The 72,089-nt window shown below is 39.7% G+C and overlaps 1 protein-coding gene and 1 long non-coding RNA gene across 2 annotated transcripts; both read left to right on the top strand.

Annotated features, from left to right (window-relative positions):
* Window positions 1-2,906: 2,906 nt before the first annotated feature.
* Window positions 2,907-3,468, top strand: LOC133633558 (uncharacterized). Its single transcript, XR_009821783.1, has 3 exons — window positions 2,907-3,021; window positions 3,135-3,205; window positions 3,293-3,468. It is a non-coding gene; the product is annotated as an uncharacterized LOC133633558 (long non-coding RNA).
* Window positions 3,469-44,027: 40,559 nt separating this feature from the next.
* On the top strand, window positions 44,028-71,539 carry LOC133633557 (SUN domain-containing protein 1-like). The gene is made up of 17 exons (XM_062026115.1): window positions 44,028-44,113; window positions 54,402-54,510; window positions 54,593-54,696; window positions 57,978-58,058; window positions 59,505-59,900; window positions 59,972-60,019; window positions 64,268-64,342; window positions 64,466-64,617; window positions 65,604-65,660; window positions 65,846-65,881; window positions 65,959-66,153; window positions 66,240-66,377; window positions 67,358-67,451; window positions 67,517-67,632; window positions 67,706-67,879; window positions 70,612-70,701; window positions 70,778-71,539. Exons 2-17 carry the CDS (start codon window positions 54,404-54,406, stop codon window positions 70,895-70,897), a joined length of 1,983 nt encoding a protein of 660 aa, XP_061882099.1. The 5' UTR covers window positions 44,028-44,113; window positions 54,402-54,403; the 3' UTR covers window positions 70,898-71,539.
* The last annotated feature ends 550 nt before the right edge of the window (window positions 71,540-72,089 follow it).

The raw sequence follows: 72,089 nt of genomic DNA, 5'->3' as shown, positions 1-72,089 counted from the left end.
GCCCAAGTCCGTCCAGACATCCAATTGTGAAGTCAGACAGTCCTATTTACTTTACAGAGGCTCATATTAGGTTTGCTTATCTGTCTTCCAACCTTTGAAGGCCAAGTCAGGGTTGCCAGTCACTTTCTGATTTGATTTACAGTCCTCACCTGTGTTCTACCCCCCACCGCACCACCCCACCCACCCCCATGTCTTTCCCAACCATCCCTATCTCCTTTTGTGCTCCGATATCATCTTCTTTCAACAGCACTGTGCCCTGAGAGAGTGTTAATGAACTTCCTGTCCGATATGCTGATCTAATTAGCAATTAGAGTAAATGTCATCCCTCCTCCTCCTCCAGCTCGTCTTCTTGTCTACGAGGTCTCGTTGCAAACAACCGCTTCAGTCCCAGCAGGGTTCAAACTCGGGTCACAGACTTGACACACCGCTGCAGCTATTTTGGTACTAAATATATACATCAGGAGGCTTTCAAGCTGGGAAACAGTTTGTAAATGTAAGTCCTACTACACCCCTACAGGGAACTGAACACTGATTTACCACCAAGACGAGCAAAGGTTAAAAACATAAATAAAAGAAAGGATTTAAATTTAAAAAGTACGAGAAAATGAAAAACCTCAATGGCAGGGGTGTCAAACTCGTTTTCTTTGAGGGCCACAACGCAGTTACGGCTGCTCCCTGAGGGTCGCTTTTTACGGTGAATATATATTAATTTTATTGTATAATCTCCTCATGACATTTTTACACAATTCCCTATATGCATTTTATTTATTTATTTTTATGTACAAATTAATAGATAACTTACTTGATTTTGAAATCGTAAGTCGGACGAACAATTGTGTGTTAATGCAAGGTTGTCCAATTATTATTTTTTTACCAAAGGCCGCAAACTAAAAAGTCAAAGTATGCAAGGCTATTTGGATATTTTTATCAAATTAAAATAAATGCTAAAAACAGAAATTACATATATTTAAAGACAAAACTAAGTGTTATAGGTGACAAAGTGTACTATTATTAATTATTATAGGGGTTAAAAAAATCAACAGTAAAAATGTAAAAAAAAAAAAAGACAAAAAGCTGAAATCGTGTCACTACTAAATATTAATAATACTCTGTCACTTATTAGACAAACCTATATATAGCATTATATATCTTTATTTTTTTGTCTTACACAATACAACTATTTTAAAATGACCCCCACATACTTTGACTTTTAAGTTTGCAACCCTTGGTCGAAAAACATTTGACACCCCTGAGTTATTACTATCAAATGTTCAGCTTTTTTGTCATTACATTTTAAATGTTTTACTTCTTTTTTTAAAACTTTCTTACTGTTGGTTTTTATCCAACAATGTACTTGGACATCCCTATTTTAATATAATGTTTTTGGCATGGTCAGCTAATTCTCAAGTTTAAATGACATAACATTGGATTCAAATTTTCTTTCAAAATTTATAGGACAAAATGTTTAGTAAGAAAGATGAAGTGCTTTATTAACTCACACTAACCACATTATCATTTTTACGCTACTTTGTATTGGAAATGTCCACAGCAGAGGATGAATGTCCCATAACAAGAAGATAGAGAAAAAGAAGAAACTTATCGACCATGGCATGGCCACGGACTACAATGGCGGACGCGCGCAAATTTTCAGGACTTATGCAGATCCCAAATACATATCAGCAGGTACCAGAAGGTAAAAAAAGGTGGTTTTGCAGAATATTGCGAAACAAAACGCCAAATAATATGTCTGCTGATAGGTGCCAATTTCCGGTCCTTAAACACACAAAATAATGATACCCGTATGTCCACAGTACGTCTGTCTGCGGTCGCGGTAATGCTCTGACAATCCATCAAGCGGTGCTGCGTCATAGCTTACCAAAGTCGTACTAAAACATTTTGACACATTTTTGAGCACCATGTGTAATGCTCTATATTCTCAATGGAACATTTAAAGTTTTAGTGTTGTTTACTGGCGTCAGCTTGCAGTCTACACATATGGCTTCCCTCACTCCTCTTTCGTACCATCAGTCCTCCCTGTCCAGAATCTATACATTTTTGTTCTTAAAGGAGTGCTGTTTCTCCCTGACAGCCTGGAGAGTTTGCTCGTCTATGCTGTGCAATGTGCGGGCTTAGTGGTTGTTTTGTTTCCCCAATATATGAATCAGTCAGTGGAGGCTCCTCCATAGAGGTGGAGGAGGCCTGGCCTCCCCAATAATTTGAGAGAAGAGAGAGATTTAAAAAAAACAATAAATATATTTATTTTATTTATTTATTTTAACAAAAAACATATTTTTTATTTTTTATATTCATATTATTTTAGTTTTGTTCATAAATCTAAATGTTCCCATGGCTAAAACCCAATATTGCAATTGTAAAGCAACAGGCCAGATTTCCCTATCAGTTTGTATTAAGGGAGGCCAGGCCTCCCCTAGGAAATTAGCTTCTCATAGAAGTCAATGTAATGCATGCTTTTTCATGCCAATATGTGATTGGCCAGATCACTGAAAATGGGTGGGCAACGGAGGCCTGGCCTCACCATGCATTGTGTCCAGGGCTGAAAGATTGACATTTTGTTCGTCCAATCACATGCTACTGGTTCATTTGGAATGCAAGAACAGGCTTTTAGAGGGCATGACGAGACTGAGCAGTCTGCTAATAAGGGAAACTACAAGGAGTTAGTGGCCCTGATAGCGCGCTATGATGCCTTATTAGCGGAGCATATTGCAAAAGCTACTGTGTTCTCTGGCCTATCTAAAACCATCCAGAATGATTTGATTGCAGCTATTGCAGCGACAATTAAAGATGAGGTGAAGAAAGAGATGGATGCAGCTCCCTTTTACGGATGGCAAGTTGATGAAACGACAGATGTGAGTTGAACTAATTAGATGTCTCTACCAGTGTTACACCACTAGTTCTCAGTAGTAATAACACTCCATTTCATGTCTCTCAGTAGATGAAGCCAGCTGCAACCCGTAGAGTGGAGTTGTGGAGAGAGCCCCTCGCCCCTCAGCTAAACCAGAGGTGGGTTGAAATCTCTACCAGTGTTATACCACTAGTTCTCAGTAGTAATAGCAGTGTTACACCACTAGTTCTCAGTAGTAATAACACAAAATTTCATGTCCTGTATTTCTCAGTAAATGAAGCCAGCACCAACCTGTGGAGTGGAGTCCAGGAGAGAGCATGCCGCCCCTCAGCTAAACCAGATGTGAGTTGAACTAATTAGATGTCTCTACCAGTGTTACACCACTAGTTCTCAGTAGTAATAACACTCCATTTTGTCTGTGTTTCTCAGCAGATAAAGCCAACTGGAACCATATTTTTACATATTTTATATTAAATATATTGAATAAAACTACATATGATAAAGAAAGTGTTATCTTATCTTTTTTATATGCTAAACTTGATTAAATTGGTGATTACATGTTGAAGCTGTAGAAGAATGAAAAATGTAAGCTAAACAAAATTGTTTTTAACTACATAATTAAAATTCCTGCCTTTTACACATGTTCACTTGGCGTTTATATAACATCCAAATGTCATTTCTCAGCTTAATTATCAGGCAGGCTCATAGACTTACAGCAATGTAATTTCTTCAGGAAGGCACAAGGCTAAGCTCTGCACAATGAATTGCATCAGCAAGAACTTTCTGACTGTAGCTTACACTCCAAATAGTATGCCTTTGGCCAGCACAAAGACAGATAAGAGAACAGGGAACATTCCATCGCGAGTGAAGTGAGCAAGCGGAAAAAAATGGCCTCCTCAATTCTGGAAGTCACCAGCCTCCACTGGAATCAGTGCATTCATCATTACACTGGATAGCATACACTAAGATTGTTTGCGTGTGTGGGGTGTCTGGTCTTTAGGATGCACTAGTCTCTGTCTCGGGGTGTTGCCTCAGTTTGAAGTGTACTGGGATGTTGTGTTGGTTAAAATTTCTTCTGAGTTTCTCAGACAGACCTGATACATTTGGAATGACAATATTTTTGCGTCTGTCAGCTTTTTCCTCCTCATCCACTATTTTCTTGTTATTTCTGGAACTGGATGCACTTTTCAGAAATGACCAGCTGGGGTACCCACATGTTTTGAGGGCTTCCCTCAAATGCCTAAACTCTTTCTCTTTGGCCTGTGGGCTGGTAGAAACATTATCAGCTCTGTGTTGTAGGGCTCTGATAACGGCCAGTTTGTGTTCCAGTGGGTGGTGTGAGTCACAAAGTAGGTATTGATCGGTATGTGTGGGTTTTCGGTAAACCCCGACGGCCCCAGTTTTCTCCAATGTGGGACGTCACAGTCCAAGAAAGGCAACTTACTGTTTTTGACCTCCTCACGCGTGCACTTGATGTTTTTGTCCACTGAGTTAATGTGTTTGTTGAAGGATTGCACTTCTTGGTTTCTGATTTTCACCCATGTGTCATGCATATATCTGTACCAATGAATTGGTGCTGTTCCCTTAAAAGAACTCAGAGCTTTCTTTTCCATGACGTCCATGTTAGGGTTTGCTACTATAGGGGGATACAGGTGATCCAATGGCACAACCATGTTTCCATGAATTGAAAGTATGTAGTGTTAAGGCAAAGTTCCGACAAAAGACAAATCTGTTCTGGGTTTAGTGTGGATTTACCTTGTAAGGTGTGATCACCTAGTAGAGCTTGCCTCACTGTCTCTACTGCATCCTGGGTTAGAGTACAGGTGAACAGAGAGGTGACGTCGAATGAAAGAATAGTTTAATTTTTGTCCAGTTTTAGATCTCTGATCATCGCTACAAAGTCAATTAAGTTTTGGACATGATGTTGAGTTTTGCCAACCGAAAGTGCTAAGTTGTTGCCCACATACTTAGCAATATTGTATGTCACAGAGGTAATGCTCCTTACAACGGGTCTGAGGGGAGCCCTATCTTTGTGTATTTTTGGAAGGTCATAAATACCAGGGATGGTGTTTTGTGGGTATAATCGGTAATACAATGCCCGGTTGATGGCTTCTGGCTTTTGTAGAGTTTGTAAGTACTCAATGATTCTCCTCTTGTACCAACTTGTTGGGTCCCTTTTGAGTATTTCATATGTGTTGGGGTCTTTGAGGAGTGTAAGCAACTGGTTTTGGGAGTCAGTTGTGTTGAGAATTACTGTGCTTCTCCCCTTATCAGCTGACCTCCCTGTTCATCTGTATTCCAACCAAGGATGCAGTAGAAACATATTTTTTAACCAACACATCCCAGTACACTTCAAACCAGGCAACACCCTGAGACAGAAACTAGTGCATCCTAAAGACCGGACACCCCACACCAACACAACTATCTGGTGTATGCTATCCGGTGTAATGATGAATGCGCTGATTCATATGTTGAGAAAATATAACAACCACTAAGCCGACAAATGGCACAACATAGATGGGCAAACTCTTCAGGCCAAGACTCAGCTGTCTTACCTGCACCTCAGGGAGAAACAGCACTCCTTTGAGAACAAAAATTTACAGATTCTGGACAGGGAGGACTGATGGTCCGAAAGAGGAGTTAGGGAAGCCATCTATGTCAAGGTTGAAAAATCATCCCTGAACATAGGAGGTGGTCTGCGACACCACCTGTCTCCCACATACAACACTGTCCTTTCAACTATTCCTAAAAGACTATGCAATTTAGCCTCTAACAAATAACAGGAGTTAGAAACATTCTGGTAACAGGAGGTGACAAGAATTGCATTTGTGCCATTTGTCTACAAATAAATGGAATGCTAACGTGGGTGATTCCGACTATTTTGGACTGGTAGTAGTCATTCCACAGCGATCTTTCTGCCACACAATACCTCAATGCTAACGAGGGGAAATTACACTTCAACTTCAACGACTGTCGTTGGCTTTGACAGTAGGATTACTTGTCAAAACAGTTGTTTTTCTCACTACGATAGGGAAAAACCATCTTTGCTCAGGCATAACCTCCTGGTTTTGGAGTATATATATTTGGGGTTGTGGCACCAGCCGCTCGACTAGATCTGACCAGTCTAAGTCTATGAGCAGGAACTGATGAAGCCTACTTGGATGTGAGGCGAAATGTCTTCTAAGACAAAACAAACAGACCACTTGCGATCGATTGAATGCCCTGGGATAACGATGACCTGGATGAATGAAAACATTCATAGGCACGTCTGCTTCACGCTTGATCATGTTTTTGATGGTTTATTTTTTTAATTTAATGAATATTATCCACTTTTTATTTTCAGCACTATCCTTCAAAATCACTTACTTACTTCTCATGGTTGGAAATCAAAGTTATGTCAATGACTAACTATAAGCTAATGTTGGCCACTGTGACATTTGCTACACCAGCTAATAGCCTGGATGCAGTGGCGTGCAGTCACTAGAGGCAGGGGAGGCACGGCCTCACCTGCCATCATGGAAAGAAAGAAAAAAGTAAAAAGAAAAAAAATTAATTAAATTGTTATATGTATGCAGTGATTATACTAAAGTTATTTTCCATTTAACTTCTCCAGTTTTAGATTATTTTTATTTTTATTTTCACATTTGCCGTTCAAATACTGAGAAGAGACAGTTGAGGCACGTCACTGATTTGTGCCTCAACATGGATTGTGCACAATGACTGGGCTAACTGCTGGCCTGCTGTGCAGTGAGACCGTATTGCTATATGAATTTCCATAGTTTAGTTAGCTGAGGTATATAATGTACAGTGTATTTTGTCAATAACTATATGTGTGTAACGTATTTCTTGTGCTGAGCGATCATAAAACTGGAGGCTCGTCTCATAACCCCGCCTCCTGGTGCCAAGCAACTCCGCCGCAGAATGCACCGCCCGACGGGAGCGCCACACCAACCAAAGCCCACACCCAAACCCTCCACGTGCAAGACCGAATCCACCCAAAAAAAGTCACTTAACAAGAAGCCAAAAAGTGCAAAAACAACAATGCTCGCGCGGCGCGCCGGAGGAGCCGTGAACAGGGACACAACATTAGGTACACCTGCAGACTGCAGCGCGGATTTTAATATTTCATTCATTCACAACTCTTCCAACACGAACACCACTGCTCCCGCACTTATAAGTAAAGGTAAGACCATAATAACGTTTTTTTTTATTAAATGTGCTTTTTTGTGTGCTACAGTTTGTAAGTGTAAAGTTAAAGTTAAGTATACCAATGATTGTCACACACACACTAGGTGTGGTGAAATTTGTCCTCTGCATTTGACCCATCCCCTTGTTCACCCCCTGGGAGGTGAGGGGAGCAGTGGGCAGCAGCGGCGCCATGCCTGGGAATAATTTTTGGTGATTTAACCCCCAATTCCAACCCTTGATGCTGAGTGCCAAGCAGGGAAGAATGCTGGTATGAGCTTTTAAACATAACCCGTTAACTGCTGCCAATCAAATGGTGAATAAGATACTCTTTAGGGTTCATATGTTTGTAAATCTGACTGTGATGAAGTCAGTGCCTCACCTGACATTAACCTCACCGCACGCCACTGCCTGGAGGCTTATAACTCAAAATGTTTAAGAGACAGCTCTTATCTCAAAACACTCTTAAGTTTTGGTACCACTGTATAAAAACTGGGAAATCAAGTGCCATTGATAAGCTTATGTAATAATGATTATCCTTTTCATTTGTTGTTTCAAATACTTTTATCTATTTAAATATTTGCTCCAACCGCTGATTTTGACCTTCGTTAATTTGAAGAGAAACAATGTCTGGTGTTCACACGGTACCTTTGATTTTGGCAATAGGTCAAACTGAGGCGTATGGGAAGAAAAAGAGAAGTAGGAAGACGATGCTGAATGTGGAGGGAAAAAGAGGAAGGTCTGAATCATGATGGTATTGTTTTGGGCTTTTCCCAGCGTCAACAGTCAAGGAAGTGGAACGTTGTAGCTAAATATACAAAGGGCACAATGAGGTAGCAAGCATGGAGCAGATGTGGAACACGGCTGTCACCACAAGTGTGACCTGCTCAAAGATGGCTAGATTGATATGGAGTTGCTCAGAATTTTACCTTTTTAGACTTCATAAAAGACAACAAAAGAGACGCATACAGATTTGATTCCTCCCCAAAACATTAATTTGAGCGGGAATATCCTTCAAAACAACTACAGTCAGGCGTACCCAGAGCTGAACTGGGGACCTCTTAAACTGAAGACACATTTTCTACCACTGGCTTGTTTTTGTTGCAGTTTTAAGAGATACCCTTGTTTGAATTGGACTATCCCTCAAAAGAACTAGAGCTAACTAGCAACGAGGTAGAGAGTACTTATAGGTGACTTGGTGATCTCTTGTGCTTCAGTCGAATGCTTTACCACTGAGCTATACACCTAAACCCCAACAGAGGATTTATTGTACAAGGCGTGGAAGAGGACCATAAAAATATAGTATGGTGGAAGTTTCTTGTCTTTCAAAAAGAGCTCGATACGACCAAAGTAGGGTGGACTTAGTGGGTTTGTTTTAAAACACTTATTTCAATATTTAAACTGTCCTACATGAAGCTTTGAATTTAGGCATTCCCTTGTCATTCTTTAAATGACACAAGAGAGACCAAGAAAGAGGGCACCCAGAGTTGAACCGGTGAAATTTTGAGCTGCTATCAAATGCGCTGCCACTGAGCTACACCCTTGCAACAGTCAAGTATTTGTGGAACCATTCTTGTGGTGCAAACTTCAGAATATAATTGGGAGGTACTCTCAGGTCCTTTAACAGAAGCTACAGACAACTCTGATGGGGCACCAGTAATTTAACTGGGAAACTTGATGTGCAGTTCAAGGTTCTAGCCATGAGCTATACACACCTACCTAAGAGAGCAAGATTTGATGTACACCAACTTGTGGGTGGATTCTAGAAGTCCCCCATAATGCTTTAAAATACAGCCTCTACAACTAGGAAGAACTAAAAAAAAGGGCACTCAGAGTTGAACTAAGGACTTCCTGCTCTATAGTCAAATGCTCTACCTTTGAGTTATGCCCCCGCAACACGCTTGTGTGTTTGTTGTAGGGAACGTGTTTGGGTTTCAAACTTTATTTCGCCATGCTGTAAAATAGTAGCTACTCTTGTTCAATGATGGGCAAGCTACTTGGAAAATGTAGTAAGCTAAGCTACAAGTTAATCTCAATTAAATGTAGCTAAAATACATGGGAAGATATCCCCGAAATGTAACAAGCTACATGGCAAAAGTAGCTTGCTACATCAAAGCTACATTTAACAGCATTTATATCTATGAGCCTACATGTACGATATCAATGTTAATGTAACTGAGTGTACACATGGAACCAATAAGGGTCCAATACTATTAACTATCTGTCATTTAGCTGGGGACAACCTCTATTTGTCAGCAGTCAAATGCTCTACCACTAAGTTTTACCACTATAGTTTTTGCAGAGATTTGTTGGGGGAAAAAACGAGTTGTAAAATAGTCCCTCACAATGCTTTAAAATAAAAGTTACCTTTTCTTGATCTACAGTAAAATGCTCTACTACTGAGCTATACCCCCACAACACTGCAGTTAATTTTTCAAAGAGAGCTTGTTGGGAATTCAAACAGTATCTCATAATGCTTTATAATAGGGAATTTAGGTGTTTATGATGAACTCTTGATCGGCAGTCAAATGCTCTACCACTGAGCTATACCCCCCTAGAGTATGTCAAACTAACTTTGCTGTGCAATTTTAAGAATACGATTTAGTAATATTCTCCAGTCCTTTAAAAGGAGAATCAGACAACTGAATTGGTAAACTGGAGACTTCTTCATTTGCAGCCAATGCTCTATGGCTGAGCTACACCCCTCATCCAGGGATTTAAACAGACCTCCATAAAGGTTTGAAATAGTATCTGCTCTTGTTTAACATGGACTATCGTTTAAAGGAACTAGCGACAACTAAGGAGGGGGAACCCACAGTTGAACTGGAGACATTTTGCTCGGCAGTCAAATGCTCTACCCCAAAGAAATCTCAGAGATTTGTTGGAGAAAACTAGTTGGGGGATTCAGACAGTCCCTCACAATGCTTTAGGCTACCCTTGCTTAAGGTTAAGGTTAACAATGACTATGCCGCAAAAGAACAACAGCCAACTAAGCATAGGATCCCAGAGTTGAACTTCCTGAGCTGAAGTTAAATACCCTAACACCAAGCTACAGCCTCACACCATACCCATGGATTTGTTCTATGAAACTTGTTGGGGGATTCAATCCCTCATAGTGCTTTAAAATAAGGGTGACCCTTGTTTGAGCAGGATTATTCCACATAAGAAAGTATAGCGAACTGTGATACGAGCACCAGGGGTTGCCTCTTGATCTGCAGTCAAATGTGCTACCACTGAGCTATACCCCATCCTTATAAGGAAGTTATTGTACAAACCTTTTTTGGGTACTCGGATACTCCCCCATAAGACTTTACAGTAAGATTGGGGCACCCCGTTTGAGTTGGACTATCCCTCAAAAGAACGTACTAATACCTAGTCCTAGACCTTGATCAGTAGTAAAATGCTGCACCCCCACATCATATACTAAGATTAATTGTAAATAACTTGTTGATAAAAAATGTTGACCTCAAGAAGTTAAATTGGGGTTCAATCAATCAATCAATCAATGTTTATTTATATAGTCCTAAATCACAAGTGTCTCAAAGGGCTGCACAAGCCACAACGACATCCTCGGTAGAGAGCCCACATAAGGGCAAGGAAAAACTCACCCCAGTGGGACATCGATGTGAATGACTATGAGAAACCTTGGAGAGGACCGCATATGTGTGTACACCCCCCCCCCCCCCACCCCCACCCCACCCTCCCTAGGGGAGACCGAAAGCAATGGATGTCGAGTGGGTCTGACATAATATTGTGAAAGTCCAGTCCATAGTGGATCCAACATATCAGCGAAAGTCCAGTCCATAGTGGATCCAACATAATAGTGAGAGTCCAGTCCATAGTGGGGCCAGCAGGAAACCATCCCGAGTGGAGACGGGTCAGCAGCGCAGAGATGTCCCCAACCGATGCATAGGCGAGTGGTCCACCCCGGGTCCCGACTCTGGACAGCCAGCGCTTCGTCCTTGGCCACCAGACCTGTGTAACTCCCCCTCCACAACGGAGAGGGGGGCAGAGGAGAGAGAAAAGAAAATGGCAGATCAAGTGGTCTAAAAAGGGAGTGTATTTAAAGGCTAGAGTATACAAATGAGTTTTAAGATGGGACTTAAATGCTTCTACTGAGGTAGCATTTCTAACTTTTACCGGGAGGGCATTCCATAGTACTGGAGCCCGAATGGAAAACGCTCTATAGCCCGCAGACTTTTTTGGGGCTCTGGGAATCACTAATAAGCCGGAGTTCTTTGAACGCAGATTTCTTACCGGGACATATGGTACAATACAATCGGCAAGATAGGCTGGAGCTAGACCGTGTAGTATTTTATACGTAAGTAGTAAAACCTTAAAGTCACATCCTAAGTGCACAGGAAGCCAGTGCAGGTGAGCCAGTATAGGCGTAATATGATCAAACTTTCTTGTTTTTGTCAAAAGTCTAGCAGCCGCATTTTGTACCAACTGTAATCTTTTAATGCTAGACATAGGGAGACCCAAAAATAATACGTTGCAGTAATCGAGACGAGACGTAATGAACGTCTCAGCGTCGCTAGTGGACAAAATGGAACGGATTTTAGCGATATTGTGGAGATGAAAGAAGGCCGTTTTAGTACCACTTTTAATGTGTGACTCAAACGAGAGAGTTGGGTCGAAGATAATACCCAGATTCTTTACCGAGTCGCTTTGTGTATTTGTTTGGTTGTCAAATGTTAAGGTGGTATTATTAAAAAGATGTCGGTGTCTCGCAGGACCGATAATCAGCATTTCCGTTTTCTTGGCGTTGAGTTGCAAAAAATTAGCAGACATCCATTGTTTAATTTCATTAAGACACGCCTCCAGCTGACTACAATCCGGGGTGTTGGTCAGCTTTAGGGGCATGTAGAGTTGGGTGTCATCAGCATAACAGTGAAAGCTAACACCGTACTTGCGTATGATGTCACCCAGCGGCAGCATGTAAATACTAAAGAGTGCAGAGCCAAGAACCAAACCCTGGGGAACTCCGCACGTTACCTTAACATAGTCCGATGTCACATTGTTATGGGACACGCACTGCATCCTGTCAGTAAGATAAGAGTTAAACCAAGACAAGACTAAGTCTGACATACCAACACGTGTTTTGATACGCTCTAATAAAATATTATGATCGACGGTATCGAAAGCAGCGCTAAGATCAAGAAGCAGCAACATAGATGAAGCATCAGAATCCATCGTTAGCAATAGATCATTAGTCATTTTTGCAAGGGCTGTCTCCGTAGAGTGATTTGCCCTGAAACCGGATTGAAAAGGTTCACAGAGACTGTTAGACACTAAGTGTTCATTTAGCTGCTGTGCAACAATTTTTTCGAGGATTTTCTAAATAAACAGAAGGTGGGACACCGGTCGGTAGTTTACCATGAGGTCAGGATCGAGGTTAGGTCTTTTGAGCAGAGGATAAATAACCACTTTTTTGAATGCTAGGGGAACAGTGCCGGAGGAAAGTGATAAGTTTATAATATTTAGCACTGATGGACCTAATAATACAAAAAACTCCTTGATAAGTTTCCCAGGAAGTGGGTCAAGTAAACATGTTGTTTGTTTTATCCCATTTACACGCCGTAATAATTCCTCTAATGTTATTTCATCAAAAAGAGAGAGACTATTTTGGAGGGCGGTATCCGTCGTATATACAGTCGTATCTGGTTCGAAGTGGCTGGGGAGAGGAAAGTCTGGGCTTCCCTGCTTAGGCTGCTGCCCCCGCGACCCGACCTCGGATAAGCGGAAGAAGATGGATGGATGGATGGATGGATGGATGGATGGATGGATGGATGGATGGATGGATAGATAAACTAGAACTGTGAACTGAGAGAACTGTGGGGTGAAAAAATTGCTAAAATTCAAGTTGGTTTTAGTGATGAAAACACACATACACGGTGTATACACACAAATGTAAAACCAGTGCAAATAGGCTTCACACTCGTGCTGAGAGGAAATACACTTTCCCGAAATAGCCATCTGGGGAAGTTTAGGCTGTTTTTGTGTAAATATGCTCAGTTGTGGTTTAGGAAAAGTCTACACGGAGATGTGGAAGTACGTCACAGTGGCGAATAGAAAAAAAACGACACCCATGACAGACCTAAAAAATAAACCTTCATCTTAACCTTTGATTTGGACAAAGCAATAAGGCGGTGTTGGCTTTCCACGCGCACTTCCTTTGTTGGGCCTTCTTTACCTTTCCTCTTCTTTCTTTCTTTCTTTCTTTTATTTATGGTGTACTTTATGGGGATGGAATACAGTATTTGTTGTTTTAATGTCCAATGTATCTCTATCACTCCTGCTGTGACGACCACTGTTCATCACTTCTTTCTGTTTACACGAGGCCTCTTCCTCTCACGGCGTTAACGACTCTTCGGGCCTTCTGAAGTCGCGGATCAAATGGCGAAGGAAGCTGGAAGTTAGGTGGCCACCTTTTCTTTCATCCCTCATCGAGTCTCTTTCAAGTACGTGAAACACATAAAACACACATCTAACAGCTCTTTAATATCCCACCAGGCAGGTGTGTGTTAATCTTCTTAATCCCATAATAACGGCAATCCTGATCTTCCTATGGGTGGATCAACAGAGCAGCTGTACATACAGCATACAGTATGTGTGTGCCGCCCTTCATTATCTTTGGTGTCATTTTTTGTCAACTGTAGTCCCCACAAAATCAAGCAATTTGGTGTCCAATCAACACCTTTGACAAGCCACTGTATTTAGGGATTCATCATTGTAGCTTGCGTAAAATCGAGTGTGTATCTACACGTCTGATGTGACGTGTCAGCACTCGGCCTAAAGACATCAGAGTGAGTGACTAATTGTACCGTCTGTTCACCATATAACACACTCACTCACATTACGCAATCACTATCAGGATTATCTACTTGCCTTTCTATTTTTTTCTTTTTTTTCATTTTACCCCTGTAGAGGCTGAATATTGACACGTCTAGATTACTCTCCCGTCTGGAAAATCCTTCATTTACCTAATCCTTGATCTCTACTTACATACTTCACCCATGCATCTATCATTGCTCACTCAGCGCGGTATTAAAAACCATAATCCGACACTTCTTGGAAAACTCCCACTCAGCATTGAGCTGTTTTCATTCAAATGACATACAAAAAAATGGTTGCAAAGCAACTGACGTGACCTGAACCAGAAATAGTACTTATTGAGACTTAGGAGGGTAGTGTGTGCGTCTTGGTCCAAGCTGCTCAATTTAACAAAGCAACATTAAGTTTCAGCTCAGTGAGCATTTTAAGGATTAACTCTACAAGTGAGTGTTTTTTTGCTTTTTTGTATGCCAGCTCAAATAGGACACCTATGACCGCAAGGAGTGAAAGTGTGGTAATGACCATTGAGCAGGGATATCCAAACTACGGCTCGCTTGCCATGTGCGCCCCACCGGCGTCTTCAACTTGGCCCTCGAGACGTCCATCCATCCATTTTCTACCGCTTGTCCCTTTTGGGGTCGCAGGGGGTGGGGGTTCTGGAGCCTATCTCAGCTACATTCGGGCGGAAGGCGGGGTACACCCTGGACAAGTCGCCACTTCATTGAGACGTCATGAATTTAATGAGGAATCTGGCCACAGGGAGATTTCAATTCATTTGAAAGTTGATTATTACACTGCTGCATTGTCGCCATCTTGAGGACAGCATGAGTAATGCATGCTATACCAAGTGCAGTATTTAATTATATGCAAACAACTTTCCCTAGTCATGGTGCAAAAAAAAACAAATCGAACTAACAGAAAATGCCAACAGACATGATCACATATAACGCAATATAACACAGTTTGTAGGTGTTATAAAAACATGTCCATGCACCTTAAAAAAATTCTGAATTACACCCATTTAAATCCATTACAAAGCATGGTGGGAAAAACACTACCTCCACACTTATCCATGTTTAGTGCATTTTAGCTGCTTGATATTTCTGATTGATTACAAAACTTTAAGAAGGTTGTCACGGACGTAAACAAAGAAGGAGTCCAACTTTCACATACTTTTAATATCTAATTCAATTAATTATTTATTTTATATCAATCATATTACATTGTATTAATATAATATGTACACACACACACACACACACACACACACATACATACATATATATATATATATATATATATATATATATATATATATATATATATATATATATATATATATATATATATATATATATATATATATATATATATATATATATATATATATATATATATATATATATATATGTGTGTGTGTGTGTTTATATAAGGTCCCAACCCCATTGATAAAGCAAGATATTCCACTAATCAATCCTGACAAGGCACACCTTTTGAAGTGAAAAACATTTCAGGTGACTACCTGTTGAAGATCATCGAGAGAATGCCAAGAGTGTGCAAAGCAGTAATCAGAGCAAAGGGTGGCTATTATGAAGAAACTAGAATATAAAACATGTTTTCAGTTATTTAACCTTTTTCTTGTTAAGTACATCACTGCACATGTGTTCATTCATAGTTTTGATGCCTTCGGTTACAATCTACAATGTAAATAGTCATGAAAATAAAGAAAATGCATTGAATGAGAAGGTATGTCCAAACTTTTGGCCTGTACTGTATATATATATATATACATACATACATATACTTTTGTATAGAAAACAGCTCAGTTAGGATCTAAAACAATGTGATTTACTTTTTCTTTGGCTTTTTTGGGTGGAGTGTTTTGTGTTGTGATGTCGCCACAGAAAGGGTAACAGACTGTAACCATGGACCAAAGAACTGTAAGTGGGAATTAGTGGTACACTGTCCTGGCTGCTCTGTAAAATACGGCTGAAAAGAAGCAATCAGATCAATTAATATTAAAAGTTATTCAAGTTTAGGTTGAGAACACTACAGTCTACGAGGCTCCAGCTCAGTGGTAGAGCATTTGACTGTAGACCATTTGTACAAGTGTGTTTTTGTGTTTTTTAAAGAGTACCTATGATGACAAAAAGGAAAAGAGCCTGATGGTGACTATACAAATGTAATTTAGACTGTAAAAGAAGATCATAGATGCTACAAGGGGTAAAAAACTGGCAGCTTAGACACCAGAATGTTATCGTAAAAATAATAAGTTTTTCCATACACAGTACACTGTAAATATTGTGTAAAAAAAAACACCAATAATTTTCCGGTAAAATTCTGGCAACTGAGCCGCCAGGTTTTTTTTAACTGTAATATAAAACATTTTTTAGATAGTCTCCAGCATCCCCCGCGACCCCGAAAGGGACAAGCAGTAGAAAATGGATGTATGGATGGATGTTTACAGTATAGTAGGGTGTAGTGATATATGTCCAAGCTGCTCAGTACAATATGGCTAAAGTCAACATCAGAAATTAAAGAAGAAGGGAATGCTGACCACAACGACAGCTCTGTTCGGTTTTAATGTGATGAGATATGCCTCCCCGGCACACCAAGTTGCCTCTAAACATCCCTTCCTGATATGCTTCCATAACATAGCCTCAACGCCATCTCACGTCATCAAAGGGTGAGTAGTTTCAGTTTTTTTTACTCGTATTGTACAGCATCCATACATCCGTCCATCCATTTTCTACCGCTTGTCCCTCTCAGGGTCGCGGGGGCGTGCTGGAGCCTATCCCAGCTTCACTCGGTCGGAAGGCGGGGTACGCCACGGACAAGTCACCACCTCATCGCAGGGCCAACACAGATAGCAGTTAACTTCTTTACACACTTAAACAGGGATCCTGGAACAGACTACAGTGGTACCTCAACTTATGCGTGCCCCAACTTGTATTTTGAGACACCAGCTGTTACGTACGGCGGGGGAAGGAGAAAAACACCAAAGCAAGAATCAGTTCAATGGGTTTATTAAACCTTTTGATGAGTGTGTGGGATGTGTATGCTACTCTAAGTGTTTGGTGCAAAAACGATGTGTAGAGTTAACAATGTAATTATTACCAGTTTGTTGTATGTGCATGTTGGATGAATCTTTCGCCAGACCAAAGGGGGCAAGGCAAGAAGGCAGTCTGTGGGCAAGCAAGCGGTCGGGGCCTGGAGAGAAGCAACGAGGTCCGTGTCCAAGCAGGGGGTCAAGGATCGAGGAAGGCAGTCCAAAGTCCAAAGGGGTGTCGAGGCACACAGCTCGATCACGGAAGACGTGGTAAGCACTGCGGAAAGACACAAGGGACATAAGACACGGGAACTGGGAAGACACAGAGAGAGATCAAGTACACAGGAGGCAAAGGATCTTCGGGTCCGCTGGTCTTTATGCTGCTTTCCCTCATTAGTCCCAGGTGCGCTGATTCGTGATAGCCTGCAGCTTTGCCGGCGCGTGGCCGTGATGCGGCCAGAGCGAGCAGGGGCGTGTCCTGGCAGCGGAGGTGCCGGCAGAGCTTTTTTTTTTTTTTTTTTTTTGTGCCGGCAGAGCTTGCCGCAGATGACATACGGGATTGTGCCCGCGCCGTGACACCAGTGGTCTCTCTGCTTTTTGTTGTGCTTTATGTTGCAAACATAAATTAGATTTACAAGCAGATGGCATAGCAAACGACATAGAGCCGCCCAAACACATCTTACTCATTAGCAGTAGCTTATAGCTAGAGATCGGAATAACTTTGTTTTCCAACAATGGGCAGTCGTTAGCTGCGGTCCAGCTTCGGCTGCCTTCACGCCAAAGTCGCCGATGTCCTCGGTTGGCGACGTCCTCTGTTGGTGCCTCTGAGGCTTGCATCTGCATCTACAGCTCGGTTTCCTGTACATGCTCCAATCAGAACATGCTTGTAAACTAATTTTCAAGTCAAGGAAGTACCGTATTTTTCGGAGTATAAGTTGCTCCGGAGTATAAGTCGCACCGGCCGAAAATGCATAATAAAGATGGAAAAAAACATATATAAGTCGCACTGGAGTATAAGTCGCATTTTTGGGGGAAATTTATTTGATAAAACCCAACACCAAGAATAGACATTTGATAGGCAATTTAAAATAAATAAAGAATAGTGAACAACAGGCTGAATAAGTGTACATTATATGAGGCATAAATAACCAACTGAGAACGTGCCTGGTATGTTAACGTAACATATTATGGTAAGAGTCATTCAAAAAACTATAACATATAGAACATGCTATACGTTTACCAAACAATCTGTCACTTCTAATCGCTAAATCCCATGAAATCTTATACGTCTAGTCTCTTACGTGAATGAGCTAAATAATATTATTTGATATTCTACGGTAATGTGTTAATAATTTCACACATAAGTCGCTCCTGAGTATAAGTCGCACCCCCGGCCAAACTATGAAAAAAACTGCGACTTATAGTCCAAAAAATACGGTAAATGCTTTACATTTTTATAGCATTATTTCATAACGCTAGATTAGTTGTTTGTAGTAACATTCTATTCCATTGGTTTTTCAAACAATATTTATTTTCTAAAAGTTAATTGTTTTTGCGTTTTTTTTTTTTGGTCGTCAAACCAGTTGAGCTCGCAAATTGAGGCACTACTGTATTTCTATTTTAGACTTAGAGAGACTTAGACTTAGACTTCCTTTTATTGTCATTCAACTTTGAACTTTACAGTACAGATAAGAACAACATTTCGTTGCATTAGCTCGTTGTAGTGCAGGATAAAAGAGCAATAAAAGATATAAAATAACATTTTCACCACATGTCATTCAATGCTCTAATTGTGATTGCCTTACGTCACTATTTTGTGCGTCATTGAGTGTAGTGGTGAGGGGTGTGTGGTAGCCTCGGTTCAGGTAGCAGCCAAGCATGGCATAACAAGTGAAAATCAAAACACAGACAGCTGGTGGTGTGCGCACACACACAGACACACACATTGGCTTTATGATAAAAGACTTGGCACAGACAAACAGGAAGTGAAAGACATCACAGATGATACACATTGATGACAGACCCCTCTTCCCGAAGCTCTGATATTGCAACTATAAGGTCTAAGAAGCAAATAAACCCACTTTTCACCGTTGAGTCATACAAAACTGCATTCTACCAACCCTTTTTCTAACAAATATACCTCAGAAGTCACTTATTATGTCGGAGTTGGAATTCTCTGCATTAGTGTTGTCCCGATACCAATATTTTGGTACCGGTACCGGTACCAAAATGTATTTCGATATTTTTCGGTACTTTTCCGTACTTTTCTAAATAAAGGGGACCACAAAAAATTGGCTTTATTTTAACAAAAAATCTTAGGGTACATTAATCATATGTTTCATATTGAAAGTTTGTCCTTAAATAAAATAAAAACAACTTGTCTTTAATTGGTAAGTAGCAAACAAAGGCTCCTAATTTAGTCTGTTGACATATGCAGTAACATATTGTGTCATTTATCATTCTATTATTTTGTCAACATTATTAAGGACAAGCGATAGAAAATGAATTATTAATCTACTTGTTCATTTACTGTTAATATCTGCTTACTTTCTCTTTTAACATGTTCTATCTACACTTCTGTTAAAATATAATAATAATCTATTCTTCTGTTGTTTGATACTTTACATTAGTTTTGGGTGATACCACAAATTTGGGTATCAATGCGATACCAAGTAGTTACAGGATCATACATTGGTCATATTCAGAGCCTGAGTTTATAAACATAATATACATTTTTTTAAACAAAAGAAGGTTTTGTGATGCTAAAAAATATTGATGTAATCATAGTACTATCGACTAGATATGCTATTGTACTTGGTATCATTACAGTGGATGTCAGGTGTAGATCCACCCATGGCATTTGTTTACATTCATGAACGGCGTCATTAGCGGTGACGCCGGTGAGCTTCGGTGTGTAGTGAAACAGGTTTAGCTATTCCTCGTCCTGCAGGGATGATACTTGGGGGCAGGGTGCGGGACCGGTACTTTTCAGAGGCGGTATCGTACCGAATATGATTCATTAGTATCGCGGTACTTTACTAATACCGGTACACCGTACAACCCTACTCCGCATGCATGCCGTCAAACAAGACGTCGCAAGACCTCAGTTTAGTGACTAACTGGCTTTTTCTTCACCTTGCTGTGGCATTTTGATGACACCTATTCCAAAGAAAGAAAGAAAAAACATGTGAAGTTATGTGAATTACCGCTCCCACATTCAAAGCACAAACTTTTTTGGTTGATTTATTTTTACACTTGGAAAGATACAAATATCAAAGCCTAATACAAATCCCCTATTTCCATGTCGTACCAGTATCAGTGCTTAGCTTTTTGTTTGTATTAAATCGCTTTTTATTTGTCTTTTTTGTGACAAATCAGTAGCAATACAAGAATGTACGTGAAGTAAAAGTGCTCCTGTTGGAAGCAGTAAGACTCCACAGTCAACATACAAGTTGGTATTAAAAACCATTAACTCCTTTTTAGACTTGAATGACAAATATGAATGTCAAAAATGAAGGGATAATGCAAATCACTATATTTTGAATTAGGACGTTTCATTGTCTCCACGGTTTGTGCCGGCTGTACACACTAAAAAAATGCTGGGTTAATTTGATAACCCAATTTATGAGTTGCAAGTGTTGGGTTACATTTTTGAGTTATTTTTATGAAGAGCAATACATTTTTGGGGTTGTAAGGGTATTATTTTAATTCCATTTCTGGGTTTTCAATGAGTAACGCATTTTTGGGTAGAATACTTTTTTTAATTAAAAAAGTACTTTTTTCTAAGGGAATTTATTAAGGATTAATCTAATTAACTCATTATGTACATGAAAATATTTGCACATGCTGTATAGAAGTACTATGACCATACACGGCAATTCTTGCAAAAACAATTTCACTCAGATCTTGCTTTTGAGTATATTTTAATGGATTAAAATATTTTTGATCAGTAGTTGGGAAGTAGTAGGACAAACCAGCAGTAAAATGTATAATTGTTAACGAACTATTGGGTCAAAGAGCGCTAAATCGCGCAACCCAATAGTTGGGTTTGGAATAACCCAACATTGTAGTGAGCATAACTCAGCTTTTGTGTGAAATAAATTCAACCCAATAGTTGGGTTATGAATCAACCAACATTGAGTTAGCATAACTCAACTTTTGGGTTAAACAATTCAACCCAATAGTTCGGTTGGGAACAACCCAACATTAAGTTATCATAACTCAACTTTTTGGTTAAATAATTCAACACAAAAGTTGGGTTGAAAAAATTAACCCAAAATGTTGAGTCAAAATAACTTAAATCTGAACCAGCAGTTGAGTTAAAATTGGGTTATTTTTAAACCCAGCATTTTTTTGTGTGTAGTGTCTAGCTTCTTTTTACACTTGCATTACCGTTCAGTCTGCTAGTAAAACATGACCACAGGCAAAAGTGTTATAAAATATCAACACAGTGGAAGCAGTTTCTGTTTGAACTTGGAGTGTCCACTGTAAATCTCTCGCAGGGGGCCATCGATCCATTTTAAAGGATCGAAAAAAACAGTACAAATGGGCATTGTACTTGTTTTTAAATATTTTTTTTACTGAAACATTTAAAAAAATGTTAACCTATTGCGTGTTTTTATGCTAATGTAAGTAATTTGTATGTTTAAAGGCCTACTGAAATGACATTTTTTTATTTAAACGGGGATAGCAGATCCATTCTATGTGTCGTACTTGATCATTTCGCGATATTGCCATATTTTTGCTGAAAGGATTTAGTATAGAACAACGACGATAAAGTTCGCAACTTTTGGTCGCTGATAAAAAAAAGCCTTGCCTATACCGGAAGTAGCGTGACGTCACAGGAGGAAGGATTCCTCACAATTCCCCGTTGTTTACAATGGAGCGAGAGAGATTCGGACCGAGAAAGCGACGATTACCCCATTAATTTAAGCGAGGATGAAAGATTTGTGGATGAGGAACATTGGAGTGAAGGACTAGAGAGGCAGTGCAGGGTGTATTTTTTTTCGCTCTGACCGTAACTTAGGTACAAGGTCTCATTGGATTACACACACTCTCCTTTTTCTATTGTGGATCACGGATTTGTATTTTAAGCCACCTCGGATACTATATCCTCTTGAAAATGAGAGTCGAGAACGCGAAAAAGACATTCACAGTGACTTTTATCTCCACGACAATACATCGGCGAAGCTCTTTAGCTACTGAGCTAACGTGATAGCATCGGGCTCAAATGCAGATAGAAACAAAATTTTAAAAAACCCTGACTGGAAGGATAGACAGAAGATCAACAATACTATTAAACCATGAACATGTAAATACATGGTTAATAATTTCCAGCTTGGAGAAGCTTAACAATTGAAGCTAACTACGGAGCGGCGGCGGGCGTTGTACGCTTTTGACGACACCCCGGCCGCCATCAGAGTCGGCAAGAAACATATATTTCCCCAAAGTTACGTACGTGACATGCACATAGCGACACGCACGTACAGGCAAGCGATCAAATGTTTGGAAGCCAAAGCTGTACTCACGGTAGTGCGTCTTGCATCCAGCTCAAACACAACACAACCTCCTGATTGTGTTGCTGTAGTCCGCTGCTAATACACCGATCGCACCTACAACTTTCTTATTTGCAGTCTCCATTGTCCATTAAACAAATTGCAAAAGATTCACCAACACAGATGTCCAGAATACTGTGGAATTGTTTGATGAAAACAGAGCAGTTTGTATGGTGACACATTGGGTACGAATACTTCCGTTGCCGTCATGACGTCACGCGCATACGTCATCATACGTAGACGTTTCCAACCGGAAGTTTAGCGGGAAATTTAAAATTGCACTTTATAAGTTAACCCGGCCGTATTGGCATGTGTTGCAATGTTAAGATTTCATCATTGATATATAAACTATCAGACTGCGTGGTCGGTAGTAGTGGGTTTCAGTAGGCCTTTAACTCTAGTGTGTGACTGCCACTGTTTTTGTTGTTATATGTATTCTCAGAACTTAGTTTTGCTGCCCTCCTAGGCAGGTTACTCTTGTAAAAGAGACTTACCTAGTTAAATAAAGTATATTGATTGATATTGATTGACCCAAAGAAACCTGAATGCTTCACACTCGTCATCTAGGAGACTTTTTTCTGGTAACCCTCTCACACACACGCACACACTCTCTTCAGTCACCGGGGTGTGTGTTCAATGACTCCATTCATGGTGTCTGTGGGGGGATCCTAGTGTACACACATAAATAATACAAAAACCTGGTAATATGAAGTTTTGGAGACTTAACAATAGTCCTTCTGTATTGCCATAATGATTTTTTTTTTATTGATGCTTTATCTCGTTCCAGACAGGATTGAGGGAGGGTGGGGTTCCAGACATGAGCTCATGGGTAGACTACAGTGCGTTTGGGCTGAAAATCTGTAGTGTCAGCCAATCTCAGGTGAGGATGCAAAAACATGCATAGGGCTTGGTAACCGTGCGTGCAAACACAACACACCCACACATGCGCACAACACAACACGCCCACACGTTCACACAGCACACCACAGCATCATCAGTAGGTCACTTCATATTGTCTGACCTACAGTCCGCATTTTTCCTCCATTAGAACACCTCATTGTGTTTACACGACTGTGGAAGTGGGCGTGTCCATCGCTACACAGGCAGACAGTTGCCCGACTATTTACTATCTGCGGTGAGTCACACGGCTGCAGCTACAACATAACAAACTGCAACAAGTGGCGTGGAAAAAAAACGAGTAAGGACAGAAAAAGTAAATCACTGATAAAACAATGTAACTGACTAACACACTAATAAAGTACATTTCAAACAAACAAGCAAAGAAATATCCAACAAACTCACAGAGCAACTAATTAATGAATGAACAAATAAACTAACAAACACAAACAAGGTACCTGACTGATTGATGAACCAACTAACTGATGATTTCAATCTAACAACTAAACCACAAATGCATAAACAAACCAACCAACAAAACTTCTAACCAATAAACTAACTAGCAGAGGAACTAATTTGGTGACAAAATATCACATCCAGAAACTAACAAATGAACTAACTAACAAACTGATTCAACAAGTCAGACAATAAGACAACACTCACTTACAAATGGTCAAATGGATTATACTTCTATAGCGCTTTTCTACCTTCACTTCAAGGAACTCAAAGCGCTTTGACACTTTTTCCACATTCACCCATTCATACACACATTCACACACCATGCAAGGCCCTAACCACGGCCCATCAGGAGCAAGGGTGAAGTGGATATGACTAGGATGGCGGAAGCTGGAGATCGAACCAGGAACCCTCAAGTTGCTGGCACGGCCGCTCTACCACCCGAGCCACAATTGGTAGGTAAATTACCGATTATGCTAAAATAACTAAGGGCCTGATCTACTAAGATCCAAATACCACAAGCTAAACAGCATGTACTAATTATGAAAGTGTGTGTTCCATTAGCGGGCATGTTGCGTGTGATCTACTAAAACTGCATCTATCCATCCATTTTCTACCTCTTGTCCCGTTTGGGGTCGCGGGGGACTGCATTCGGGCGGTAGCCGGGGTACAACCTGGACAAGTCGCCACCTCATCACAGGGCCCTAAAACTGCATGTACAATTGAAAAGTGATGGAGGCCGCATTATTTAAATAAGGTTTTTGTGTGTACTACTTGCAGTTTGTGGCCTCCGCATTCATGTTATGTGCTCTCCAACTTGTGTGCAATGTTGTTGAACTAACAGCACACATTTACAATATGTAACACTTTTTCTGTGGTATAGAATTGCAATCGAGACAACAGAAAACATTTTTTGCGCGCTGACGGTGAGCTCATTCATCCATTTGGAATGATCAAAACGCAAGAAAAAGCATATTGAAAGACCTTTTTTTATGAAGGATCTGTATTCTATTAATATAAAATAATAATATATATATTAAAAAAATAATTACAAAAGCCCATACAAACATCTCTTAGAACACTGACTAAGGCCCACGCCCAACTGAACGAAGCCTATGCCAAAGCGGTAGCAGAATATATAGAGAAGAAACTTGATCGAATCGAATACCTCAGCTTTTCAAACCTACACGCAGCAACCTGGCCTATAATCAGTGTTGGGCAGTAGCTTGTTACATGTAGCGAAGCTACGTAGCTTACATTTCTCGGTAGCTTGATAGTAAATTTGCTACTTTTTAAACAAGTAGCTATTTCCGTAGCTTAGCTACAAAGCTACAAGCTACAAAAGACGAGAGAGGGAGAAGAGAAAGAGAAAAGAAAGAGAGAGATGGACTAGTGAAACTCCACGTATAAGAAAATCCATGATGATTGGCTGGTTTACTATGATGAGTCACCATTGGTTAAGATTAGGGCAAAACATTATAGACAGGCTAATCAGAGTCAGGAACATTAGCGTGTCTCCATTCACCATACAGGAGTATGGAGCAGTAGAGTCTCTGAGAACCAACAAGTCTCGTGTCCTCAAAAAATCCTGAGTCTCATCCTTTTTTCCTGACCTACTGCTCAAGTTCTGTAATCACACCATTTCTGTTTTATCGCCACCATCTGCCTGGACGAAGGTTGGTATTGTTCGCAAAAAATGTGACCTGACATTGGCCTCCAATTACCTCTCTAATACCGATCGCAACCAAAATCTACAACAGGCTCCTACTGAATCGTCTTGTGCCTGCAGTTGACAACCAGAATGGCTTTAGAAGGGACCAATCTACCATCCCACAAATGTTGCCTCTATGTCGCATTGTTAGGGAAATCAAAAAGCTCAACAAGGACTTCACAATCTGCTTTGTGGACTTTCGGAGAGTATTAGACTCTATCAATCGGTAAGCCATGTTCAACATCCTCCCCCTCTACGGCATCTCACAACCTATTATTGTCTCAATTAAAGCGCTCTATGCCAACACTCAGGCTTCAGTTATCACAGCAGAAGTCTTACAAGGGGATACGCTAGCTTCATTTCTGTTTATCATTGTACTGGACTGCATCCTGTGCTTCTCTCTGGGCACAATTAACCACAAGGGCCTACAGCTCCACCCGAGACACAGCAGAAGGCAACCTGCCTCACACCTTTACCTCCTCAGTGGCCTAGTGGTTAGAGTGTCAGCCCTGAGATTGGTAGGTCATGAGTTCAAACCCCAGATGAGTCATACCAAAGACTATAAAAAAATAAAATACAAAAATGGGACCCATTACCTCCCTGCTTGGCACTCAGCATCAAGGTTTGGAATTGGGGGCTTAAATCTTTTACCATGAATTGATTAACGTGGACCCCGACTTAAACAAGTTGAAAAACGTATTCGGGTGTTACCAATTAGTGGTCAATTGTACGGAATATGTACTGTACTGTGCAATCTACTAATAAAACTTTCAATCAATCAATCAAACCTTACTGACCTCAATTTTGCAGACGACATCGCTCTGCTCTCCGATCTTGTCACAAATGCTGAATTCCGACTCACTAACAACCCCGGCTTATTAGTGATTCCCAGAGCCCTAAAAAAGTCTGCGGGCTATAGAGCGTTTTCTATTCTGGCTCGAGTACTCTGGAATGCCCTCCCGGTAACAGTTAGAGATGCTACCTCAGTAGAAGTCCCATCATAAAACTCGCTTGTATACTGTAGCCTTTAAATAGACCCCCCTTTTAGACCAGTTGATCTGCCGTCTCTTTTTCTGCTCTGCCCCCCTATCCTGCGTGGAGAGGTTATTAGGTGACCACAGATGAGCGCTAGCTGTTCAAAGTCGAGACCCGGGGTGGACCACTCATCTGTGCATCAGTTGGAAACGTCTCTGCGCTGCTGACTTGTCTCCACTCAAGAAGATCTCCTGCTGGACCCACTATGGACTGGACCTTCACACTATTAACTAGATCCACTCGACGTCCATTGCGCCGGTCGCCCAGGGGTGGGGGTCCCACATCTGCGGTCCCATCCTAGGTTTCTCATTGTATCCCAATGGATTGAGTTTTTTCTTGCCCTGATGTGGGATCTGAGCTGAGGATGTCGTTGTGGCTTGTGCAGCCCTTTGAGACACTTGTGATTAAGGGTTATATAAATACACTTTGATTGATTGATTGATAATAGGACTCCATTGCAATAAAAGCAAGGCAGAAGTAATCTCGTCAGTTCCAAATTGCTGCCTTTTGTCATCTTCTGGCAACAGTATAAACCAAATAACCGACTTCAAGTATCTTGGGTCTTATATAATGGACGCCGCAAAGGATATGAAATTCCACAAAGACGCGGAATGGATAAGCTGCACAAGATTTGGCACGCGACCATCGACAATGAGATGGAATTTACATCATCAGAACGCTGATAGAGCCTATTCTCCTCTACTACTACACTACAGAAGCGCCTGGATGTTTCCAAAACATCCACTGGTCGGAGCATGCTATCTTAGATTAGGGCATATATATACGGGGATATTCCGCCACTCTGCTATCGGGCCACTGGGGAAATCATTCAGCCACTACTGCTGTGGAAACCCAACAGCCCAGTCCACTATAGAGGCCTCACCTTCCCAGATGTGCTATTAAAGGATGCAGGGCTCGGAAGGAGGACCCCTCCGTTGCCATGGCGGCGTGTAATCGAGTGTGCCCCGGCCCCCAGGGTTGCCCGATGATGAGAATATATTTCCTAAATAAAAAAAATAACAGCGTTTTTTTTTAAACACCAGTAAACACCAAAACACATCAATTTAGTTAGTTTTAACCAGCCCCATAAATCATCCAGCAGCTATAAAATTATAAAATGATATTGCTGAATATTGACGATATGTCTAATATTTTTCTGACAGTCCACAGTCGTGTTTCCAATCATTTCTACAACTCTTATTTTTTTGTTATAGAGGGATTGGAGCACATACTTGTTTGCCACAAAAAAACAGTCATGAAGTTTGGTTCTTTTATGAATTTATTATGGCTCTACTGAAAATGTGACCAAATCTGCTGGGTCAAAAGTATACACACAGCAATGTTAATATTTGGTAACATGTCCCTTAGCAAGTTTCACTGCAATTAGGTGCTTTTGGTAGCCATCCACAAGCTTCTGGCAAGCTTCTGGTTGAATTTTTGACCACTCCTCTTGACAAAATTGGTGCAGTTCAGCTAAATGTGTTGGTTTTCTGACATGGACTTGTTTTTTCAGCATTGTCCACACGTTTAAGTCAGGACTTTGGGAAGGACATTCTAAAACCTTCATTCTAGCCTGATTTAGCCATTCCTTTACTACTTTTGACATGTGTTTGGGGTCATTGTCTAGTTGGAACACCCAACTGCGTCCAAGACCCAACCTCCGGGCTGATGATTTTAGGTTGTCTTGAAGAATTTGGAGGTAATCCTCCTTTTTCATTGTCCCATTTACTCTCTGTAAAGCACCAGTTCCATTGGCTGCAAAACAGGCCCAGAGCATAATACTACCACCACCATGCTTGACGGTAGGTTTGGTGTTCCTGGGATTAAAGGCCTCACCTTTTCTCCTCCAAACATATTGCTGGGTATTGTGGCCAAACAGTTAAATGTTTGTTTCATCTGACATCACATGGACAAAGATAAGACCTTCTGGAGGAAGGTTATGTGGTCAGATGAAACACAAAGACAGCCATGACATCATGTTCTTTACAAGTTTATGTAAACTTTTGACCATGACTGTATGTATATATGTTGACACATTCGTAGGACGGAGGATTCTCTCTGCATCGACTGTCTATTTGTTGTGCCATCACCTCCCTACAGCTGTGTGCGCAACTGTCAGTTTGCACATACTTTTTTAAAATAATGACACAAAATAGCGTCCACAGAGCAGCAAAAACCTTGATAAATCACATTGCACGTGCTAAGTGATTATATTTGCTGCTTCTCCTCCCAGTATTGCGGGCGCTCCGATGATCAGCATTTATTCTGCATATTCATGAAGACAGATGTGCTAAATGGATTGCACTCTTCTCTCTGCTCCCTCGAGAGACGCAGTCCTTTGCGGACATTCTTAGTGGATCAGCATTGCGTGTGCTATCCAGTTTACGTGTGTTATGTGCAAACCTTTAGCAGCATCAAACCCTTAGACCAGTGGTTCTTAACCTGGGTTCGATCGAACCCTAGGGGTTCGGTGAGTCGGGTTCAGGGGTTCGGCGGAGGTCAAGACACACCCGACTCATCGTGTAAATAAAAACTTCTCCCTATCGGCATATTACGGATACGGCAACAGCAGAAGTCAGACTGATTTGCAGGTGTGTAATTTGTTGTGAGTTTAAGCACTGTGTTGGTTTTGTTGTTTGAACAAAGTGATGTTCATGCACGGTTCATTTTGTGCACCAGTAAAAAAAACACTTTACTTTGGTAACACTTTAATATGGGGAACATATTCACCATTAATTAGTTGCTTATTAACATGCAAATTAGTAACATATTGGCTCTTAACTAGTATTATTAAGTACTTATTAATGGCGTATTCGGCATGGCCTTATTATAAGCTATCCCTCTAACCTTGGCCCTAACCCTCTAACCCTAACCCTAACCAAATAACTCTAAATTAAGTCTTTGTTACTTAGAATATGTTCTCCTAGTGTCCAAAAAACTCTAAATTAAGTCTTTGTTACTTAGAATATGTTCCCCTTGTGCCCAAAAAACTCTAAATTAAGTCTTTGTTACTTAGAATATGTTCCCTATACTAAAGTATTATCAAAAACATATAACTTTGTCTTGAATTTGAAAAAAAAAAAACATTTTATTTTTCACCAAAGAAGGGTTCGGTGAATGCGCATATGAAACCGGTGGGGTTCGGTACCTCCAACAAGGCTAAGAACCACTGCCTTAGACACTAAAAAACGGACCGACAGAACAAAATAGCAAATCAAACAACTAACAAAAGAACTCATTCCTGAGCAATTATCAACCAACAAAGTAATTTCAAACGAACAAACTAACCAAATAACTAACTGACAAAATAACAACTGAAAGAAAAAACATATTAACCAACAGACTGACTGTACATAACGAAAGAACAGACAAACTAACTGACTAACAAGTTAATGAATGAATACACAACTAGTAAACAAATGAACACATTTAATTTGCTGATTTACTAGAGTTTGCTCAAGGATAGTACAAACTAACATTACAACCAAGTAACTAGCTAACAAGCGAACACAAGAACAATGTTACTAGCTCAACTAATCAACTGATTCATGAACAAACAAAGTAAATTAACCAACAAACAAACAATTACGAACAAAAAAATTAGCTAACTAACAAACTAAAATATTAACTACCCAACGAACCAACTACCGTTAATTCATTGATGAATGAAAGACCAAAAAACAAATCAACAAACTAAATGTTTAACAAACAAAAGTACAAACAAACAAATTCATTAACCAACAAATTGCTTAATAAACAAATCAAATCAGTCATTACTAATTACTATCATCCAATCATTGTTGTGTAATCCTGCAAACTAACTAACTAACTAACCCAACTAAATCAAGCCAGGGTTATGTAAAGAGACAATGTTCCGTATACGAGTGACAAATAGTCACTGAAAGTAATACAAACGTTCTGAAAGACAGTCTCTACAAGAGTTTGACAAATTCCGTGTGACACGTGGTCAATAATTAACAGAAGCCTCCGTGTAGTCTCGCCAAGGGGGGAATTCTTTGTCGCTGACATCACAGGTGCTGGACGACGGGCTGAGACTTTCATGCGGTCGGCCAAAAGAGTCCTTAAAAGGAGAGTGGCTTTGTTTTCCCGCAGGTCGGCCATAGTAAAAAAAAAAACTCTGCTTCCGTTTCCTGAGATTGTCTCAGGGATGAGTCGGCTTGGAAGGTGAGCGTCTAACGTATTGTAACACATTGTGTGAACCATTGCATATTCAAACATTATACTCTCATGCAAACTTTGAAAGATTACAGCTATATGAGAGACCCAAAAATAATTTTAAAAAAAAGAAACGACATAATAGTTATAATAATTATAAAATGTAAACAGAAAATAAACACCATAAATTAAGTAAGGATAAATAATAAAAATAAAATAAACACAACTTAAATTAAATATAGATAAATAATGACATAAAGGAAATATTAGGAATTATATCAATAAATACTTACATTTATAAAATAAATACTGCAATGATTCAATAATACAATATTTGATTGACTTTTTATCCACTTTACAGCGGATTTCTTTGTGTGAGCCAGAGCACATTCAAACATTACATTCTGTTGTGATCAGATGTTATTACAGGTATGGCCGCTAGGGGGCAGTACTGGTTAGTATGCTGCTTACTGTGCCACATAAGGTGGTAGAACAAGACTGCATGAAAGACACATGTATGTTGTTGAGAACGTGAGTGATTAAAAGTTAAGTTACTTGCTATCCACAGCCTCATCCTTCAAACACGAACATAACATGGTACCAGGAGTGGGGTGAGCACTGGAAACCGGTAGCCTATGCATCTCGGGCTATGACAAAATCGGAATGTCGGTACGCCCAGATCGAAAAAAAATGTTTGGGACTGGCATATGGTTTGGAGCGGTTTCATAGCTATGTACGGCCTGCTGTCCTTCACAGTTGAAACTGATCACCGACCGCTGGTTGCCATCATCAAAAAGAATCTGAATGAAATGTCACCGCGGATTCAACGGTTGATGATGAAAATGCAAAGGTATGATTTTGAACTGATATATACTCCAGGTAAACACCTAATCCTTGCTGATGCCCTATCCCAGGGGTCGGCAACCCGCGGCTCCGGAGCCGCATGTGGCTCCTTGACCACTCTGATGCGGCTCAGCTACATACATGCCGACCCCAAATTCCAACCCTTGATGCTGAGTGTCAAGTAGGGAGGTAATGGGTCCCATTTTTATCGTCTTTGGTATGACGATCTCAGGGCGGACACTCTAACCACAAGGCCACTGAGCAGGACTTGTTAGTTTGATTCTTTGGTGATTAGTTTTTTTCATTCGAAAATGTATATTTCTTCATTTTATTTAAGGGTAAACGGTTAGTTCATGCTTTTATTTGTTTATTATTCAATTAGTTAGTTCCGGCTCGTTAGCTAGTTTGTTTGTTTAAAATATACTTTGTTGTTTTGTTGGTTTGTTATTGTGTTTGGTAGTTCGTAAGTTAGCGAGTGTGTTTTTTAATGGTTTGTTCATACATTCATGAATATGATGGTTTGATAGTTATGTCAGTTGTTAGGCTTGTTGGCAGACAACTGAGAGCAGTTACCTTCCCCTAATGTTTGCACTAACACAACATTGGGGGTGTCCAGGCTGGTCTGTCTGTAACTTGCCTGGTCGAGCCACTGCTTCCGTTCCACTTGGGGTTTGAACTTGGATCCTCCTGAATGAGAGAAAAGCACAGTAGGCACTGATTTAAAGGCCTGAGCTGTCAACACTGTGTCCAGCACAAGCTCTTAAGGTGTTACAGCAGAATGAATAGAATAGAATATGGCTTTATTGTCGGTTTCTACATGAAAAACAGAACTTTGTCTTTGACACGGCTTCGACCACAAAATTTTAAAAAATTAAAAAACATTTACACACAGCAATCGGTATACAAGAGAGCAATGCGGCCTATTTTATTTAGGGAGTGAGGTTTACTAACACACAGCACAGCCACAGTGGCTGGCCTCAGTTACACTCACCCCTCGAGCTGCATGCGGCTCTTTAGCACCGCCCTTGTGGCTCCTTGGAGCTTTTTCAAAAATGGAAAAAGATGAGGGAAAAATATATTTGTTGTTTTAATAATGTTTCTGTAGGAGGACAAACATGACACAAACCTTCCTAATTGTTAGAAAGCCCACTATTTAATATGTTTGTGTTTATGCTTCATTGATGAGAGTATTTGACGAGCGCCGTTTTGTCCTACTAATTTCGTCTGTCCTTGAACTCACCGTAGTTTGTTTACATGTACAACTTCCTCCTACGCTGCCACAGAAAGACATGCTTTATGCCACTCTTTTGTCTCATTTTGTCCACCAAACCTTTTGTGCTGTGCGTGAATGCACCAAGGTGAGCTTTGTTGATGTTATTGACTTTGGTTGAAGTGCTAATAATTGACGCTAACATGCTATTTAGGCTGGCTGTGTGTACATATTGCATTATGCCTCGTTTGTAGGTATATTTGAGCTCATTTCATTTCCTGTACTTATGTCATCTGTGTATTTAATTTATTTTTGCATGTCTCATGAAACATTATCTTTGGGTGGCGACTTGTCCAGGGTGTACCCCGCCTTCCGCCCGAATGCAGCTGAGATAGGCTCCAGTACCCCCCACTGTCTGCTCTCATTTTCTCGCACATTTGACCCTCTGATGTTCTGTGTATCTACACTCTGTGTGTGTGTGTGTGTGTGTGTGTGTGTGTGTGTGTGTGTGTGTGTGTGTGTGTGTGTGTGTGTGTGTGTGTGTGTGTGTGTGTGTGTGTGTGTGGTACACAGAACATCAATTTCCACACTTCTATTAGCCCCGTGTCAAGGTGTGTTGTTGACGAACCCCAAGATGCAGAGATGGCGGCAGGCTTGGTACAAGAAAACATGGTTTTAATGTTCAAAAATAAGAAAAGGAAAACACAAACCAGAAACCAGGAAGCAGGAACAGGAGTCAGGATCCAGGGAATAGCTTAACGCACACAGCTAGCACGACACGACAATACTCCAACACAGAGTGGAGGACAAAGCAGGTTTAAATAGTAGCTGGCTAATTGACACCAGGTGTGGCCAGGTGCCAATCAGCCGCCGCTGAGGGGACACAGCACTCAGGGAGACAAACAGGAAACAGAACCAAAACAAGAGCGCTGACAGGAAATACAACCAACACAGAGGAAAAACTAAAACACAACCAAACTGTCAGGGGCAAGCCTGACACCCCGGGTCCAGTGGACCCGGACATCTTATATGTAATAGAAATGTGTAGGGTGGTGTATGGTGTGTGGTCATTAAATATGTATTCTGATATATGTTCTTCACAGAAAATGAGCCAAAGTCAGTGAGTCTCAGTTTGAAAAATTAATGAATTGTATCATTTTTCTTTTAATAAAAAATGAAAACGGGTGCCACAGACCCGAACACCACACTGCCTTCATTATAACACTTATATTAGGCTTTTTACTTTTTGCGGCTCCAGACAGATTTATTTTTTTGTATTTTTGGTCCAATATGGCTCTCTCAACGTGTTGGGTTGCCGGCCCCTGCCCTAACCTCACTCTCATCCAGGTCACGGCACCAAATCTAACCAGTGGTAGTTTCCTCTCCGCATTGTGTTGGCCGACACCTGGGTTGCTGCAAAATTGCACTTAAGTTGCATCCAACAAAGTCAACATAAATTTACAGATCGATGCAGTCAATATTGTGGCCTCTACACAAAATATAGTGATATAAAAAAGGAAAGGATATTGACATGGGCAACACTAAATTGTCCCTAGTGTGTGAATGTGAGTGTGAATGTTGTCTGTCTATCTGTGTTGGCCCTGCAATGAGGTGGCGACTTGTCCAGGGTGTACTCTGCTTTCCGCCCGAATGCAGCTGAGATAGGCTCCAGCACCCCCCGCGACCTCGAAAGGGACAAGCGGTAGAAAATGGATGGATGGATGGATGGATATTGACATAAATTTCTAAATTAAACAATAATAACACGTTTCTGCATTCACATGCCACTTAGAGATTGTGGCCAAATATGGGAGTAGAAAGGTGTGTCCAATACATGAAGAGGCAGGTGTCATAACAATTAATGCAGTAGGGGTGACACACTAAGGCAAAAGGGTCCACATATTGACATAACAAAAAAAACATCAAGTATTTCCATGTTGCATACAAATTGTGTACTGATACCAATAATATAACATGATGTAATACAATATATTTAATGGACTTTGTTACATACTAATAATATGGAGCACCAAAGTAAGGGAGTTATGGTCACCATGGCAACAACAGATGTTCTATGCACCTCATGACATGCCAGTGTAGTATTAGCATGATTTTGAAGATATTATTTTGAGTTAAATTCTCTTGGTGCACATCTCATACCATAACGGCCGTTATGGAATGAGAAAGTCCCGGACTAACTCTCTCTGACTTGTGTCGCCATGACATCACCGCTCAGCTCAGAGTCTCGCTGGACTGAGACGGGATTAGGGCTGCTGCTGCTGCTGCTGTCACATGAGTCACCAGAGAGTTTAGGATTGACCACATGGGGCTCAACAGATTAAGACGTGTGTCGTGCCGCTGCTGCCAGTTAGTTCAACTCTGCTCGTGACCCAGATTGTGCGACAAGCTTTTTCGCCATTTGCCTGCTGCTCTTTTTCACAAAATATGGAGGGAAAAAAAGCATGCAGTGTATTGGTTATGTTTATAGTTAGAGTTTACGTTTATTTTGAACATGTGTACAGATACAATATGATACATCATATAATCCACATATTCTCATTTCTCTTTATAACATGTTCGAAAAGGAGTAGGAAGAAGCAAATCTTATTTAATCCTACTCCTTTTCCAATTCATAGCAATTACTAACAATTTGTCCACTTCCTGTTTTCTCATCTTTTAACACAATTTACAACTAAGGACTACAACAGTCATGCTTCACATAATAACATTAATAATATCTAATTTTCAACAAAGTTTAAGATGTTTATCAATATTCTTCTTTCTTGTTCTTTTGTAAATACTTGGATCATATTAGTACATTGTTTGACTTCTTTACTTAATCCATTCCATCATTTAATTCCACACGCTGATATACTCAAGGTCTTAAGTGTTGTACGTGCATACAAATGTTTTAATTTTTTCTCTGAAGTTGTATGTCTCCTCTTTTGTTCAGAAAAACTGTTGTACATTCTTGGGTAGCAGATTATAATTTTATTTGTGCATGATTTTAGCTGTTTGCAAATGCATTGAGTGTCAGTATTGTGGATTCAATAAATAAAGTGTTCGTATGTTCGTAATAACCTACCTTATGTATTATTCTAACTGATATTTTCTTAACATGGTTAGTAAATGAAGTGTATTTTTGTAGCTATGTCCTCATATTTCTGCACAATAACTCAGATATGGTAACACTAGTGAGCAAGCAGTAGAGAATATGAAGTGATTTTTGGTCAAGAACATAATTTTTTTAAAGCATTATTAAAATATTTATTGCCACTTTATGTTGTATATTTTTATGTGAGAGTTCCAGTTAATTTTTTATCATCGATTATTACACCAACATTTTTTCATCTTTCAATATCTATTTGTGTTTGGCTTTCTCTTCTACTGTTACCGTATCGCATTATTTTTGTTTTACTGAGATTCAAAGATAGTCTGTTTTTGTCAAACCATCTTTTTAATTTGTTTATTTATTCTGTTTTTATTTGTATTAGTTGCTGCGTGTTCTCTCCTGAGAAAAACGCAGTTGTGTCATTTTATAATAGATAGCTTATACTGTATTTTCCGGACTATAAGGCGCACTTAAAATCTTTTTTTCCCCCCTCAAAACTCAACAGTGCGCCTTATAACCCGGTGCGCCTAATGTAAGGAATAAGTTTGGTTGAGCTTACTCACCTCGAAGCTATTTTATTTGGTACATGGTGTAATGATAAGTGTGACCAGTAGATGGCAGTCAAACATAAGAGATACGTGTAGACAGCACTACGATTGCAATATGTCTCAAGTAAACAACACCAACATTTTAAATGTTCCATTGAAAATATAGAACATTACGCACGGTGCTCAAAAATCTATCAAAATGTTTTACTATGACTTTTGTAAGCTATGAAACCGCACCGGCGCATTAAACACACAAGTATTATTATGGTGTGTGTATAAGGTAAGACAGACAGTATTATCTGGCGTTTTATTTCGCGGTATTATGCAAAAGCAACTTTTCTTACCTTTCTGGTACCTGCTGATCTGTATTTGGGATCTGTAGAAGTCCTGAAAAATTGCGCGCGTCCGCGAGTCGATAAGCTTCTTCTTCTTACTCTATCTTCTTGTTATGTGACATTCATCCTCCGCTGTTGCCATTTCTAATACAAAGTAGTGTAAAATTCTTACTTAAATCTGTCAGTAAACTCGCCATGGAAGCGCTAAAACATACCGGTGTAGTGAGTTTACATTATTCACCCAAGGAACTTTAGTTATTAGAGTTCCGGTCGGGCGGTTTTTCACGGGACACATTTCCTGTGTTGTTGTGAGGAGATGTTGCTCCGTTATTGATTGAAGTAAAGTCTGAATGTCATTAAAACAGTTAGCTCCATCTTTTGACACTTCTTCCACTCCCGTCCTTGCACGCTACACCGCTACAACTAAGATGACGGGGAGAAGACGCTGCCGAAGGTGAGCCACGTAAATAAGACCGCCCACAAAACGGCGCGCCCGGAAGCGACTGTCAGAAAGCGGCTTGAAGATGATCTGTAAAACATAATCTATGCAACATTTTGACCAAAGAACCACCATTACATGTTATGTAGACCACAAGGACGTGTTTTCCATTTAGAAAAAATTTAATTTAATGCGCCTTATAAGCCGGTGTGCCTAATATATGAAAAAAGATCAAAAATAGACCATTCATCGGCAGTGCGCCTTATATGTTTCGGAAAATACGGTATGTTTTCATTTTGTGTATATCAATAACAGGATAATAACATAATAAATAATATATGATTAATTATAACACCTAAATATAATATTTTGTTTTAATAAAATAGAGGGAAAACAAAAAAAGAGTGTTACTTATTAGTAGAAGGGAATTTCCCTCTTTTTAATCAATATTTTGTGGGGTTTTGGCAGCTGCTATGACAGGATCCTGTTTATGCACATTCCAAAGCATACAGAGGTCACGCTTCGTCATCCTCCATGCAGGAAAAAAACAGACTCAAAACTGGAAATGACCCCCCCAGGCTTTTTCTCAAAGTCACTGCACTTTCTTTCTGGAAAAAAAAAAAAAAGGAGTCTGTTACCTTAGCAACCCTATCAACAAGAGACTGGGAGTTACTCAGTGTTCTAAATTAGGGGAAACCCCCGGTAGACTCCCATATGACAAAACAATTGACTTTTATTCTCTTTTTCAAATGCAATCAGTAGTTGGAACACTCGCGCGTAACTGCATGCAAGGTCGCACCGCAAACTCTCAGGTGGGTAATCATAGACGTGAGGATGCCATCACAGGTTTAAGCATCTAAATTCAAGCTTCTCAACGGACATACGCCATCAAATATTTAGCCAACGTGACCTAGAAGAAGTAGAACAAAGCACTTCAAATTCACTTCAAGCATGCATCATCAAGCAGACACTGAGTTTGACTACGGCTAAAGGTAGAAACAGCAAGTATATGCAACTAACTAGTCAAATATATGCCTCAGTTATAAGTCATAGTTTGTAATGAGTGTAAATTGTGTCCTCAAATTCATCTTGGGTTTGTTTAATAGTTCATGGGGTAATTATTTTCATGACTCGTTAGGTTTTTTTTGTGGCTAGTTTGTATACAGGTAATTATTGGTTTGTACATGAATGTGTATATTAATTTGTACCTTAATTCTTTCATTTTTCCATTGTTTATATGTTAGCAGTCTGTCGGGTAATTATATTTATCGTTTGTTAGTTTTGTGGTTAGTTGGCATACCTATTAACACATTATTCATCAGTTAGTTGGTTAAATTATTTGTTCGTACATTAGTTCGTACATTTATTCATACATTCGTTCTTTGTTTATTTGTTTAGTATACTCTCAGGTTAGTATCTTTATTGTTCGCAAATTTTTTGGTTAGTTGGTATATCTATTTACACAATATTAGTCAATTAGTTGATTCAATTATTCCTTCGTACATTAGTTTGTACATTTATTCATACATTTGTTCTTTGTTTATTTGTTTAGTAGTTTGTTGGGTAATTATTTTGTATGGCTTGTTGGGTTTTTGGTTTGTTTCATATACATCTATTCACTCATTATTAGTCAGTTAGTGTCATGATCCGTTGCCCGGATCAAGTTTTTGTTCAGTTAGTTTGACTCCCTCAGTTCTGTTTTCAGCACCCTTGGGTTTGTGTGTTTTTGGTTACCATGGGGTTCACCTGCCTCTGGATAGTGTTCGAGATGCTCACCTGCTTCCGGGCACTAATCAGAAAGCTACTTATTCCTGTTTTTCGCTACTCAGTCTGGCTGTCTTGTTTGCAATGCAACAAGTTACGCGTGTTACCCATTTTGATTCCTGAGCTAAGCTTCGCCATTTGTTTACCTGTTTGTATACTAAGCTTTCTCGCTAGCCTTGTCCTTAGCTTTGTTTGTTTTGTTTGTTTGGTATCCTGTATGATTTATGAAGAAGAAATTATTTCCTTACCTGCACCTTGCCTCCGGAGTTTCCGTCTGCATCTTGGGAGAACGATCCATGCAGTAAAATGCGACCACGACATGACAGTTAGTCCAGTTATTCGTTTGTACATTCATTCGTACATTTGTTCCTACATTCGTTTATACATCTGTTCGTACGTTTGTCTGCAAATTTGTTTGATGTTGTTTATGTTTAGTAGTTTGTGGGGTAATTATTTTGAAGGGTCATTTAGTTTTTGGTTAATTTGCACATCTAGCCACGCATTATTAGTCTGTTAGTTGGATTCTTTCATATATTACTACGCGCATTCATTCTTACATCCATGCGCTGTTTATTTCTTTTGTATCTTTTCGGGTAATTATATTTAACATTTGTTACTTTTTTTATATCGATATTCCGATATTGTCCAACTCTTAATTACCGATTCCGATATCAACCGATATTGATATATACAGTCGTGGAATTAACACATTAATATGCCTAAATTTGTTGTGATGCCCCGCTGGATGCAATAAACAATGTAACAAGGTTTGTCATTCTTGTTTGGTGTGGGTTCACAGTATGGCACATATTTGTAACAGTGTTGAAGTTGTTTATACGGCTACCCTCAGTGTGACCTGTATGGCTGTTGACAAAGTATGCCTTGCATTCACTTGTGTGTGTGAAAAGCTGTAGATATTATGTGACTGGGCCGGCAGGCAAAGGCAGTGCCTTTAAGGTTTATTGGCGCTCTGTACTTCTCCCTACGTCCGTGTACACAGCAGCATTTTAAAAAGTCACACATTTTACTTTTTGAAACAGATACCGATAATTTCCGATATTACATTTTAAAGCATTTATCGGCCGATAATATCGGCAGTCCGATATTATCGGACATCCTTAGTTTTATTGTCATCCTTGTTACTCATCAGTCTCCAATGGCATGAGCTGCCTCAAAATGGTGGTGATGTCATAAGTGCAGGTCGGCTAAAGAATGTGACTAATGTGTACCGAAGGAAAGTGTACTGTAATATATGTGCACAGCTGCACTGCTGATTACAGATAACAGCGCATGTGTGTGCGCGCTTGTGTTAAACCTCATCTCCTTCGCTTTTGGGCAACCTTCTTTTTTTCCCACCCTCTCTTTGCACACACACACACACGCACACACTCTCTCTATTTTTGATGACGTTCCAACTCTATGACCTCAGGTCAGAAATGGGACAGTCTGTAAGTGCGTGTGTGTGTGTGCGTGTATGTGTGCGTGTGTGTGTGAGTGTGGAGAGAGAGACAGTGTCTGTTTGTTTGCGTACTGTGGTTGTGTCTGGGCCAGCTGCCTGGCAGATAAGCAGGGTGGGAGTGGTAGAGTGTGTGTGTGTGTGCGTGTGCAAAAGAGCGAAGGAAATGCCACACATGAAAGAGTGCATAAAAGCGCTCAAAGTGGCCTCGGGAGTGATGAGCTTGTCAAGTGTGCAGACTTTTCATTGTTGAGCAGCTGATGATTGAGTGGAGTCCTTTTGCTCTGTCTCCTGCTCGCTCGGGCCAGCCAGGGGAAACTGCTGCATAACGATAACAGACTCTGAGACAATGGCTCTAACAGGCGTAAACACACCTACTGTATATGCACAACACACACATTCGCTCAGTGATGGTTGTGTTGCTGATACTTTCCTGACCTTCTGGAATTATTTATCAAATATGCAACATTCCGGACATACCATTTCTGAGCTTTTTTACTCTTTTTTTTTTTTTTGGAAAAGGGAAGAATTGTCACACGCTTTTTTTCCTGTACAATGATAAATAAAGTGTGGGTTCATTTTGCAAAGTCACCTTAAAAAGAGGCTCCAGCACACCCCCGCGACCCCGAAAGGGATAAGCGGTAGAAAATGGATGGATGGATATACACTATTTTGCCAATAGTATTTGGCCACCCATCCAAATGATCAGAATCAGGTGTCCTGATCACTTGGCCCGGCCACAGGTGTATACAATCAAGCACTTAGGCATGGAGACTGTTTCTACAAACATTTGTGAAAGAATGGGCCGCTCTCAGGAGCTTAGTGATTTCCAGCTGTCATAGGATGCCACCTGTGCAACAAATCCAGTTGTGAAATTTCCTCGCTCTTAAATATTCTGGGTTTGGAAGTTGCGATGAGAACGGTACATTTCGAACTGCATTGTACCGAATGTGGAATTTGGTGGAGGAGGAATTATGGTGTGGGGTTGATTTTCAGGAGTTGGGCTTGGCCCCTTAGTTCCAGTGAAAGGAACTTTGAATGCTCTTCTAGGACAGTGGTACCGGTCCGTGACGCATTTGCTACCGGGCCGCGGAGAAACATTAAATCATTTATATACGACTGCATTTTCTCCGACTTAACTTTCGCCTGTCCCACGAGACACACCAATGAGCTTGTTTATAGATGTACAATTAATGGTTAATATAGGTTGCTTCTCTTTCTTCCCCTCCATTTTTCTGCATTCTTTCGTATCTCTAGTTATCATTACGTTTATGTATTGTTGCATTTGAACAACTGTATTGTTGATAATAAAGGTAAATTATTGGTATTGTTCATTATCATTAGCGCTATTTCTTTTAGTATCTGTATTGCTCCATTTGTAGTGTAATAATGCTCATTGTCATTTCTGTATTATTTTTTATTTTTCGCTAACTGCTTATTTGCTATCACTTTTACCATCATATTTGTACATGTCATATTTGCTGATGTTGCTCTATTGTTGTTGTTGTTGTTGTGTTTGCTGTTGTTGTTTTTGTCTCTCTGTCTTATCCCCCTCTTGTCCCCACAATTCCCCCCTGTCTTCCTTTTTTTCTCTTTCTATCCCTTTCTGCTCTGGCCCGGCTGCACCAAATGATAATATAATTACATTTAATAAAGTCAAATACAAATAAGGCAACAAGAGAAGTATCCTACACTTCTCTTTTGTAAAGTAAATCTGAACAGCCGATATGGGCATCTACATCTACTAAATGATTTGCCTAAGAAGCTGGACAGGACAAAAAATAAAAAATTAAATAGATGTACAATAAAACTCCTCATAGGAATTTTCCATTTGTTATATTTTTGTATAACTTTATGACATGATACAATGCACATTAATGAACATATAAAACATAAGTGTGACAGATTGTAGCCAAAGGCTGATTTCCATCTGCATCTGATCCCAAAGAAACAAGCCCAGGACTCCCACTAATTCAGCGTCATAGTGACTTGTATTTTTCATGCACCTATTTTTGCTGTATTTGTCTGGCACAAGTGGAAAGCCGGTCCCTGAAAATAATGCCTACATTAAACCGGTCCGTGGTGCAAAAAAGGTTGGGGACCACTGCTCTAGGATACCAAAACATTTTGGACAATTCCATGCTCCAAACCTTGTGGGAACAGTTTGGAGCGGGCCCCTTCCTCTTCCAACATGACTGTGCACCAGTGCACAAAGCAAGGTCCATAAAGACATGGATGACAGAGTCTGGTGTAGATGAACTTGACTGGCCTGCACAGAGTCCTGACCTGAACCCGATATAACACCTTTTGGGATGAATTAGAACGGAGACTGAGAGCCAGGCCTTCTTGGCCAACATTTGTGTGTGACCTCACCAATGCGCTTTTGGAAGAATTGTCGAAAAGTCCTATAAACACACTCCGCAACCTTGTGGACAGCCTTCCCAGAAGAGTTTAAGCTATAATAGCGGCAAAAGGTTGACAGACATCGTATTGAACCCTATGGATTAGGAATGGAATGGCACCTCAAGTTCATATGTGAGTCGAGGCAGGTGGCCAAATACGTTTGGTAATATTGTGCAGTTTGGTATTTATATAGCAATGATATGCTGTCCATTGGCTGGAGATATTTTGGCTATTTTCTATTTTGCAGCTGCAAAAAATAAACGCATAGCATTGCTATAAAAACTTAAATTAGTTGCTCGTTTAACAAACAATGAAATATGTGCGTGTGTGTGTGTGTGTGTGTGTGTGTGTGTGTGTGTGTGTGTGTGTGTGTGTGTGTGTGTGTGTGTGTGTGTGTGTGTGTGTGTGTGTGTGTGTGTGTGTGTGTGTGTGTGTGTGTGTGTGTGTGTGTGTGTGTGTGTGTGTGTTAGTGGGACTACTATAATGCACATTTTAATAAGATAATCATCATCATAATGTCTTTTTTCTGCTGGATTTACTCTCTACTTTATGCTGCAGCTGTTACATATACTGTAATATTGTACATGGTAATTGTTATATATTGTATATATTGTATAAACATATAATATAATATATCAGTATATATCCTATACTGTACATATATTATGTAAATATTACATATATATGTTATATTTTATATTGCTTTTAGCCTATTTTATACCTGCATTGTCCTTTCCGTCTTTTCCATTATTTGCAACTGAGCTACTGTGTGGAACAATTTCCCTTGTGGATCATTAAAGTTTGTCTAAGTCTAAGTCTAATCATACTAGTAATCAGTAAAATTATGTTTACTAATAGTACTTTGTTTATACATGTATTACAACTTACTACAATTAATATGTCAACATCTAATAAATGTTTTTTTGTTATAGATAATATGTTAGTAATTATGTGTATTCATCATAAGTGTTTACGTTAAAAGAGGATTTTAAATAATACTTTTTTTTGTTTCAATTAATGTTGCCTATGGTTATAGTTAATCACAGGCAAATGGTGCCCTCGTGTGTTGGTATGCTGTAAACACAGCTGACTCGTTCGCTACAAGTCATCACCCATAGAGGGCGCCCTCTGTTTTGTTGTTGTCCGACAGGAGTCGTCGTCGTCAAGTTTCTTACAGGGCTATCAAGGACCGGAAACAGTTTTCTTACATCTGTGACGCAGAACACGTTGAACGACGTGGTACGTTTGTATAAAACCATTCTGCTTATACAAACATCACCGAACAAGAAGGTAGGTATTAAACAACCCGTATAGGGTTTTACATAGAGTACCCAAAAGAACTAGTGAATGTTGTAGTAAATTATATTTTGGAGTTTCGTACCGGAAATAGCTGTGGCGTCTGTGCCCTTATTTTAACTGGTTGCTGTCAGAATTTGTAGTCTCGTCCACAACTTAAGAAAGACCGCACCGACTTGTGAGGTAAGTTACTGACACTTTGTATTCTTTTATTTGTTAACTTAAATATTCAAAAGCCTTCTTTTCGCCTCGTTGTTCACTCGAATTGTTCAATGTTGTTACGAGGTAGACCGTTTATTTGTTTTTGTTATGTTGGCTAGTCGAATAAGATGCTACTTTTATCCAGTGTCGTTACAAACAAATTCGTCGGATAAAAGATGTTTACGATAAAGGCTTTGGACTCTGCTTCAAAAGTAAAACGTCATTTTAATGTCCCGGAATGAACAGCGGAAAACTCTATAATTTACGTTATCTTGGCGTGTGTGAAGTCCGGTGACGTCATAGCCTTAGTTTAACTTCAGACAAAAAGAGGCGTTCTTTGCAGAATAATCCCTTTTAAAAGCGCCTTCCATTTTGGCTTTTGTATTTTGTGTTAGTCCGTCAACAAAGTTAGTCAGACGTGATCGCAATATCAACACAATCTGCATATATAAAAAAGACAATTATTTTGAAGGTTTTTATTTAAAATCAGTGATTCATTTGCTCCTCATGACTCATTTCACTGGCACTCATCTAAAGTTAACCACACACAATGTTTGCCATCCACGAGTTTACATTCTTTCCTGCAGCCCTTTATAACAATCATGCACTTTCTTCTCTGCAAAACACCGGCTAATCTATTTTGACACAAAATGAAAATATTTTTGAACTTTCTAGCAAATGTTGTTCAGAGTGGGTTCACCATACATAACATACCATTTTTCCCTACGGTTCATAATGCCATCTCTGCTGATGTCTCCATCCTTCCATCCATTTTTTACCGCTTGTCCCTATTGGGGTCGTGGGGGGTGCTGCAGCCTCTCTCAGCTGCATTCGGGCGGAAGGCGGGGTACACCTTGGACAAGTCGCCACCTCACCGCAGGGCCAACACAGACAACATTCACACACTAGGGCCACTTTTAGTGTTGCCAATCAACATTTTCTGCTTTTGTCTCCTCCCTCCTAATTATCTTGTCTAAAGATTAGTGTCAGTTTTATAACTCCGGGAACATTTTTGTGAAGTGATGTGAATTATATTTATATAGCGCTTTTTCTCTAGTGACTCAAAGCGCTTTACATAGTGAAACCCAATATCTAAGTTACATTTAACCCAGTGTGGGTGGCACTGGGAGCAGGTGGGTAAAGTGTTTTGCCCAAGGACACAACGACAGTGACTAGGATGGCGGAAGCGGGGATTGAACCTGGAACCCTCAAGTTGCTGGCATGGCCGGTCTACCAACCGAGCTATACCGCCCTGTCTCATTTAAAAAGGGTGGTGGCACACTACCAATGTCAGAAGTGCTGAGTTCGGCCATAAATAAAGTATGTAAGCGAATTTTAGAGAATCAAAAAGTGCAAAAAGTGTCCCCTGACCTCTTGAATTGGGGACGGCTTGGCACCGTTGGAAGAGTGGCCTTGCCAGCAATCTGAGGGTTCCTAGTTCGATCCCCAGCTTCTACCAACCTAGTCACGTCCGTTTGGTCCTTGAGCAAGACACTTCACCCTTGCTCCTGATGGTCGTGGTTAGCCATCAGTGTGTGAATGTGTGTATGAATGGGTGAATGGTGAAAAATTGTCAAAGCGCTTTGAGTACCATGAAGGTAGAAAAGCGCCATACAAGCATAACCTATTTACCATTTGAAATGTGATGAAGTTGTATGTGTTGACAATGTTGGCTGGCCATTGCTGGTATCACATGACTAAACCAGTGTTTTTCAACCACTGTGCCGCGGCACACTCGTGTACCATGAGATATTGTTTGGTATGCCGTGGGAAATTATGCAATTTCGCCTAATTGGTCGGAAAAATATTTTTTGCAAAACAATAATTATAATATGCAAACAATGTGCCGTTGTAGAGCGTCTGTGCTGTGTGGATATCAGCAGAGTAACCGTGTACTCTTCCGTACCAGTAGGTGGCAGGCAGCAGGTAGCTCATTGCTTTATAAGCCTACTTTGAGACAATAGAATTAATGATGGTTATGGTTTGAAGTCATATCGAACAATTGCGTCAGGTATTTGATGAGAACGACTTTATATTGTCATTTTAGGCTAGTGAGTTTCGTTTTTAACATTACCTGCTGGTGGTGTCTGTCATGTATTGGTTACTCGGGTCACAGGACAATACCAGAACCATTGTAAGGGGAACTTAAGGGCTGGGGACATAGGATATTTATGACATGTGTTGTGTGTTGGACACCTGGAAGTAGAAAAAGTAAGAGCGGGAATAAAAGGCAGAAAAAGACAATAAGCTTTCTTTTAGTGTATTATTAAGCTTAGATTGCTAATAAGTGAACTAATAAGTGACAAGTTTGGCACACAACAATGGTAACGAGAATGGGATAGGGTCCCCCAGGATTTTTTTCAATGAAAAAAAATGTGCCTTGGCACAAAAAAGGTTGAAAAACACTGGACTAAACAGTGTAGGGCAGGGGTGTCAAACTCATTTTAGATCGGGGGCCACGTGGGGAAAAATCTACTCCCATGTGGGCCAGACTGGTAAAATCACGGCATGATAACTTAAAAATAAAGACAACTTCAGACTGTTTTCTTTGTTTAAAAATAGAACAAGCACATTCTGAAAATGTACAAATCATAATGTTGTTGGGGATTTTTTACGATTACATGTTGTGGTTAATAATTTATTTGTCGTTATTCATATTTTCTGAATACATTATTTGATAATGTTCATCAGTCAACTCATTGGTGTTCATTTTCAATCAATCAAGATAGAAAATTATATTAAAATCAAGTTACAGGATGTTATTTATGTAGTTTGATCATTTTCCTCGACTGATGTACTATCATAATGTGGTTTATTTTGTACATATGTAGCATTATCTACAAAGATACAAAGAATTGCTATTGCGACATCCAGTGGACACATTTAGAACAGCCATTTCTTTCATTCAAAAATTTCAGGTTAATTTATATACTTTGCAAACTCATCCCGCGGGCCGTATAAAACCTGTTCGCGGGCCTGATCCGGCCCTCGGGCCGTATGTTTGACACCCCTTGTGTAGGGGGAAAAGTTTATGTGCTAGTTTTGGGTCACATAAGGTCCCTGAAATGCATCACTTTAAAGCAGTGGTTCTTAACCTGGGTTCGATCGAACCCTAGGGGTTCATTGAGTCGGCCTCAGGTTCGGCAGAGCCTCCCCCGCGGCTGTCAAGACACACCCGACTCATCGTGTAAATAAAAACTTCTTCATATCGGCGTATCATGGATATGGCAACAGCAGAAGTCACACTGATTTGCAGGTGTGTAATTTGTTGTGAGTTCATGCACCGTTGGTTTTGTTCTTTGAACAAGGTGATGTTCATGCACGGTCCATTTTGTGCACCAGGAAAAAAAACATAACTTTGTCTTGAATTTGAAAAAAAAACATTTTATTTTTCACAAAAGAAGGGTTCGGTGAAAGTGCATATGAAACTGGTGGGTTCGGAACCTCCAACAAGGTTAAGAACCACGGCTAAAAAGGAAATCTATTTTAGTCAAGAGTGCATTATTTGCTGCTTGCTGCTGTGGACTCTTGAAGATAAACAAAGACATTGGATTCACAATTTGCACATATTTGAAGCACTGTGATCAATTTCACTAGGTTTCACGGCAAATGTATTCCTAATTAAATATTTACATTTTCAGTTAATGTGCACACTAAAAAATGTTGGGTTAAAAAAATAACGCAATTTTAACCCAACTGCTGGTTCAGAAAAGGACGAAACCCTTATTTGAGTTATTTTAACTCAACATTTTGGGTACATTTTTTCAAACCAACTTTTGCATTTAATTATTTAACCAAAAAGTTGAGTTGTGATAACTTAATGTTGGGTTATTCCCAACCAAACTATTGGGTTGAATTTTTTAACCCAAAAGTTGCGTTATGCTAACTCAATGTTGGTTGATTCATAACCCAACTATTGGGTTGAATTTATTTAACACACAAGCTGGGTTATGCTCACTACAATGTTGGGTTATTCCAAACCTAACTATTGGGTTGCGCAATTTAGCGCTCCTTGACCCAATAGTTGGTTAAAAATTATACATTTTACTGCTGGTTTGTCCTACTCCTTCCCAACTACTGATAGAAATAATTGTTATTCCATTAAAATGTACTCAAAGCAAGATATGAGTGACATTTTTATTTACAAGAATTGCCGTTTATGGTCATAGTACTTCTATACAGCTTGCTCAAATATTTTCATGTACATAAGATGTGTGATTGCAAATAATCTTATTGAGATTAATCCTTAATATAATTCCCTTCATGAAAAAAGTACCTTTTTAATAAAAAATAAAAAGCCTCTTACCCCAAAATGCGTACTCATTGAAAAACAACCCAAAAATGGTTCATAGTTTTGTAAATCCAGAAATTGACTTAAAATAATACCCTTATAACCCAATAAATGGATTGCTCTTCATAAAAATAACTGCAACATTGAACCCAACATTCGCAACTCATAAATTGGGTTATCAAAATAACCCAGCATTTTTTAGTGTGTGTACATTTCATGATGGGTATAGCAAATTTGTAGTTTTGTGTACGGCTAATATTTGTTTTTCTGAGTGGGTATAAAGTATGTACAATGCATTCAAGAATTGTGTGGAGTTTGCTCACGCCGACTTCTGTCGCTGCCTGCTAGGTGCACACACGCACTGGCAACCGCAACTTCCTTTACTCGCATCGCCTTGTGCTTTTTTTCTGACGCCTAAAGTCACTTCCCGTCACGTGTACTTTTTATCTGCCTATAGAGAACCCATTCTCATTAGGCATCATGCCATTTTGAAGAATTCTCTTGATTATGGCTGATTTAATTTGCAATTACTGCTTGCATACAGTACCGTATATACAAGCTGGCTTTTCTTTTCAAACTAAAATGCACTTGGCACTTCTTTGAGGCAATGATGAGCAGAAAAAAAATAATTTATTTTTAGTGGTTTAAATGCATTTTATACAGTAAGTAAAATATGGCTGTGAGGTCAACAAACATACTTTACTAGCAATGAACAGGCTTGTTTTATTGTGCAACTACAGTGATGGCAGATTTAATGTATTTGAGTGGATTACATTGCTGTTCACGTGGAAACAGGTGGTTCTCCTCTCATATTAAGACTGATCATTCATGTACCTTTTAAAGAGATGTTATATAGTCAGACAAGGTTTATTTTACAATATGTTTGTACCGTGTGCTCCCAAACTTCCGGTTTCTCTTTGCTGCACAGTTTTTTTTATTTGTGTTTTTTTCCCCTCTGTCTTTGGTCTCTTTGTGTTTCCTAGCAAGCTACTTTAGATTATCTGGATTATTGTGGACCAAGATTAAACCAAGCATCTGTTAAAAACATTTTCTATGGTTACAACAACCTATGCAATCAAGCTTTATTGCAGACTCCAACGTCCAAGTAGACATACAATCACATTGTATTGTAACCATTGAATCATTAAGTCAGTTAAGTAAAAAATACTTTGGTTACACAGGGATCCACAATCTAATTAGTGTGTTTTATGTATTTAATTGTCCAACTACGCACTGTGGATAGCTACAGTTTTTGCAATAAACAGGACAGAGGATTCATTCAAAGAAACATCAAGTTAGAAAAAATATCAAACATCAAAAGAAATATTTTTTGTTTGACTTGTGCGTATGCTAACGAATAAGCTACTTCCTGGTTCATGGTGAATGTCTCTCTAGACAGCAGAAATGCAGGGGTGTCCGAACTCCGGCCCACCAGCATCTTTAATTTGGCCCGTGAGACGGCAAGAGGTCAATAAGCAATATGGCCTGGAGCTGTGTATTCATATAATTTAGAAATACCAAGCGGTCTGATAGCTGCCGTTATGTCGCCATCCAGTGGCCAACGATAGTATTTCAAGTAGGGCTGAGCGATGTGGCCTTTTATTAATATCTCAATATTTTTAGGCCATGTCACAAATCGATACATGATATATATCAATATTTTGCCTTAGCCTTGAATTAACACTTGATAGATATAATCACACCAGTATGACGATTCTGTGTCTACATTAAAACATTCTTGTTCATACTGCATTAGTTAATATATGCTAATTTTAAACTTTCATGCAGAGAGGGAAATCAAAACTAAGTCAATTTACCAAAACTGTATTTATTAAACAGTTATTAAGCAGTGGCACAAACATTCAAGTCATTTCAAAACAGAAAGTACAAGATTGTCAGAGACCTTTTAAAACAAGCTATTAGTGCACTTTTGTGCATGATGTCACTAAGATGACATAACAAAACAACACTAAATTAAAGTGCACTTCTTTGTACAGAAGCCACTAAAATATTTTAAAACAAATAAAGTGCACTTTTGTGCACGATGTCACACAAGATATTTCAATAACTGTCAAATAAAAATGAGCTGCATAATAGGAAATCAAATAGTGTATAACCTTCACCATGTGGTAGGTTCCTGCGGACGTTATCTCCCACTGTTGTTGACTATCTTTTTCATACGGTGTTGATGTTGAAATGGTCGCTTGGGCATTTTGTTGGTGTGGCACCGGCTGCGATGTTGACATGCGGAGTTTTTAGCACTCTTCATTCTTTAGCGGGTGACTTTTCAAGTCATGCTACACATTAGCGGTGCTGCTACTTTTTGTAGCAATGCTTTTGCCGCATACTTGACATATTACGGTTGTCTGTTCAACATCTTGCCGCTTGAAGCCAAACCACTGCCAGACAATGGACCCTGTGCTGTTTTTCTTGGGAATTAATTATTCTTCCATCATTTGTTACCAGATTCGCACCTTCTCTCTCTCGTATTACCACTCGCACCACACCGTTAGCATCACAGCTAACGTTACCCATGCTGCTACCTCTCTGCTCAGCGAGAGCGTATGACGTTGCACGCGCGACAGTATGTGACGTATGTAAAAAGGTGCGCTTGTTTTATGTCTCTTTGAGAAGGAGAGACAAGAAAGAGTGAGAACAGCTTGTAGTGTAATGCCCGCAGCTAAAAACAACTGCGTGAGAACGTATACTCGAATATCACGATATAGTAATTTTCTATATCGCACAGAGACAAACCCACGATATATCGAGTATATTCGATATATCGAGTATATTCGATATATCGAGTATATTCGATATATCGAGTACATTCGATACATCGCCCAGCCCTAATTTCAACCATTAACTGTACTTGGAAACTGAGCACAGTATTTACTTATGTGACCCAATCCAAACAACCTTCCCTAGTCATGTAATCTCGGGGCATTTAAAGGCCTACTGAAACCCACTACTACCGACCACGCAGTCTGATAGTTTATATATCAATGATGAAATCTTAACATTGCAACACATGCCAATACGGCCGGGTTAACTTATAAAGTGCAATTTTAAATTTCCCGGCAAACTTCCGGCTGAAAACGTTTCGATATGATGACGTTTGCGCGTGACGTCAACGATTGAAGCGGAAGTATTCGGAGCCCATTGAATCCAATACAAAAAGCTCTGTTTTCATCTCAAAATTCCACAGTATTCTGGACATCTGTGTTGGTGAATCGTTTGCAATTTGTTTAATGAACAATGGAGACTGCAAAAAAGAAAGTTGTAGGTGGGATCGGTGTATTAGCGGCGGACTACAGCAACACAACCAGGAGGACTTTGAGGATAGCAGACGCGCTAGCCGAACGACCTCACCTTGACTTCTTCGTCCCCGGGCCGCCGACCGCATCAGTGATCCACCATATTTCACAGTTGGGATGAGGTTTTGATGTTGGTGTGCTGTGCCTTTATTCCTCCACACATAGCGCTGTGTGTTCCTTCCAAACAAGTACATTTTGGTTTCATCTGTCCACATAATATTTTGCCAGTAGTGCTGTGGATCATCCAGGTGATTTTTTGCAAACTTCAAACGTGCAGCAATTTTTTTTTTGGACAGCAGTGGCTTCCTCCGTGGTGTTCTCCCATAAACTCCATTCTTGTTCAATGTTTTACGTATTGTAGATTCGTCAACACTAATGTCAACCTGTGCCAGAGATTTCTGCAAGTCTTTAACTGACACTCTAGGATTCTTCTTCACCTCACTGAGGATTCTGCGCTGTGCTCTCACAGTCAATACAGGTCGACCACACCTAGGGAGTGTAGCAACACTGCTGAACTTTCTCTATTTGTAGTCAGTCTGTCTTACCGTGGACACATGGACATCAAGGCTTTTAGAGATACCTTTGTAACCCTTTCCAGCTTTATACAAGTTGACAGTTCTTGATCGTAGATCTTCTGTGAGCTCTTTTGTGCGAGGCATGGTTCACATCAGGCAATGCTTCTTGAGAACAGCACACTTATCACATGTGTGTGTTTTTTATAGGGCAGGGCAGGGCAGGGCAGCTTTAACCAACACATATGATCTTGTCACATTGATTAGACTCCATATTGTCTGAGTCCTGGCTCAAATCAGCTCTTGGAGTAGTCATTAGCTTAGGGGTTCACATGCTTTATCCACCCTGCACTGTGAATGTTTACATGTGTTCAATAAAAAGGCGAAAACCTATAATTTTTTGTGCGGTATTAGTTTAAGCAGACTGTTTTGTCTATTGTTGTGGCTTCGATGAAGATCAAAACACATGTTATGACCAATTTATGCATAAATCCAAGTAATCCCAAAGGGTTCAACTATATAAATTGTCAAAGGACGGTTTGCAACCCTAGTCAGACGGGACACGACTTATCCTACTTATTAGCTCGCTAGCTAACAGAGGAACAAAGTTGTCTGTATACCTTTTGTTCCTGTTTCTTTTTGAGGAAGCTATAGTGTTGGCGTTTTGTTTATTTTTATGGGGGCTATTTGACCTCTTGTACACATACACATTTACATTTTGTTTTTTTTTATCAGACCTTCACCTCTTTTTAAATGGACAAAAGTTTAATAGTTATTTGTATGTTTCTGTTGGTCTAATGAGCAGCGCAGTTCATAAATATTTCTGAATGAAGTAGTCATTTTAATTGTGCCTTAGCATATACCAAAGAATAGGTCAATTTTAATTTAAAAGCTGATGGCTAAATCAGAGCCAGATTAGTCGACTCATTTGTTGCAGCCCTAATTCCAACCATTTCGACACTTTTTTCCAGCGTGTGTATACCTTTGCTGAATCTCTGCTGTCGCTGGGATGTGTGAGCGACTGGTAGAAAAGCTGGCTATCCGAGGTCGGGGCGCGGGGGCAGCAGCCTAAGCAGGGAAGCCCAGACTTTCCTCTCCCCAGCCACTTCGTCCAGCTTTTCCCGGGGGATCCCGAGGCGTTCCCAGGCCAGCCGGGAGACAGTCTTCCCAACGTGTCCTGGGTCTTCCCCGTGGCCTCCTATCGGTCGGACGTGCCCTAAACACCTCCCTAGGGAGGCGTTGGGGTGGCATCTTGACGAGATGCCCGAACCACCTCATCTGGCTCCTCTCGATGTGGAGGAGCAGCGGCTTTACTTTGAGCTCCCCCCGGATGGCAGAGCTTTTCACCTTATCTCTAAGGGACAGCCCCGCCACCCGAGGAAACTCATTTCGGCCGCTTGTACCCGTGATCTTGTCCTTAAGGTCATAGCCCAAAGCTCATGACCATAGGTGAGGATGGGAACGTAGATCGACCGGTAAATTGAGAGCTTTGCCTTCCGGCTCAGCTCCTTCTTCACCACAACGGATCGATACAGCGTCCGCATTACTGAAGACGAGTGCACGATCCGCCTGTCGATCTCACGATCCACTCCTCCCTCACTCGTGAACAAGACTCCGAGGTACTTGAACTCCTCCACTTGGGGGAGGGTCTCCTCCCCAACCCGGAGATGGCATTCCGCCCTTCTCCGGGCGAGAACCATGGACTCGGACTTGGAGGTGCTGATTCTCATCCCATTCACTTCACACTCGGCCGCGCGCTTCAGAAGAAATTCATTTGGTGCCGATTGGCATGTATAAATCTGAGGCGCCCTGATAAAAGACAAGCATGTTGCTTGGGGAAAAAATAATGGTTCATTCATACTGATAATCAAACAATGGTAACTGTATGTTTCCTAACTTGTATTGTCTCTCAGTTATGTCTCGTAGGAGTTGTCGCCTGGTGTCCACCGGTTACTACAACTCTGATGACGAATCCGACTCGAGTAGTGTGACAAACATTTCGTACAGAGAGAACCCAGTCAAGTGAGTAAATGCGACTGTCACAAAGTCTAGAATCATCAACCGTGTTTTTATTTTAATGTTGCTGGTTTTTGTTTTCCTTTAGGGTTTTCAAGAAGAAGGCCGGCACCCGCAAGGCCGCCTCCCGCACCTCCAGCAGAGCCAACAGCAATGCTAGCTCAACAAGCTTTGAGTCACCTGTTGCCACAGGTGAGTACGACATTTGTCACTCAGACGCATCCGTAAGCATTACGCTAGTGCAAGGACCGTTCGTGTTTTTTTTCTTTCCTTTTATTTTGTGCTGCAGTACCACTGATGGCAGAACCAGGTGTGATTACCATAAAACTGCATAGTGACGGAAGTAATGTCTTGTCAGCAAATCTGTGTTAAACTGTCTTCCTAACCAAATCACTTTTGGAAAGTATATTTTTTTCATCTCAATTATGTTTATTAAAGCAATTTTTCCAATACAAATAATGTAAATTTAATTAATCAATTTCGTACACCAATAAATATTAACACAAAAAATATATGCTATGAAATGACAATATTTCAAATTATTTTTTCCATTTACGAGGACTCGTTGGCGAAGTGAAGTGAAGTGAAGTGAATTATATTTATATAGCGCTTTTCTCTAGTGACTCAAAGCGCTTTACATAGTGAAACCCAATATCTAAGTTACATTTAAACCAGTGTGGGTGGCACTGGGAGCAGGTGGGTAAAGTGTCTTGCCCAAGGACACAACAGCAGTGACTAGGATGGCGGAAGCGGGGATCGAACCTGCAACCCTCAAGTTGCTGGCACGGCCACTCTACCAACCGAGCTATACCGCCATCAGCGGTATAGCTCGGTTGGTAGAGTGGCCGTGATGAGAAGACGGTGATGAGAGGAGAAGGAAGAGGGGAACCCAAACTTTATACCTTGCTGCGAGTTCTTGTTTTTATCTCAATATTGTTTCCACCTTAAAGGCCTACTGAAATGAATTTGTTTTATTTAAACGGGAATGGCAGATCCATTCTATGTGTCATACTTGATCATTTCGCAATATTGCCATATTTTTGCTGAAAGGATTTAGTAGAGAAAATCGACGATAAAGTTTGCAACTTTTGGTCGCTGATAAAAAAAGCCTTGCCTGTACCGGAAGTAGCGTGACGTCACAGGAGCTAGTATTCCTCACAATTCCCCGTTGTTTACAATGGAGAGAGAGATTCGGAGCGACAAAGCAACGATTACCCCATTAATTTGAGCGAGGATGAAAGATTCGTATATGAGGAACGTTACAGTGAATGACTAGAGAGGCAGTGATGGACGTATCTTTTTTCGCTCTGACCGTAACTTAGGTACAAGCTGGCTCATTGGATTCCACACTCTCTCCTTTTTCTATTGTGGATCACGGATTTGTATTTTAAACCACCTCGGATACTATATCCTCTTGAAAATGAGAGTCGAGAACGCGAAATGGACATTTAAAGTGACTTTTATCTCCACGACAATACATCGGTGACACACTTAGCTACTGAGCTAACGTGATAGCATCGTTCTCAAATAAAGATAGAAACAAAATAAATAAATCCCTGACTGGAAGGATAGACAGAAGATCAACAATACTATTAAACCATGTACATGTAACTACACGGTTAAAAATTCTCAGCCTGGTAAGGCTTAACAATGCTGTTGCTAATGACGCTAAGGCTAATTTAGCAACCGGTGTTGTGCCTGAAACCTCACAGAACTATGATAAAAACATTAGCGCTCCACCTACGCCAGCCAGCCCTCATCTTCCCATCAACAGCCGTGCTCACCTGCATTCCAGCAATCGACGGCGCGACGAAGGACTTCATCCGTGGGTTTGGCGGCAAGCATCGGCTAGGCGTAGTAAGTAGTCCTTGTTGTGTTGCTGTAAGTATTGTACTTAGCCGCTAATACACCGATCGATCCCACCTACAACGTTCTTCTTTGCAGCCTCCATTGTTCATTAAACAAATTGCAAAAGATTCACCAACACAGATGTCCAGAATACTGTGGAATTTTGTTGAAGAAAACAAGAGGTTTTTGTATCGGGTCGATGGGGTACAACCACTTCCGTGGATTTTGTGACGTCACGCGCATAAATCATATCCAAAGGAGTTTTTCAACCGGAAGTGTGGCGGGAATTTAAAAATTGCACTTTATAAGTAGACTCGGAGTAGAGCCGCTGCTCCTTCGCTTGGAAAGGAGCCAGCTTAGGTGGTTCGGGCATCTCGTGCGGATGCCTCACGAGCGTCTCCCTAGGGAGGTCCTCGTTGCACGTCCCACTGGGAGGAGGCCCCGCGGCAGGCCAAGGACCAGATGGGGGGATTACATCTCCTCTCTGGCCTGGGAACGCCTCGGGATTCCCCAGGAGGAAGTCGCAAATGTTGCTCTGGAGAGGGAAGTCTGGGGGTCTTTGCTGGAGCTGCTGTCCCCGCGACCCGATTCCGGATAAGCGGTTGAAGATGGATGGATGGATGGATTTATAAGTTAACCCGGCCGTATTGGCATGTGTTTCAATGTTAAGATTTCATCATTGATATATAAACTATCAGACTGCGTGGTCGGTAGTAGTGGGTTTCAGTAGGCCTTTAATGAAAGCGCTGGCACTTGCAACTTTGTTTGGCCCAATGGCGGCTCGTTCTGCATTTGTACTCAATAAAAAAGCACAGAAATGGGTGGTGTAACTGTTAGCAAATAACTACAACCAGTTGATAACAGGCTAACAAAGGTATGTTTGTAATTACAACCTTAGGAACCTTAGGAACACAGTTGGACTCACACAGTGTATTAATAACATGACAAGACTGAGTCACCAACACGTGGGATTCCTTGTTTGGGCGCGGAAAAGTACGCAGGCAAACTGATTAGTTTGTTAGGTGCTGTGTTTGGACAATTTTGCGTCTATGACAGTTTAGAACATTACTTAAGACTTTGCCGGGACAGTCATAAAAGGTTATGATGGCTACAGCTTGACTTTGGAACAGATCGATCCACTTTACATTATTTTCAATAGGAATAATGTTTGACCTAGATTTCCAACATTGAATACAAATAATTGATCCAACATTAAAATAAATCATGAATAAAAAGGAGCAAAAATATGTATAAAGTTATAATATCTGCCTATTATTAACACAAATACAATATTAGCTATCCAACTCCGAAGACTATGAAGGCCATATTTCTATTTAACATACAGCAAAAATAAACATCAGTTTAGTCAGTCATATCTTCTCATCATAATGATTTTTACTTTCTTTAATTACTTAATTTTTATACGAATCTGCATGTTTGGTAGAATTGTTATATGTGCTTTAGGGATTTTTACCGAGTACCGGTATTTTTTGGGTGCAATTTTCTATTGGGGTTGGTCCAACAGGCTCGTGAAAATTCTGGACTAATGATACGGCTATCAGTACATTTTTAAATCCAGCTGACTGTCGTAATTATTACACTCACACGCTGTCACATCCATTCAGGTGCCGCTGCAAAGCATAAAACAGACACGGCGGAACAGCCAATCAGAGTCGACCTTTTACTGCCACACTTCCAGTTAAAAGGTACGCGGACGTGAACAGAAAAAGATTTACGTGTCATTGTAATCACGGATGGGATAAATGCGTGCTAAAAACAGAATCTAACTGCTAAAATTGGCAGAAATTGGCGTAATGTGGCTGATATGCTGTCATTGTGAGGAAAAAAAAGACTGAATGGGATCCATTACCTCCCTGCTTGACACTCAGCATCAAGGGTTGGAATTGGGGGTTAAATCACCAAAAATGATTCCCGGGTGCGGCCACTGCTGCTGCTCACTGCTCCCCTCACCTCCCAGGGGGGTGATCAAGGGTGATGGGTCAAATGCAGATAATAATTTCGCCACACCTAGTGTGTGTGTGTGACAATTATGGGTACTTTGACTTTAACTTTAAAAGAGGAAATCACGTTTACTGTTTCCATGGAGCCTTGCTGGCCAGGGGCCAGCGCTCGAGCTGGCAGCCCTGCACCCTTCTCGGGCCATCTCTCTGCATGCTGCCTTGACATGCGGCCACCTCAAACTATGAAACTAACTCCATAATACAGAGCCGAACTAATACTATACAGTAATGGGACCACCAGTGTTGTAATAATTACTGTTGCATCTTCGTGTGTGCTTTCTTATACTTAAAAGCATGTAAACTCAAATGTGTTGGTACATTGTTATGTTATTGCTCTTTTCTTATCTTACTTTTTTTACTTAGAACTAATCCCTTGTTTATTTGTTTTTTAGTACATATGCTCTAAAACTGGCAGGTTAAAAATAATGTAAAAAAATGTTGATATTAATGGAGATTGGATGATTTTTGTTGTTGTTGCCATATGATCACCCAGCCCAAGGATCTGATAATCATTTTGGAATTATCACAAAAAAGGAAGCAATAATAGCAAAAATAATAAAGCTAATAAAAAAGGCATTTTTTCACATCTTTACACCAATTGCATATAGTATCGATAAGAGTACCGATGAATACCGAGATCACTAAGGAATATCGATATTGGTTTTGGTATTAAAAAAACGATATGCATCCCGTATATATTTTTTAAAATATTGTATATGCTACCAGTTCAATATTTTTTCAATAAGCTGAACTGTTTATATATTGTTTTTGTGTGTTGGGTTTTACCGGTTTACAGGCACGACCCAACACTTCAAAACAATGTTAGATATTATAAAAGATAAGCATTGCTTTTTCATTCAGCAATTCCTTCATCTTATGTAAAATACCAATCAGTTTACATATTTTAACCTTTATATAATTTTTATGTGATTTCCATGACAAAATAAACTTTGTTTTACAAGTATTTAAGGATGACCATACTCATCTGTCAGATTATCTTTAATTTTAATATATTTGTTTTCAAACACTTTTTTAAATGTTTTATATTTTGTCCTGAATAAAATAACGTTATACCATCTGCAAAAAAAATTTTTTTTCAAAATACTTTCTAATACAACGTTTTCCCCAAAGCCAGGAGACCTTCTTTGAGCACCCAGACAGACCTGTCAATGAGGACTGTGTCCTACACCACCCCCAGGGCCACCCCTCGGCCCTCCCTAACCCCAGCAGCATCGCCCACACATCAGAACCCCACCCACTCCCCGACGCCGCCCCCAGATAGGTTTCGCAGCTCCAGCCAAGCAGTACTGTACCTGCGACCCGACCAGAATAAGAGCTGCATAGACAGCTCGGGCTACTCCTCCTCTGAGGGCGCCAATCTTAGACCGCCGGCTACCACCGCTAGGACCTGCACCACCAGCTCCACCAGCTCCACCACTACCAGCAGCAACAAAGTCAGAAGTAACATTGGGTCTGCCGGCGTTGGATACAGAGTTCGACTCAACAACGCCGCCTATAGTTTTAAGGGTGGGTGCATGTCCTTGTGCATATGTCTGTCATAAACTGTACAATGCCCACATTCTTTGTTTTTCTTGCAGAGTCCCTATCAGCGATGACCACAAAAATAATACATCTGACATCTTTAGGTATGTAACGTGTTGTGTGTTTTTGTGTCCATGACTATGCTTTTAATAGGCATACACTCAGCATGAACTACAAACCTAATGGAAGAAACAATTCAGCGTTTCGGTGACGTTTTCCCATATCCACCGTGCCAATATTTTTAAAAAAAAAAGGTCCTTCCCAAATCCCAAGCCTTCCCCACAATGTCCTCTGTATTACTTTAGCTCGTTCAGGACCATATTTTCCCATTTGCACTTAAGTGTTTTTTTCCGCCCTTTTGAACACATGTTACTCTTATTCATATTTTCTCAGCCTGTGGACACGCCCACTCCATGTAAGCTAGGCAAAAGTGCTTAAGTCGATTACTAAGTAGAGATGTCCGATAATATCGGCAGGCCGATAAATTCTTTAAAATGTAATATCGGAAATTATCGGTACCGGTTTTTTTATTATCGGTATCGTTTTGGTTTTTTTGTTTGTTTTTTGTTTTTGTTTTTTTATTAAATCAACATAAAAAACACAAGATACACTTACAATTAGTGCACCAACACAAAAAAAGTCCCTACCCCATTTACACTCATTCACACTCATTCACACAAAAGGGTTGTTTCTTTCTGTTATTAATATTCTGGTTCCTACATTATATATCAATATATATCAATACAGTCTGCAAGGGATACAGTCCGTAAGCACACATGATTGTGCGTGCTGCTGGTCCACTAATAGTACTAACCTTTAACAGTTAATTTTACTCTTTCATTAATTACTAGTTTCTAGGTAACTGTTTTTATATTGTTTTACTTTCTTTTTTATTCAAGAAAATGTTTTTAATTTATTTATCTTATTTATTTTATTTTTTTTAAAGTACCTTATCTTCACCATACCTGGTTGTCCAAATTAGGCATAATAATGTGTTAATTCCATGACTGTATATATCGCTATCGGTTGATATCGGTATCGGTTGATATCGGTATCTCTAATTACAGAGTTGGACAATATCGGAATATCGGATATCGGCAAAAAGACATTATCGGACATCCCTACTAATAAAGTATACTTCCTTTTTCCTTGGTTATGTGAAAATTGTGTAGCATGGAGTTTACTGACAATTGTGAATGTCATTGAAATCCATGAAAAATATATCACTATTAAATGTGAAAAAGCTGAATTAATCCAGGCCGTGCTTGTCACGTGAACGTGTGTTGTCATGGTGATGTAGTGTTTGTATGCACTCTACAACAGCCTCTTCCTCCTGTCTTGATGTGAATAATAATTCATAGATGAAACTTTGTTTCACTTATTATAACCACTCTGACGGTATTTGTGATATCAAGAATTCTGTTTAGTACAGATACTTGTGAAGCCATTACATCAGAGGGGCTTGACGGCTGTTTGTGAGTCTGTGCTTGAGCGCAGGAGCGTGACCGTTAGATATCAACTCTCAAAAAATGTAGTTTTATTCATTGATAAATGCTACATTATTTACTGTATTTTCCGGACTATGGAGCGAACCGGTATATAAGTTGCACCCACCACATTTTAGAAGAAAAAAATATGTTTACATATATTAGTCGCAACCAATGTTCCCTCTAATTTTTCATGTGTGTGAGCAAACGGAAAAACTCCCTGAGCATTCAGTGGAGCCCATGTGAGCAACATCAGACGTGCACACTGTGGCTACACCAGCAGCACACCTGTCCAAAACCTGACTAAATAACAAGTTCAATCTCCATCCATTTTCTACCGCTTGTCCCTTTCGGGGTCGCTGGAGCCTATCTCAGCTGCATTCGGGCGGAAGGCGGGGTACACCCTGGACAAGTCCCCACCTCATCGCAGGGCCAACACAGACAGACAACATTCTCTTATTATAATCAAATGACAGCAGTCATTTCCATTTCTAATATAAATGTTTAGGCCCACTTACAATGACAATAACAAAAAATATTGTTTTTCATGAACTGTGTACTTGTATTGATTGTCTGGGTGGAGGTCCTGCTTTGGAAATAATTTGTACCCCTTTCAGACATTGCATTTAGTTCCCATTAAAACATTCACATGTTGCACAATGAGATGTAAGCAGGGGAGCATGTGTACATTCCTGCATTTTCCTGTTTGTAAAAAATACATATTTTTATTAGTATTTATTTAATATACTAACAGCATTTCATGATTAATATTTATAAATTACGATTCCTAATAAATGACACTAGAATAAGCACACATTTGATTGGTAAATCATAGTGTAACGACCTGGAATGACACTTTATGTGTGGTGTTGGAGTTGTCCGACTTTTTGTGTGGCTGTAAACGCATCACTGGCTAAGTGCCATATGTGCATGTGTTGGCGCAAGTGAGAAAGAGCGAGCGGCTGCTGTTGATATAACAAAGTTGCTTTTGGTCTGGTTTGTACTGCAGAAAATGACCACTTTTGCTAGATATCATTTTTTTAACTAATGGTTTGGTGATGTGTTTATGGCCGACAATAAAGAGTTTTGCTCAGTAAAGTGATGGATGGAATTCATGTCCTCAAAGCGTCTCGACAGACGTTGCAATATTTGAACAATGATGACAAAAACTGTTTTCTCTGTCGTGTCCGTGTGTCGAAAATTGTTATGCTTTTATTTTTTCAATTGATTTTGTGCGCAGCATAGATTTGCCGTGTGCAGAGGACGCTTGAGCAGTGCGCAATTGCACAGGCGCCCACCTTAGAGGGAACGTTGGTCGCAACGTACTATAAGCCACAGATATATACGTTGTGAATTTAGTTATTATACACAAAAATATTTTGTAAATGTTTATTTACATACCTTAATTGTTTCCAAACGTTGACTGTGCCACGGCAGTAAAATGGCTGATCAAACAACAGAAGTTATCATCATGGACTCACTAGCTAGAAAGCTAGCTTTCCATTCAGCTAAACGGAACTCCTCAATAACGTTTTGGTGAATTTACTGAGGAATTTGTGAAACTGAAACAAACACAAAAAGAATGCTATTGTAAGTTAAGTTAATAATTCTAACACAAACTCTCATACACGTGCTAACATAATAGCTAATGCATACACGTGTTAACATAATAGCTAATGCTAACGACGCTAGCTTCATTACATCACGATAGCATGTAGAAATATGCATGAAAACTTACAAATGTTGCTTGGAGTGATGAAAGAAGAATCCATACGAGTAGAAAACCTTATGGACAATTAGAAGACAGAACGGCACTTGTACTTAAGATTCAAAGCACTAAACAAAAATAAATACTGTCGACGTTCACCTTGCAGCACTTGCAGTGAACTAACTCGTCCATAGCACAAACGAAAACACGCCTTTTCAGTGTCACTGCTTGTATTAAATGAAAACTATTGAACACGAAACATGGCCATTGGCAAATATAAATGTATAAATTAGCCACACCGTTTAATCAACCACAGGATTTAAAGCTTAAGAAAAAAAATAGTGGCTTATAGTCTGGAATTTACGGTATTTATTTTAGTTCAATGATCACGGTTCATATGCAATGAATGTCCATTAGTACCAGGATGTTCAAACATGGCTGATATCCTGTACGTGTGGTCGTAGTCATGAGACAACAATGTGCATTTTGATTTTTGATAGTTAATTCAGAGTGCCATTATGGTTCTGTTATCCTCATTTCAACTTTGCAGGTGTCTCAATGGAAATGATCAGAATAGATTCAGAAATGTCGTTTTATTACGTACAGTATGTGGTGTACACTGCATTCAAACTTCAAGAGCAATAAAATGTTTCACCTTCCATGTTATCTTAGCCTCAGAATTTCGTAAGAATAAAAGTACTTAAGTCGGCAGAAGGCCAGATTTGATAGGGAAAGCCCACGTTTAAAGCTTGCTGCACAAAAATGGGACCCATTACCTCCCTGCTTGGCACTCAACATCAATGGTTGGAATTGGGGGATAAATCACCAAAAATGATTCTCGGGCGCGGCACTGCTGCTGCCCGCTGCTCCCCTCACCTCCCAGGGGGTGAACAAGGGGATGGGTCAAATGCAGAGGACATATTTCACCACACCTAGTGTGTGTGTGACAATCTTTGGTACTTTAACTTTAACCCAAACTCCAAACTTGGAAGGCGATCTACACATTTTAGCAGATTTTAATCCTAGAATTTGAATAAAACAAAACAAAAAATAGAAAAAAATATACATCCACAGTCTGTCTTAAGAATGAATATACTGTACATGCTTTTTTTGCATACTATGAAACAACGCTTATTCAACTTGTCTTTGTCCTGCAGCCACTAAATGCTTACTCAGCAACCAATCAAAGAAGATTTGCATTTCTGTTTTCCTTCTTGGTGCCATTCTTGCCTGTAAGTATCACTCTTTCAAATACACGTTATTAGTATGAAATCCTCTCGTTTTCACTTTGAGTCAAAACAACATAAAATCACCTTGGATTCACACAAGAATGTTTCCCTCATGCTCTCCTCCAGGTGTTTGGTTCCTTCCTCCATTGTTGCCCCCTCTCACCTCCATCATGCTCCTCATAAAGAACCCGTCAGAGGCTACCAAGCTCATGCATCAAAATGTTCAACCCCCCATTCTGTCTCCTCAACCAAACACCATACAGCCCACATCTGCAACGGTATTGCTAACTAGCTGCATGATCGATATAAAACAATGCTTTGCAAGTGCTTTTACGCTCACTGAACACATTAGTTACACCTGCAGTTTATTTGGATCCAACACAAGAACACAAATAATGTTTTTGATAATCATACTATTTTTTTTAAACCCAACCCTATTAGATTTAAATACACTCAGGTTAGAGTGTCCGCCCTGAAATCGGTAGGTCGTGAGTTCAAACCCCGGCCGAGTCAAGTCATACCAAGGACTATAAAAATGGGACCCACTACCTCCCTGCTTGGCACTCAGCATCAAGGGTTGGAATTGGGGGTTAAATCACCAAAAATTATTCCCGGGCGTGGCCACCGCTGCTGCCCACTGCTCCCCTCACCTCCTAGGGGGTGATCAAGGGTGATGGGTCAAATGCAGAGAATAATTTTGCCACACCTAGTGTGTGTGACAGTCATTGGCACTTTAACTTGAACAGTCTAGTCCCATTTTGAAAGTGAATTGGTCTTAATTGATTAAATGTATTTGTATTTGCTTAAATCTAGCATCTGATCTCCCTTTATTCAGAAAATATACAAAAAATATTTGACTAAACTTTTTTGTTGAAATAAAAATAAAATAAATATCAACTTCAATATTTATTTTTTATGACATTTTAATATGGTGACATAAATACTTTGTAAAACAGTTGGGGGTTGAAACAGCCTTATTACAAAAATGGGATTTATTTACAGTATTAGTAATAGTCAAAATATTCTAAATAAATACATCTATGCCATATAAATTGATATATAACATTTACAATGATAAATGTATCATAATGATTATATACAGTAAATAAATAAAAATTATTGAATGATTCAAGGAAGAATATCTGAAATAGCACTTGTGTTGGATCTAATTTACCAAGCATGTGTAGCTAATGAAGTGACCGCTTATGGTTTATTCCATTCAAACCAAAATAAAGCGCCATTTTGTCTTCATTGCTCCCTTTAGGATTCTGCCTTTCCCTCTGTGCCTTTTGATGTGGAAGCAAAGATGCAGCATCTTTTGGTAAGAAGCAAATCCCTACTAGTAAGGCTTGAGTTTCAAATAATTTTATTGTCAAATCAGATTTTTTTTTCCAAAACCTTTCTATGGAGAATTTCTGACGATTCGACTACGAGTTGAATGACTATTCTAGGACACTACAACCTTTTAGCATTAATGAATATGACTGAGCATGTATGTCCTTGCAGGAGGATCTGCAGCTGAAACAGGAGCTCCTCTACAAGGTAAAATAAGAGATTAATTAATTATAGGGGCACATTATACATCTTCAAAAACCAACCTTTGTGGGGGGGGTTTTCAGATCAAGGAGCAATTTGAGATGGACTTACAGAGTATGAGGGATGATCTTAAGGCAGTAGAGGCGAGCAGTGGGTTGCACCTTGACCAAGAGGTCACTATACTGGGAAAGCGGATACATGACCAGAAGCAGGATTTCCACGGGGTCTTCTCCACTCTCACCGCCAGAATCCAAGCTGTAGAAGCCCACAATGCTGAGGTGATGATGCTGTTACCAGTTAAAAACGTGGTAGCTGCTTCTTTAACTACTGTGTGGATTTAACACAACGTCCTCTGTGCTTGCAGTTGTCTAAGGAGGTGTCGTCCATCCAGTTGCTGCCTCCTCCGGTGCCTTGCCCTGACATCAGTGCCACCTCCAGCCAAAAACATCTCACATCAGAGCTCCAGCAGGCCATGGAGAAGTGGCTCACTGACCGCATCCAGGTAAATTGAGAGCGTTACAATGAATGGAGATAGAAATAATCTGTTCCAAGGTCAATCTGTCGCCATAATTTTAAATAAGGCGGTCTGCACCATTTAGCACTTTTTTTTTGCACTTACGATTTAGCACATGTTATTTGGGCCCTGAGTTTTGGACGAAGTAATAATGTGAATTGTTTTTATATAAAATAAGCAAGTCACTGTTAATCTTTTAAATTTTGAAAAATGTGTGCCATAACTTTGATTTTAAGTACAGTGGTACCTGTGTTTTGCAAGGCCCACTTCCTATGATTTTTGGCAAAGTTGTTGCCTCCGTTTTTGTTTAGTATCTTAGTTACCATACGGCCAAACTAATTTGCCTGACTATCATTCTGCAGATTTGAGTGCCTAAATAATCACACACATTGCTATCTCAGTCTCTACTTTTTTTTTTATTTTTAAGTATGGCTGTGAAATAAGTCAGCGAGTTTCAGCATTTTGACAAAGGTCAGAATCACTATTAAATTCAGGAACTTGGAGCAAAGTGCGAACAGTTATTTAGAGAATGGGTTTTTGGTTCATATTTTTGGGTGTCTGGAACTGATTAATTAAATTTGTATTATTTTTAATGAGAAAAAAGAAAAGGCTTTGGTTTTTGTCTGGCCTTTTGGAGAGAAAATCTAGGTCAGACTGTATTAACAAATATGCAGTCTTTGTACAGTACACACATGTGCTTTTCCCAACACCACTTGTTGATGCTCAGAACTTAATTTTAAAATAAATGTTACAAAAAAATCTAATTTGCATAATGATCGTAACAAACGTATATCCCGTTATACATTGACGTCTCACACAGTGTCACCCAAATAGCGGTGGGTGTTTTTTTGTGTGTTTTTCACAAAAATCCCAAGATAAAGCAAAAGCATTTGGTTTTTGAGGTTCCACTACAATTTGGAAAGGTTGTTTGGCTCAAATTCCAAGGGTGGCGTGTGATTGTCACACAGGCTCAGGATGCAATGAGACTACAGGACAAGAGAACCCACTCAGACCTGCAGCCCGTTGCTAACAAGATGGCTGACTTTGCCTTGGAAACTCAAGGTAATAAACAACCATGTTTCCTTTTATGGACCTTACCTAATTTGTGATTTGTGTTCAATTTGCAGGTGCCAGCGTGGTCAGCACCCGCTGTTCTAACACATATCAGACCCGCACTGCATGCGTCACCTTTTTTGGAATCCCATTGTTGTATCCCACCGAAAGCCCCCGCACTGTCATTCAGGTGACCTGCTTTCTCTTGTGTCTTCCTGTGTTTTCTCTCCTACTCCGATAAAACCTTCTCAACTCCCTCTCAGGGCCACCCGGTGATGCTTCCAGGCAAATGTTGGGCTTTCCATGGCGTCCAAGGGACGCTCGTCATCGCCCTGTCTCACCCCATAAAGATAACGCATGTGACGCTGGACCACGTGCCACGCTATAACACCCCCAATGGTCGCATTGACTCTGCCCCCAAGGACTTTGCCGTCTATGTAAGTGATTCCTGTTTTTGGGAGGCTCAACTTTGGGGGGGAAAAAACTTATTTTCAAACCTGTACCTGCACAAAATATGCTGCTTTTTACTGTGCCCAAAATCTACTGAATATGGTAAAATAAAACAAACTGCTTCTAGTAGGTAATATCAGAAATATATTAATTTCTATGGCAAATGTTGCTGAAAGCCGATAACATAAAATAGCTTGGCTCACTACTACAAGTCACCACCAGATGGCAGTGTGCCTTCTAATCGCTTTTAATCAAGTCTTTTCTGTTGCATTAAAGGGGAACTGCAATTGTTTTGGAATTCCTATAATTCACAATCCTTATAAAAGACAAGAACACATGTTTTTTTAATGCATTCTAACTCGTAATTAAACATTAAAAAAAAGTCAGCTTACAATGGAGCCAATGGGAGCCATGACATTAATGCGTCTGTTGCGTTTATTTCGACCAGTGTTGTGCCGTCAGGGCCAGCAAGGCCTTCTCTTCTGGCCTAACATAAATCATGATCAGAAATTTATAAAAAATAATGTTATTTGTAGTTTACTTTCCATAAATATATAAAAGTACTCATCATATTCTCTTAGTGTCATATTAGGCTCCAGTGTTGCTTGTTTTTACGTTACAGCTTTTATTCAATCAGAATTAAGCTAGCTTGTTGCCAGCACTGTATGAATTCTGCCGGAGGCCTTCTGAATCAACATAGCGCCAACTGCGCAGTGTAAACGAACGGAGTGCATTCAGTTGATAGAGAGTTGCGATAGCCAATCAGGTCACGGGTTATTGACAGTAGTTCATCGAGGTAGCCTTACGTTAAACGTGACTTTGATTGGAATCTCACTTGTCACTCCCAATCACAAGTTGTGATTTGCGAAAGCAGGAAGTGGCACTGAAAGCATACCCGGCGGGCAGAGAAATCGCTGGTACTCACTTTTTTAACCCACAAAGAAGGAGTGCAAAACGTTGATTAGGTGGCATAAATATATTTGCAAGGCCGTTTTCAAGGAGGATATTTAAAAAATAACTAAATTTTGTGAGACGAGGTCGGCCGACCCCTGGAAGCGTGCTAAGCTGTCCCGGCAGTGAAATGGTTTGCCCGCCACTTCCACTCGAATCAACCAACAATGAGCTGTGCCACTGGCTTCTACGGCGTCGGAAGGGTGTTACCAATTGTGAGTTTAAATATTTAATCTTTATTTTTTCATATTTAATGTTTTTTGCAATTATTTTAATTTTGACAGTACCACGTAAGATATGTTTTAATTGCTGATTCAGGTTCATTGGTTTTTAAATGTGCCGAAAAATATCCCCTTTTGTACACTTTAGAGGTTATTCAATGCCCAGTAGTGCGCAAGTGTGTTTCTGTATAGTATTTCTCCAGCCGTGGCCATGTGGTGACATAAATTATGGTATTTTGAGAGGTATTTATTTAAGTTGGACTAAGTAGGACATCACTAAAGGCCTAGGTTGGAAACGCACGGCCCGGCACCGATAAAACCCAATAACTAAACATCCAAAAACCACCAACAATACTCCATTTATAGTTGTGACCTGAATATTAACTAATTAACAATATTAGCAATATTATCACTATAAACCCTAAGATTAAGGTCCTACATTTGGCCACGCATTGATCAGAGTCCTGACATCATCAGCTGGTGAGCTGCTTTCTCGGCTCTGAGTTGGTGAAAGTTTATTCTAGATTATAAATCATGCCTCTCACATTGATAATAAAATTGTGTGGACATAAATTGAGAAGATGGTAAACTTTGACAGCCAACTTATACCCGGAGATGGCGAGAAAGACATGCGAATGACGTTGGTTTGCACCCACCCTAACCTTAACCTTTTGCGAGGATTATGAATACGGGAGTGTATCAACATCCTAACAGTCGGCATCCAAGTGAAAGCAGACATTATACAGTAAGTGATGCTTTATTATGTTTGTTGGCTCTCGGGAGTTGTAGACAGTGTTGTAAGTGAAGGAAAAAGTGAACGCTGTGACGTGTATATGAAATTAATGCGCCACCGTATGCTTAAAATGAGAAAAAATTGTAAATATTACATGTTATTATGAATGTGCCTTTTGCTACGTTACTTATATACTTACAGCCTGTATATAAAACATTGATGGAAGTGTTTGGATGTTTTTGTAAGCACTTTATAGGTAGAATAGAGCAACTCACAAAGGGTCCATTCATTGTAAGCAGATTTTTGCTCGCTATTGACTATGATTTTATAACCTATACATATATTTAGAATAGAATAGAGTTTTATTTGTCATTATTACAGTGAACAGGTTCAAAGAACAATGAAATTGGAGCAGATCCCATAAAATGCATACACAATAATTTAGTAATATAAATAGTAAAAAAAATGAAATAAAGATAAAAAAGAAGATATGTATTTATATATATGTATATATCCACACACATGCATACTGTATATCCATACATATGCATATATCTACATATACACATATAACCATTATTGCACATTATAGTCCGAAAAAATAAAAAGACAAGATACATTCAGAAATAGCTTACTCAGGCCTATTTCTGATTAAATTAAACATTTTAATGATGTTTTTAATTACTTTGTATCTGTACAACATTTGATTTACCTTTTTGTTTAGACTAGTGCACTTGAATATTGCCTCAAATGCCTTACTGTTTTGAATGTCTGTATGGGGTTGACGAAAACTTGATGTACATTTGTGACCCAGGGGATGAAGAACGAAGTGGAAGAAGGAACGCTGCTGGGAGCGTTCACATACAACAAGGATGGCGAGCCCACGCAAACTTTTGAGATTCCTGTGAGTTTAAAGTGACACAACTAAATGTAATAATTCCCACACCCGGTTTCTTACGTTGACATCTCTACTCCTGCAGAACCCCAGCGATGTAGTCTATCAAGTTGTGGAGCTGCGCGTCCTCAGCAACTGGGGTCATGTAGAATATACATGCCTCTACCGCTTCCGCGTGCACGGCATCATGGCGGCCGCCACATGATTGCAGGTGGTGAGTTCCACCACTAGAGGCCGCTAAATTTTTTGCACTGGTTCTTGAAAGAGAATTCTTTCAAGAGTCGTCACTATACAGCAAAATGCTTTGTTGATAAAAAAAAACACACAGTGTGGAGGTACATACTTTTTATTGGACAGGCGCAATACATATCTCATCATTTAATATATTTACTATAGTTTTACTTTGCCTGCTGAAAGAATGTACACAATTAAAATCAGGCTAAATTCAGACATATCCACCTTAACTATTCATTTTCTTCTTGTTACTTAAAATACTTGAACACCTTTTCTTTCTAGCAACGTGTTGATCCATGATGCTCGTCTTTAAAAAAAAAAAAAAAAAAAAAAAGAAAAAAAAACTTGAATTGTATATAAATCAGAAGCCAGGAAAGAAAATGTATTTGTTTGACAAAGAATATACTTGTGTCTGTGTTACAGGACTTTAATGCAGAAATTTAAATGTGTGGTGAACGATACAAATGTCTATGACTGCCGCACCGAAAAGAAAAACTTGGAAAATGTCAGAAATAAAACTTTTGCTACATCACTAAATTGAGAGAGTAAAATATGTTTTCATCGTAATTAAAGTTTATATATATATACATATATACATATATATATATATATATATATATATATATATATATATATATATATATATATATATATATATATATATAATATATATAATATATATATATATATATTTAAAAAAAGTAATAATAGGACACTAAAGTTGTATTTTAAATATATTTTTTTTATATTACCTTTATACTATACAAAGTATAATAAAGTCCAACTTTAATCTAACTAAATTATGACTTAATTTTCACCATGTCATAACTTAATTATTGTAATAATTAAACATTTTACCTATTTGCATTAAATTCAGTCTTCTTACTCTATTCCCGAATGTCGTTAGGCAAAATTGAAATGTTTCTCTTCTCGTAAAATCACAACTTTATTGTTAGATAATGAAAACTTTATTTTCGTAACTCTCTAGCTAGTGATGGGTAAACAAGACCTTTGTGAGTGTGTGTCACACTCACTAGCAGCATTGACACTACACTGATACCGTGTTGGTGTCGGGTTTTTTTGGGGTTTTTTTTAATAAGAATATTAAAGATCAAAATGATCTGACTCTGTGGAACTTTTAAGTTTTCTCAGTTCCATTTAGA

This window comes from Entelurus aequoreus, linkage group LG18 (assembly GCF_033978785.1).
Source record: "Entelurus aequoreus isolate RoL-2023_Sb linkage group LG18, RoL_Eaeq_v1.1, whole genome shotgun sequence".
NCBI classification, from domain to species: Eukaryota; Metazoa; Chordata; class Actinopteri; order Syngnathiformes; family Syngnathidae; genus Entelurus; species Entelurus aequoreus.
Note: the sequence above shows the minus strand (reverse complement) of the source record. Positions and strands in the feature narration are given on the sequence as shown.

Coding starts and splice junctions, on each gene's coding strand:
- LOC133633557 (XM_062026115.1), top strand. CDS start 54,404: ATGTCTCGTAGGAGTTGTCGCCTGGTGTCCACCGGTTACTACAACTCT. Junction 58,059..59,504: donor GCCACACTTCCAGTTAAAAG/GTACGCGGACGT, acceptor TTTTCCCCAAAG/CCAGGAGACCTTCTTTGAGC. Junction 70,702..70,777: donor CGCAAACTTTTGAGATTCCT/GTGAGTTTAAAG, acceptor CTACTCCTGCAG/AACCCCAGCGATGTAGTCTA.